The sequence below is a fragment of the Scyliorhinus torazame genome, chromosome 8 (assembly GCF_047496885.1).
Source record: "Scyliorhinus torazame isolate Kashiwa2021f chromosome 8, sScyTor2.1, whole genome shotgun sequence".
NCBI lineage: Eukaryota > Metazoa > Chordata > Chondrichthyes > Carcharhiniformes > Scyliorhinidae > Scyliorhinus > Scyliorhinus torazame.
The window spans coordinates 222456722-222528810 of record NC_092714.1 but is presented as its reverse complement, the minus strand read 5'-3'; positions in this window follow the sequence as shown (position 1 = coordinate 222528810).

The window sequence follows — 72089 nt, the reverse complement described above, 5'->3', positions numbered from 1 at the left end:
TTCTGTCTTTCATTTTCAAATGGACATGCCTGTTCTGCACTTTAATCAACTGGTCTTTCAAGGACTCCCAAATATCAAATGCGGATTTACTCTCAAACAGCCGCTCCCAATCCACATTCTACAGCTCTTGCTGAATTCTGTTGTCCTTAGCTTTCCCCCAATTTAGCAACCTCACTCGAGAACACTCTTCTCCTTATCAATGAGTATTCGAAAACTTACGGAATTATGATCACTATTCCTAAAATGTTCCCCTACTGAAACTTTAGTCATCTGGCCAGGCTCATTGCCCAATACTAGGTCCATTAAGGCCCCATCCCTAGTTGGACTGTCAACATACTGTTTCAATATATCAACTTGGACACACCTAACAAACTACTCTCCATCCGATCCTCTAGCACAAAGGGAGTCCCAGTCAATATGGGGGAAATTAAAATCACCCACCACAACAGCCCTGCTATTTTCACATCTTTCCAGAATCTGACTACATATCTGTTACTCTGTATCCCCCGGCTGTTGGGAGGCCTATAGTACACTTCAAAACTTTGATTGCACCCTTCCTATTTGTGAGCTCTCCCCATAGTGCCCCACTGCAGGATCCCTCCAAGATATCCTCCATCATCACAGCTGTGATATGTTCCCTAACCAAATCAACTCCCGATTTTCAGGTGCCCGCGGGATTGCCGGCACGCCAGTCGGGGGCCATTGAAAGCACCCCCCCCCGCGGCAGTTCTCCGGGCCTTGATGGGCCAAGTGCCTGCCGAGTTCGGCCGAGTCCCGCCAGCGTGGGTTACGTATTGTCCCACAAGGCGGAACCTCGGAGCTCTGTCTGCGGGGGCTGCCCTGGCGGGGAGGCGGGGGGATCCAACACCAGGGGCGGTCTCCACGGTGGCCTGGCCCGCGATCGGCCTGTTAAGCTGACAGTTCTGTCCCTCTTTTAACCATGTCTCCGTAATAGCAACAATATCATAATTCCCCACATTAATCCAAGCTTTAAGTTCATCTGTCCTACCGGTTATACTTCTTGTGTTGAAGCAAATGCACTCCAAACCTCCAGACGCACTGAAATTACGACTTCCCTCTGTCTGCTCTCCCTCGTTACTATATTTGTCTTAGTTTCAAGCTCTTCCCCAGTGTCTACACTTGCTGGCCTGCTGCTCTGGTACCCATCCCCCTGCCATACTATTTTAAATCCTTCCGAACCACGTTAGCAAACCAGTTAACCTTTTTCCGGCACTGGAGGCCAGTCCTCCTGGTCACACTCCCCGAGTGTATAGCCACTGGCACCTCATCCCAGGCAGCACTGGCTGCCTTTTGGCTCATCCTCCGGGACCCTTGGGGGAACAGAACATTTCCCCTGGACTCCACTGCATCTAGGATCCTCCCCAGTTCCCATCGCCGAGTATTGGGGCCGGTCTCCTCGGCACCATGGTTGCGAGCTGATTGGGTTGGCTGTGCAAGAGATATTTTAGTGCTGCTCGACCTTGTTAGCTGGGGGCTGGCGAGTGCAGTGCCAGTGAATCGGCTTTCCGGATAATCGCGCCCTAGGTGTTTTTACATCGGTTCAGAATAATCTCTTGAATTGCACTCTATTCACTCCACTCCCATGAAACTGTTAACCACTCAACTTCCTTTCCAAAACAACTCTTAAGACCTCTGTCCTTACAAATGATTGCTTTCCAATTTCCCTTTCACCCATGTTGTTGCCTCCTGTGCCCATACTTCCTGCAAGTCAATTCTTGAATCCCTCCAATCAGGATTCTGCCATTGCCCCAGCACTGGAACAGCTTCCAGCCAAGTTGCAATGACATCCTCTGTGATTTTGACTGAGGTGCATATCTGACCTTTGTCTTCCTGCAGCTTTTGACGTGGTCCCACCAATACATCCTTTCTCCAGTTTGTTTTCACTGCCCTCCAGCTCAGAGAGAATTCCCTCACTTGGTCACAGTTTTACCTATTTGATCAGAGATAGAATTTCTCCAATTGTGGCTTCTCTTCCCAACCCCTGTACAATCCAGCTTGCACATGTATCCTGAGGCTTACCGAGCTCTACCTCCCTACCAACACCCAATCCACCTCTGCATTGCCAGCCTCCTCATCTGAGATCCAGTCTTAACTGACTGCAATATCTTCCAGTTGGGTGTGTTAAAACAGCACCGTTCCATTTTGCTCCCTATTCACTGTCTCAAGATGAACTAAATTGCAATCTCAGTCTCCTATTCAACTCTGAGCTGAGCTTTCCATTGCAAAATGATACGACATCAGATAAATTATACATGTCATGAATTTTCTGACTAACTGTAGCACAGCTTCAAAGGGGAATGCAGTACACATTTATTCACTAAACAATGGCCTGGGGTCTGCTGCTTGGGTTCTATAAAATACTCCCATAGCACAAATCAACCGCATATATAAAAGAACAGTAGCAACCCTCTGAGGATCAGTTAGTCACCTCCTTTAAAAAACAGAGCTGTATTTATTTTGTTTTGGGAACTGTTCCAGTGAGAGTGTTCAAAGTGCAAGTTTTGAATTAAAGTCCATATCACAATCAACTGTTACCTACAAAACCTGCATGTGCAGGATCACTTCAAATGCACTCTACGGTGTTGTCCCATTAATATTTTAAAAATACCCATCACCTCAAAATACGATTTGTATTTGTTGGAATATGTGGGGTGTTACAAATTATTCAGGTCTAAATAGGTGAGGAATTTGAAAGGACAAATAGCGAATCAAATATGATCCTTTCTTAAATTCCAGGATCTCCTTCAATTCGCTGCAGTAAAGTCTCAACGAACGACCCAGATTTGTAAACTTATGGGGAGGAATGTTACAGCTCCTCCGGCTGGCGGGGTTTTCCAGTCCCACCGAAGTCAATAGACTTTTGAATTGCTTACCGCATTTTCCTGCCCCGCCCCAGCTGAAAAATGATGTCTATTGTTACGTTTTGCTTTCCCATTGCCTCATGTTGCATCCAGCGCAGTGACAGACGCACAGGTCCATACACACTCATGTCAGCCCAACCAATGCTGTGCAAGTATTCACTTGTTGAACAGCGTTGTGGATCAATCAAAAGCCAAAATATCACGTCAATCAAGCTCAGCTCCCCCGCTATCTGTGGAGCTCCTTGCCACGCACCCGTTTATCACTGACGGAGGGAATAAATGGGGAGGTAGTAGGAAATAAGAATTTGCTTCAAAATGGAAAGTCCTTCTAACAGGACTGAACACGGTAGATGCAAGGAGGATGTTCCCGATGGTGGGTGTGTCCAGAACCAGGGGTCACAGTCTGAGGATCCAGGGTAAACCATTTCGGACAGAGATGAGGAGACATTTCTTCACCCAACGAGTGGTGAGCCTGTGAAATTCAATACCACAGAAAGTAGTTGATGCTAAAACATTGAATATATTCAAGAGGTGGCTAGATATAGCACTTGGGCCGAATGGGATCAAAGGTTATGGGGAGAAAGCAGGATTGGGCTATTGAGTTGGATGATCAGCCATGATCGTGATAAATGGCGGGGCAGGCTCCAAGGACCAAAAGGCCTCCTTCTGCTCCTATCTTCTATGTATCTATGACACAGCATCAACTTTTTATATAAAACAGGAGGGCTTGTGCCTCCCCCCCCCCCCCCCCCCCCCAAGCCATGGCCCTGATTCTTTTGTACTATCTGGACCCACTCCCCAGACCCTGACCTACCCAACTGCCTTTTAAAATTTATTTTAAAATAAGCTTTCACACCATTTGCAGTAGAGTGTTCCAAATCCCCAAAACTCTCTCAGAGAAAAGAACCTTCCTCAATTCCATTTTACATGTTTTGCCGCTGAACGTCAAGCTACAACCCTAGCTGCCACAATACTTCCTTCTCTATCTACTCTGTCAAAATCTCCAATATTGAAAATCTTTTATAGGTCAACGTTAAATTTCTCTGTTCTACGGTCCTAACTTTTCCAAACACTCCTCATGACTAAAGTCCCTCATCCCTAATAACATGCTAGTTTACCTCCACTATAATCTAATGCTTTTGAGACATATGCCCACTAAACCCACCATAAAATGTAAGGGCTGGTCTCTTTCAGTGTAAGTAAATTTTTAACTGAGCAGAGTTGTGAATCCTGTAGACATGGGTAAATTTTAAAAGATGTATGACTTTCCCAGCGACTGACAAAAGTAATGTCATGTTTAAAGACTTTTACTGCAACAGACAAAATAAAATCAACATCAACTGAACATTACTTGGTATGGATCGAATACATTAAACTACAAAAAGGTACTTTCCTCATGAACACAGGAAAAACTCCACACCACATTAATACATTACACCATACTCTCAGCAGAAAGCCTTTAAGCTCCAAACTCCTCCCAGGTTTCCAACAAGATTCCTTCTTCCTGCAACAATGGGACGAGTCTCCCAGTGTCCTTTTAAAAAAACATTAATTCAAACTCCAAAGTGCTATCAAATAGACTTCCAATGGCATGGCACCCTGTGGCGACTACTTTGGGCTTGATTCATTGACTCTGTTGTGCCTGGCGTGAATCTGGGCACAACAGGTGAATCGCGTGCAAGCCCAAAATCGGGCTCCATGCCAGGTGCCGGGCTGATCGTGAGTCATCCAACTCCCATATTAAGGGGGGAGCTTTGGGAAGGTGGTGGACTAGCCATCTGACTTTTTTTATGTGCCTGCCTATCAAAAACATGCCCAGAGAGGGCACATACAATCCAGCCCAAGTTTCTCTATCCTGGGAGTTTGCCTTCAGCTAGATCAGCCTGTCTTGCCCTAGTTGAAGTCAGTTTGTTTTACTTATTTTCATAAAGAAATAAATATTTACATATAATCATTAGCTGTAATTTTGCATGCTTGGGGATGTGACTTACTCAAAACAAATTGAAATGTATATCTGAATACTCATACTTGATTTCTTTGCATTCCATCCTGGGCCTCTGTCCCCATGAAAACCAAATTGCATAGGCCCAACTCCGGCCAGATTTCAGCATGTTCATCATCCCCACTTCTAGCGGTTAGCACTGCTGCCAGGGAGCCGCGTTCAATTCCAAACTCGGATGCCTGTCTGTGTGAAGTCTGCATGTTCTCCCGTGTCTGTGTGGGTTTCATTTGAGTGTTCCAGTTTTCTCCTACAGTCCAAAGATGTGCAGGTTAGGTGGATTGGTCATGCTAAATTGCCCCTCAGTATCACAAAGATGTGCAGATTGGGTGGGGTTGTAGGGCCAGGGTAGGGGAGTGGCCCTAAGTAGGGTGCTCAGACAGAGGGTCGGTGAAGACTCGGTGGGCCAAGTGGCCTCCTTCTGCACTGTAGGATTTTATGATTCCATTTACATTAAATTAAAGGAGACAGTTTAAAGCATAGCCATCTTATAAAGTATTGAATTCATAACAATTGTCAAGTAACCTCTCTGGCACTAAAAGTTAATTTTATACAAGTTTGCAGTCTATTGCCTTCTGATTCTAATTATTAATCGATGACACAGTGGCACAGTGATTCGCAATGCTGCCTCACAGCGCCAGAGACCCGGGTTCAGATCAGCCTTGGGTGACTGTGCGGACTTTGTACATTCTCCCCTTATCTACTTGAGTTTCCTCCGGGTGCTCCAGTTGCCTCCCACAGTCCAGAGATGTGCGGGTTAGGTGGAATGCCATGTTAAATTGCCCCTTAGTGTCCAAAAGATTAGGTAGGGTTACTGGGTTTCCAGAATTAGAATGAAGGCATGGGCCTCGGTAGAGTGCTCTTTCAGAGGGTTGGTGAGGGCTCGATGGGCCGCATGGCCTCCTTTTGCACTGTAGGGATTATATGATTAGTCATGAATTAAAACTAAAATATATGTATATTGTTTTACTTTCCTTTCTGGCTCTTATCTCTCTAAATCCTATCTTTCATTCCCTCCTCTTCATTTGCTTTCTGTACTTGATTTGACATTGAATTAATTACTCCAACTGACATGTTCTGGTTCAGACCTCATGCCTTATTAATGATTTTTCAAACTGGTTTTTAAGGAGATATACAGTTCCTTGCCCTTTGCACAGAATTTCAGATCTCCTGTCGAGGGTGTCCTGGAAAAACATCTTTCTAATGCAGTGAGTTCCAACGCAAAATGCTTTGGAAAATTTGCAGGCAAATGCATCGAATAGCTGGCTCTGTTCATTGACTGCTCAGAGCAAAATCTGTCCCAGTTGTCCCATTCAATTCTGCTTTAAACACTCAAAACTAGAATCTGTGACTGATACCATCCTTACCCCCATTCTGACAATTTCAATCAGTTTTGTGTGTTCAAATGGAATCTATTTGAATGATGCATTGTTGTGAGTAAATTATGACAGCCATTATTATTTCTAATAAAAGGTAAAGATCCGGTATTTTATTCATGATTCAGTTACATCAATAGACGTTTAGCTGAGTTTGACCTTCTCTGATGAAGTGATAAGAGTTATTTAATCTGGCCGACATTTGCACTCAAGTGAGCACAGCAGGCACATAAGCTTTTGTAAAATACTTCTGTGCAAAGCTGTCATTTTGCTTCTTGGATCTTCACAATGTTTGAAATGAAGGTCCCAGTTATATCTTAATCATTCAGCTAAAAGAACATTAATTAATAAAAGAGATCTGTAGAAAGATTTTGCAAGGCTATCTGGTCAAGATTTAAGAGCTTCAACCCGATGAAAATATGTGTTGAAAAATATAGGTGGGAATTCTGGGATTTAAATTCTTGTATTTTTGACTGCACTTAATACAAACAGAATGTGGAACTGGGCATTTTGACATACTAAGAGATTGGCAAAAATTAGTTTATTTCTCTCTCTACAATTTTATTAAACGTACTTCAGTAACTTGCATCCCCAAACTCCCAGAAATATTTGTATCTTACTGCCATCTAAATGGAAGTTATTAAATATTTTAATAAGTGCCAATTGTGAATGCAAAAGAACAACATGGAGATGGGGCAGACAAAAAGAATTTAAAAAGATTTTAAGAGTCGCTCATGAATGCCAGCTTTAAAAGGCAACCTAAGGATCACGGTTGGGCAGCACGGTAGCACAAGTGGCTAGCACTGTGGCTTGACAACGCCAGGGTCCCAGATTCGATTCCCTGCTGGGTCACCTTCTGTGCAGAGTTTGCACGTTCTCCCCGTGTCTGTGTGGGTTTCCTCCGGGTGCTCCAGTTTCCTCCCACAGTCCAAAGACGTGCAGGTTAGGTGGATTGGCCATGCTACATTGCCCTTAGTGTCCAAAAAGTTTAGGAGGGGTTATTGGGTTACGGGATAGGGTGGAAGTGAGGGTTTAAGTGGGTCGGTGCAGACTCGATGGGCTGAATGCCTCCTTTTGCACTGTATGTTCGATGTATCATAGCAAAGTGTTTTATCAGGTTTTATGTCCAACATTCGCAGCATATAAATTATTTCGCATTTGGCCGGAATCTTACCATATTTTTCAAGTGTCTGTTCCAGTGAGAAAACTGGGGATGATCCCTCCTGTGCCTGCGGGAAAACTCTACGTATATTCAGACTCTTTAACAAAATTTATTTTCTCCACGTGAATCACGCCAGGCTCATGGCAGCTTGCCTTTGATATTCTCAGACCGGGAAAGCTTAATTTCTGTAATCAGTAGGGCGCTCTTTTCAAACGCCTCCCCGACACTTGTTCCAAGTTTAACCAGGGGAATGGCTACCAGAAAGACTGCACCACATTTTACAGAGGGAGCCTTCAGCAAAATTCACAATGGGGTCGAGGTGAGGCAGGAAATGCTCTACCCACGATCGAGTGATGCCCAGCCAGCCAAGTGACCAACCCCGCCTGGGAGGATGTGGTTGCGATTGTCAGCACCAGCTCACACCAAAAGAGGACGGTGCTGCAATGTCGTGAGGAGATGAATGACCTTCTTCGTGCAGTCGGGGTAAATCCACCTCCCATGTCTCTCTCAGCACTCCTTAACAAAGACCTCACACCACCATGGTGATTTCACTCCCACGCACCTCGTGGGGTCACAGCACTTTTTATGCGCTGCCCCCCACCCATAATATCACCAGGAGTGCCAGTGCCACTCAAATGCCCGCTCCCACTCACCTCCCACGCATGCTATATTTCACCCCCGTCTGATATGGCATGACTCCCGCCTACACTTTTCCCATCTACCTCATTGCAGAACAAACTCGAGCACAACTGACGTGAGTGGGCACAGCTGGCTGGAGTCATACCGGAGCTCAGGACCCTTAACCCCATTTGAGGAATGAGCCCTTGTGCTTGCCAGAGAGGAGCAGGACCACTCCTGTGCCAAGGGCGAGGTCGGGGCCAAAAGCACAAGTGAGAACCCTCAACACATCCTCACGTGAGTGGATTTTCTCCTATACTGTGCCACTGTGGGCGGCACGGTGGCACAGTGGTTAGCACTGCTGCCTCACAGCTCCAGGCTCCCAGGTTCAATTCCGGCCTCGGCAGACTGTCTGTGTGGAGTTTGCACTTTTTCCCTATGTCTGCATGGGTTTCCTCTAGGTGTCCCGGTTTTCTCCCACAATCCAAAGATCTGCGGGTTAGGTGGATTGGCCGCGCTAAATTGCCCCTTAATATCCAAAAGGTTAGGTTGGGTTGCTGGGTGGAGGGGATAGGGTGGAGGGGTGGGTTTATGGAGGGTGCCCTTTCCAAGTGCCGGTGCAAACTCGATGGGCCCAATGGCCTCCTTCTGCACTGTAAATTCTATGAAATATCCTTGTCCCGCAGACAAACACGGACCATCTTCGTGGTCCTTGGTGACCACCGACACAAGTGGCTCAGTGGGAGACATCTCAGAGACCAGCATTGAAGAAGCGTCACACCTATCACCTGTACCCTCCACCCGCGCAGATACTCACACCTCGGTGGAATTAAGCAAGCAATAGGCAGGCTTCTGGGTCTCTTACTGGTGAGCACCTCACACAAGATTATCCACAGCAGCTGGAGGAAAGGATGTCTCAAGAATCATAGAATTGTGACTTCCGGTGGCGGCCATGGAGTAAACGGTCGCACATTGAGCAGCTCTCGCCCTTAGTGTTTTTTTTAATGGTGTTTAAGCCAGATTTTTCAGAAAATTTCTCAACATAAGTTGATCGAAGGGAGAGGAAAAGGAGGTGACCCTCAATTTATGGAATCGTGACCAAATAAGAGTCGAAAAAGGAGAAACTAAAAGATGAGAGAAAGCAAGAATCAGAGGTCATCGAGCTCAATGATACGAGACAAAGCGTGTCCACGCCAGCTCACTGGTCGATGGAGCAATGGGTCGAGTACCTGGATGAGAAGTTCGCCCGGCATCGCAAGGAGTGTACAGAAGATGTAACCCAGCTGATAGCCTCGATTAAGGAGGTGGTTGACCGGGTGGAGGAGAAAATGACGACCCAGGGACAGGACATTCTAAAGCTGCAGGAGCTGATCATTGAACGAGAGGAGGAGTCCACTGCAATGGCTTTGGAAATTAGCATTCTACAGGACAGACAGAAACGACTGCTTGATAAAGTGGAAGACTTGGAGAACCGGTTTCGCAGGCAAAATATCCGAATCGTCGGGCTGCCAGAGGGGAAGGAGGGATCAGATGCTGGAGCGTATGTGGGGAAGATGTTGCAGGAGATGGTCGGGGCCGATGTGTTTGACAAGCCGCTGGAGGTGGACCGGGCGCATAGGGTGCTCATACGTAAGCCCCAGGGTCGTGAGCCCCCGAGGGCCATGGTGGTGAGGCTACATCGATTCCTCGACAAGGAGCGTATCATGAAGTGGGCCAGGCAGATGAAATGGTACATGTGGGAAGAATCAGAGTTCCGGGTGTATCAAGATTGGGGACAAGAACTTGCAAAGAGGCGAGCAAGTGTCAACAAAGTAAAGGCAGCCCTGTTTGAGAAAGAAATTAAATTCGGACTGTTATACCCGGCGCATCTTTGAGTGACCTACGAGAACCGGGAGCTGTACTTTAATTCTCCGGAAGAGGTGGTTACTTTTACGAAAGGCAATAATCTGGCTTAAGGATTCATAAATTAAGGACTCTTAAATTCTAACTGTGGTGTGCTGGGTTTGAGGGACGGGATGGAGTGGCGGGGAGGAGAGAAACATGGTTCTGTGTTCTGCTTTGTCTTGTATAAAATTTCAGTCTTTTAATTCTGTGAGTAAGTTGCGATGTTCGGGAAGAAAAGGGTTTGGGTGTTTCATTTTTTTTTCAATGTTTTTATCTCTTTTCTTTTCTCTCATCTGGTGTAATTTGATTTTGATTTCGATGGTTGATTCTTGCATGCATAATTTTGATTAAGCGGCTTGGAGCTTTTTCTATTGTGTTTGATTTGATTCTCTTTGAAAGTGATGGGACTGATAAGAATTGGTCAAAGGGGGAGGGGTAGAACGTGGCAATCTGGTGTAACGACTTTTAAACTCAAACTGTGGGGGTCTGAGTTTGGGAGACAGGATGGCGGGGAGGTGAGAAAAATGGTTCTGTGTTTTGCTATGGCTTGTTTAAAATTGTGGTCTTTTAATTCTGTGAGTTAAGTTGCGATGTTCAGGAAGAAAAGGGTTTTGGTGTTTTAATATTTTTTTTCTGTTTCCTCGCTTCTTGTGTAATTTGATTTTGATTTACTTCTTTATGTATGATATCACAGAGGGAAGAACTTTTAAGATGCGATGGGATGTTTTAGTTTCTGCAAGAATGATGGTTGATTCTTGCATGCATAATTTCACTTAAACTGCTTGAAACTTCTTCCTTTGTGTTGGATTCTGTTTGAAGGTGATAGAATTGATAAGAATCGGTTAAAGGGGGAGGGGTTTGCCTCTTTGCCTGCGCGTTGGGGGAAGGTATGTTTGCTTTTTGGGATTGTTGTTACTGTGTTGAGTGCTTGTTTTATTGCTCGGTGTGATAGAATCTGGCAGTCAGTCAGCAGGCTTTTTGACGCCAGAGGGTGGGAGATGCTGAGCTAGCTGCATAGCTGGTTCACGGGAGCAAAGTGGCGGGAGAGCTGAGGAAACACGAAGTGGGGGGTGGAGGGAGGGGGCTACTGCTGATGGGTAAGGGAGAGTTAGCAGACTGGAGATGGAGATCAGATGGCAGTCGCCGTCGAGGGGCGGACCAAGCGAGGTGTGGAACACGGGCTGGGAACTGGCCTAGGAAAGGTCATGGTTGACCGACAGGGTACGGGGGCAAAAGCCCCTCTGACCAGACTGGTTACATGGCATGTTCGTGGACTGAATGGACCGGTTAAGAGAGCTTGTATGTTCACAGACCTGAGACAGTTAAAAGCGGACGTGGCTATGTTACAGGAGACACACTTGAAGCTGGGAGACTAAATTAGATTAAAGAAGAGATGGGTCGGGCAAGTGTTTCATTCAGGTCTGGACTTTAAAACAAGGAGGTGGCTATCCTGATTAATGAAAGGGTGACATTCGAGGTGGGGAGGATAGAAGTAGACCCGGGAGGCAGATTTATTATGGTTAGTGGGAAGCTAGAGGAAATGGCAGTAGTGCTGGTGAATATATATGCCCCAAACTGGGATGATGTCATGTTTATTAGGAAGGTGCTGGGGAAGATCCCAGACCTTGACTCGCACCAGCTGATCATAGGGGGTGACTTTAATATGGTCCTGGACCCGAGGCTGGACCGGTCGAATGCTAGGTCGGGGAAGCTATCAGCAATGGCCAAGGAACTGCGGGGGTTCATGGAGCGCATGAGAGAGGTGGATCCATGGAGATTTGAGAGAACAAGGAGCAGGGAATATTCAGTCTATTCCCATGTACATAAGGCATACTCCAGGATAGATTTCTTCGTGCTAGATAAAACACTGCTAGCAGGGGTTGAGGACACTGAGTACTCAGCAATTGTGGTCTCAGATCATGCACCACACTGGATAGACCTACGGGCAGACACGGGAATGTTCCAGCGCCCACAGTGGAGACTAGATACAGGGCTGTTAGCGGATGAGGCGATCTGTGAGCGAGTGAGAGGGGCCATTCGGGGGTACATAAAGATCAATGACATGGGAGAGATTGTGGCTGGGGAGGCACTGAAAGCGGTTATTAGAGGGGAATGTATTTCGATTCGAGCCCACAGGGATAAAACTGAGCGGTCGGAGCTGGACAGGTTGGTGGGAGAAATCTTACAGGTGGACAGGAGATATTCAGAGTCCCCAAATGAGGAGCTCCCGAAGGAGTGTCAGAGACTTCAAAAGGAGTTTGGGCTCCTTTCCACAGGAAAGGCGGAGGGCCAGCTGAGGAGGGTAAAAGGGGCAATATATGAACATGGGGAGAAAGCTAGCAGGATGCTGGCGCATCAGCTGAGGAAACAAGAGGCGGCGAGAGAAATAGGGAAAATAAAGGATTTGAGGGAGAAGATGATGACGGACCCGGGGGTGGTGAATGAAGTGTTCTGGGAATTTTATAGCCGGCTATACGAGTCGGAACCCCCGGTTGGGGAGGAGGGCATGAATCAATTCCTGGGAAGGCTAGAGTTCCCGGAGGTAAATGAGGAGCTGGTGGAGGCCCTGGGGGGCCCGATTGGGCTTGGGGAGGTGATAGATGGACTGGGGGTGATGCAATCGGGTAAAGCCCTGGGACCTGATGGGTTCCCAATGGAATTTTATCAGAAATTCTCTGGGTTACTGGGACCGCTCCTGGTTAAGGCTTTCAATGAGTCCAAGGAGCTGGGAGTACTCCCCCCAACATTATCACAGGCATCAATTTCACTCATCCTGAAGCAGGACAAGGATCCAGAGAGCTGTGGATTGTACAGGCCAATCTCCCTCTTGAATGTAGATGCCAAATTATTGGCAAAGATCCTGGCCACTCGAATAGAGGATTGTGTCCCGGAGATAATTGGGGATGATCAGATGGGATTTGTAAAGGGCAGGCACCTGACATCCAACATTAGACGGCTTCTTAATGTAATTATGAGGCCAGCGGAGAGGCTCGACGCTGAGGTGGTAGTTGCCATGGCCGTGGAGAAGGTTTTCGACCGAGAGGAGTGGAAGTATCTGTGGGATATTTCAGGCAGGTTTGGGTTTGGGCAGGTATTTATGGAATCGGTCCGGCTACTGTACCAGGCCCCGGTGGCAAATGTAAGAACTAACTGAGTTCAGTCAGAATACTTTAGTCTTTGCCGGGGGACAAGGCAGGGTTGTCCGCTCTCCCCATTACTGTTTGCCATGGCCATAGAACCCTTAGCAATGCCTCTGAGAGCAGCAACTACCTGGAGGAGAATAGTGAGAGGGGGTGTGGAGCACAGGATCTCTCTCTATGCGGACGATTTGCTGTTTTATATCACCGGCCCGGTGGGGGGGATGACAGAAATCATGGAGGTATTAGGAGAACTTGGGCGATTTTCAGGCTATAAGTTAAACCTGGGAAAAAGCGAGATGTTCGTGATTCAGGCACGGGGGTAGGAAAGGAGGCTGAAGGAGCTACCTTTTAAAGTGGTTGGGAGGAGTTTTAGATATCTGGGGATTCAAGTGGCCAAGGATTGGGGACAGCTTCACAAGTTAAATCTGGGCAAAGCAGTGGATTAAATGAGAAGGGATTTTTGTAGATGGGATATGCTCCCACTGACGCTGGCGGGGAGGGTTTAGACGGTGAAGATGACGGTCCTTCCGAGGCTGCTTTTCTTTTTTCAGTGTCTCCCGATTTTTGTCCCAAAGGCTTCTTTCAGAAGTATTAATGTGGCGATATCGAGGTTTATATGGGTGGGTAAAACCGCGAGAGTAAAGAGGACACTCCTGGAACTGGCCCGGGGGGAAGGGGGATTGGCTTTCCCGAGCTTTATTAACTATTACTGGCCTGCCAACATATCGATGGTCAGGAAGTGGGTAGTGGGGGAGGGGGTGGCCTGGGAGCGGATGGAGGCAGGGGATCTATTCATCCAGGAGGGCTTGCCGACCTTGGAGACATTAGAGGAGGAGTTTGATCTGCCGGGTGGTAACGGGTTTCGGTATCTTTAAGTGTGGGACTTTGTACAGAGACAGGTCCCAAGCTTTCCTCGCCTCCCCCTGAGGGGACTACAGGATAAAGTGCTGTCAAAAACAGGGGTTGGAGGTGGGGAGGTTTCGGCCATATACAGGGAATTATTAGAGTGGGAAGGGGCCCATATCAGAGAGATGAAGAGGAAGTGGGAAGAGGAGCTAGGAGGGGAGCTGGAAACTGAACTGTGGGAAAAAGCCTTGAAAAGGGTAAATGCATCCTCGTCCTGTGCTAGACTCAGCTTGATTCAGTTCAAGGTAGTCCACAGGGCCCACATAACGGTAGCCCGGATGAGTAGGTTCTTCGAGGAGGTGGAGGACAGGTGTGGGTGGTGTGGGGGTAGCCCGGCCAACCATGTTCATATGTTTTGGGCATGTCCGAAACTGAGGGATTTCTGGCAGGGATTTGCAGATGTTATGTCAGAAGTCCTGGAAGGTAGGGTAACTCTGAGTCCAGAATTAGCAATATTTGGGGTGTTGGAAGATCCGGGGGTAAAGGGGGGGGAGGAATGCCGATATTCTGGCCTTCTGCTCCCTGGTGGCCCGGAGACGGATCTTGCTGAGATGGAGGGACTCGGAGCCCCCAAAATCAGGAGTGTGGGTCAGCGACATGATAGTTTCTCAGTCTGGAGAAAATCAAGTTTGCTTTAAAAGGATCAAGACAGGGATTCGCCCGGAGTTGGCAGCCGTTCATCGATTTCTTTAACAAAAACTGCATGTCAGCAGTAACGGGGGAAAAGGAAAAAGGGGGAGGGGGTGGGGGGAGGAAAATAGGAGGCATGGTAATGTTAAATCGGACAGGGAATTTAGTATAATTGGGGATAGGGCGGGAGAAGTGGGGTACGTGATTTGTTGTGTGTTGTTATTTTAGGGGGCATTTTGTGCGTTGACCCCCGCGGTTGTTTTAGAAATGTCAATATGTTAAATTGTGAAAATTACAAATGCTTCAATAAAATATATATTTTTTAAAAGAATCATAGAATCATAGAATTTACAGTGTGGAAGGAGGCCATTCGGCCCATCGAGTCTGCACCGGCCCTTGAAAAGAGCACCCTACTTAAGCCCACACCTCCACCCTATCACTGTAACCCAGTAACCCCACCTAACCTTTTTGGACACTAAGGGCCATTTAGCATAGCCAATCCACCTAACCTGTGCATCTTTAGACTGTGGGAGGAAACCGGAGCACCCAACAGAAACCCACGCAGACACGGCGAGAACACAGTCTCCACACAGACAGTGACCCAAACGGGAATCGAACTTGGGACCCTGGAGCTGTGAAGCAACAGTGCTAACCACTGTGCAACCATGCTGCCCACTTGCTACCGTGCCACCACCTCAAGGATCTGGCACTCAGAGGGATGCCAGAGCGCAGGACTCTCCTGATAATATGCCCCTGAGTACTATCATCCCAGAGCTGCTGGAACTACAAAGGTAGAGTTGGGAGCATCAGGATGACTGCATCCCTCCTCAGTCTGCAAAGCCGACCGAAGAGTCCCACCGCCTTCTGTCCGAGGAGATGGTGTTGTCACTCCATCACAATGAGGTCAAAATTACGAAGGTGGCATCCACAGTGGCGACCTTGGCCAGGGGGTGGGTGATGTCTGCACCAATGTTCTGCTCATGGCCTCCATGGCTGAGGGTATGAGCTCCATGGTGCAGGCATTAGTGTCAGCGCGACAGGATGGTGGGGCTTCTAGATATCACTCTAGCTGCCCCTTCTATCCCATGGAAGAGCCCAGATGTTCAGATACCCAAAGGGAAGAGAATCGGCAGGAGTGCAGCCCTGGACCTTCTACACAGGAGACCATGGGGGTGTACAGCCCATCTGCCAACCCCCTTCCTGTGAGCGATACACTTTCAGTCCTGCAGACTGAGGGGGGCAGCATTGAAAGACCCGGGCTACCTGAGTGTAGGCTGGGACCCTGAATGTCCCCGTCCCCAAGGGGAAGCCCCAAGGTCCTCAGGCAGCAGGATGTGGAAGTCAGCATGTTGCCTATACTTCAGATGTGGATCCTGGGGATACACCTAGACATAGTGGGAGAGTGAGAAAGACCAACAAACAATAGGCATCTAGCAGGCACAGGCAAACCTAGGCACGAGTAGAGAAAATATACCATTGTCATGACTAGCTAGCATTAAAAATCATTTTGATCTCCCATAAAGAGCCTCCACGTTGTTGTGTCATGGCACCTTGCTCCCCAAACTCGAGCTTCCGCCCTCTGCAGTACTATGTCCCTGTGGTAGTCACCACTGTTGTATTATATTGTATATGTGGGTATTGCGGTAAGGCCCCTGTACTACAGGTATGGGGGTAGATCCCTGCCTGCTGGTTCCACCCAGGTGGTGGAGTATAAATGTGTGTGCTCTCCGAACAGCAGCCAATACATAAGCTGCTGTAGGAGTCCACACATTTCTGTGTATTAAAGCCTCGATTACATTCTACTCTCGTTTCGTCGTAATTGATAGTGCATCAATTTATTACACAGAGGTTTTTTAGAGGTGGCCCTCCGCATCAAGCCGGAATGCCTGCAGCTGCATCCTCAAGCAGATAACGCCAAAAAGGACTTCCAACATTGGCTAGCTTGCTTTGAAGCATACATCAGGTCTGCGCCAGACCCAATCTCAGATGCACAGAAGCTCCAGATTATGTACACGTGGCTGTGCTCCAATGTTTTCCCCTCGTCCAGGACTCGCCTACCTACGCAGAGGCCATGGCGCGACTGAAGGAGAATTACGCTCAGCAGACCAACAAGATCTACACCAGGCACCTCCTATCCACGCGGCACCAACTTCCCGGTGAGTCTGTGGAAGATTTCTGGCGTGCTCTGCTCGCCCTGGTGAGAGACTGTGACTGCCAGGCCGTTTCGGTCACTGAACATTCGAACCTGCTAATGAGAGACGCGTTCGTTATGGACATAGGGTCTGACTACATCCGCCAGCGCCTCTTAGAAGGGGCCACGCTTGACCATGCGGCGACCAAGAAACTAGCGCTCTCACTCACGGTTGCCTCGCGCAACGTACAGGCTTATGCCCCTGACCGCACGGCCCACTCCCCCTGCAGATCGTGGACCCCGCCAGCGGCCACCCCATCGTGGATCCCATCAGCGGCCGCCCTCAGCCAACCCCACGCCTGGGCCACGCGGCAGACAACCAACCCCGGGGGACCCAAGTGCTACTTCTGCGGAGAGACAAAACACCCCTGGCAGCGCTGCCCGGCGCAGAGGGCGCTCTGCAAGGCACGAAGAGACATTTCACTGCAGTGTGCCAGGCCCACTCAATCGGCTCTATTGTCCCGGCACCCCCCAAGTGCTGCCAGTGGGCGCCGCCATCTTCCTCTCCTCAGACCACGTGCGGCCTGTGGGCGCCGCCATCTTGCTTGCCTCAGAACCAATGGGCACTGCCATCTTGCCTGCGCCAGGACACGTGCTGCCCGTGAGCGCCGCCATCTTACCCGCCTCAGAACCCCTGCCCGTCGGGCACCTCATCGAGCCGCTCATCGCTTGCAACCGCCGACGACCAGCCGCGCCTCGCCTCGGTCACAATTTACCAGTCTCGACCGCACAACCTCGCGACCGTTTCGTTAAAGGTGAAGGTCGACAGGCACGAGATATCATGCCTTCTGGACTCTTCACCTTCAGCGAAAGTGAGAGAGTTGAAGATATGGATGGCGTGGTCCCCGGCCGTGGAAAGGAAGTGAGCAATTTTCCTGGGGTCTGAAGCAGCTTCCGGGTCTGTAGCTTCGAAGTATAGCTGGAATCGTTGTTCGCACCGAGGGTTTCATCCAGAGAGCTTCATCCAGCCCAATACGGTAAGGCGCTGCTCCCTCGCGATACACCCCGCTAACCAAAGAATCTCCCTGGCCTCCGGATCCCACTCCGTGGCGATCCAGGGGTACTGCATCACCATCCTCACCGTCCAGGGCGTAGAGTTCAGCGGCTTCCGGCTCTACATCCTCCACAACCTCTGCGCTGCCTTCCTACTCAGCCTGGACTTCCAGTGCAACCTCCAGAGCCTAACCCTGAAATTTGGCAGGCCCCTACTGTCATAATATACACATCAGTATATGATGGTGCAAAGATACACACTGACTGACACACTGCAAGACCAATCAACACACACAACACAGCAGCCAATCACCAGTTAGGGCACGGTCACTATAAAGACAAAGGGCACTAGTTTTCCCGCTCATTTGGGATGCAGCCTCTGAGACAGACAGAGCCCGCAGTCAGTAGCACAAACATCCACCATGTGCTAGCAGTATAGGCTGGTCAGGTTAATCTTCAGTCAATCTATCATAGTGTCGACCCACAGTGCAAGTATGTTTACCAGCTCTTATTTAAATAAAATAGAGTTGTACTATTACAAGTGTTAGTAACCTGTCTATGTTACTGCTAAGGTAAACGCAGTCTCCACAGATCCAGAGTATCCAACACATCATGGTACCAGTGTGTGATGTTAGACTTTAATAGGCCTACCTTCAAGTGATCTGCCTTCGACCAGCAATCAGCCATCCGGTAGTATGGACAGCGTCCGCCCTCCCCCGCCGCTCCGCATCACCGGCAACCTCGGTGCGAACAACGATTCCAGCTATACTTCGAAGCTACAGACCCGGAAGCTGCTTCAGACCCCAGGAAAATTGCTCACTTCCTTTCCACGGCCGGGGACCACGCCATCCATATCTTCAACTCTCTCACTTTCGCTGAAGGTGAAGACAAGTCCAAGTTCAAGACAGTCCTGCTCAAATTCGACAGTCACTGTGACATCGAGGTAAATGAAAGTTTTGAGCGCTATGTCTTTCAACAGCGTCTGCAGGGTAAGGATGAACCTTTTCAATCTTTCCTCACCCACCTTCGCATCCTCGCGCAGTCCTGTAATTATGGCTCCACCTCCGACTCGATGATCCGTGACCAGATCGTTTTCGGTGTGCAATTGGACCCCCTACGCCAGCTGCTCCTCAAGGTTAAACAGCTTACCCTAGCGATAGGCATCGAGACCTGCGTTCTGCATGAACATGCCACTAACCGATACTCGCACATTCAGGCGGCTGAAATGGCGCGGCAAGGTCCCCACGAGGCAGAGCGGGTGCAAGCCATTAAACAACTCCAGGGCCTAAGCCTGGATGAGGACCGCCATTTCGCGCACTGTTCACGGGCTCCCGTGCATGCGCGCACTGACCGAGGGGACGGCGAGGCCGAAGACCGCACTGCACAGACGCGCACTACGTACGACCGCACCGCGCATGCGCGGTGGCGTACCGAACGTTCTGACGTCACGACGTGCGGCAACTGTGGCTCTGCCCACTTAAAGCGGCAATGTCCTGCAAAATCCAGACGCTGTCTCCAATGTGGCAAGCTTGGCCACTACGCAGCCCGATGCAGGTCTGCTCAACCTACTACCTCTCGTCACTCCAGCCAGCCACGCAGGGATGTCCGAATCATCCAGCCATCGGTCACCGATTCCGACTCCGACTTGATTCCGGACCTTGACACCGAGGACCCTAAAGCACCATTTCGGGTGGGCATCATCACCAAACACAAGATGCTCCAGAAGACAAAAGCCAAGTCTCTCCAAATATTCAGCATTGATTCAGACGACGAGTGGTGTGCCACCCTCACGATACCGCATCCGATTCCGCCTGGTCACCGGCGCTTCAGACCTCGAAAGCCTCCATGCCAAGCCTACCATCCTGCCACCTGCCTGCCAGCTACTGGACTATAATGGTAATGCTATAGCTGCCAGTGGTTCTTGCCAGCTTGAAGTGTCGCACCGGTCATTAAAGGCTAACCTGCCATTCGAAATAGTGGGATCCAGTAAAGCCTCCCTGCTTGGTGCTCAGGCGTGCAAACTTCTAAATCTTGTCCAAAGGGTTCACTCCCTGTCACCCGCTGAAGCTTCCACATCTCAGGACGCTGACTTTCGGACACAGCTGAACGCCATCATCACCCAATACCACGGTGAATTCGAGGACATGGGCACACTCCCATACACTTATAAAATCTTGTTAAAACCAAATGCCATGCCTGTGGTGTACGCACCTCGCAGGGTACCAGCACCCCTCAAGGACCGCCTCAAGCAGCAGCTGCAGGACCTCCAGGACCAGGGCGTAATTTCGAATGTTACAGAACCGACTGACTGGGTCAGCTCTATGGTGTGCATAAAAAACCATCCGGCGAATTACACATATGTATTGATCCCAAGGACCTCAACCGCAATATTATTTATGAGAGAACATTATCCCATTCCAAAGCGCGAAGAACTCACCTGCGAGATGACTCGCGCCAAATTTTTCACCAAGCTAGACGCATTCAAGGGGTTCTGGCAGATCCAACTCGACGCATCCAGTCGGAAGCTCTGCACCTTTAACACCCCATTTGGCCGGTAGTGCTACAACTGGATGCCGTTTGGCACCATCTCTGCATCGGAAGTGTTCCACAGAATAATGGAGCAGATGATGGAAGGTATCGAAGGGGTTCACGTATATGTGGACGACATCATCGTCTGGTCTCCCACCCCGCAGGAGCACATTGATCGCCTCCAACGTGTCTTCCGACGAATCCATGAGCATGGCCTCCCCCTCAACAGGGCCAAATGCTCCTTTGGTCAAATAGAAATTAAATTCCCCGGAGACCACATTTCACAGTTTGGCGTGCAGCCGGATGCTGACAAGGTATCTGCCATTAAAGCCATGAAGACACCGGAGGACAAGAAGGCAGTCCTCCGCTTCCTGGGCATGGAGAAATTCATCCCTAACCTCGCCTCCCGCACCACGGCTCTCAGGAACCTGGTTAAGAAGACGACCGAGTTCCAATGGCTCCCCGCCCACGAACAAGAATGGCGGGAACTCAGGGCGAAGCTGACCAAGGCCCCGGTGTTGTCATTTTTCGATCCGGCCAAAGAAACAAAGATCTCCACGGATGCCAGTCAGTCCGGCATTGGAGCAGTGCTCCTTGAACGTGACGACGCCTCCTCATGGGCTCCTGTCGCATATGGGTCACATACATTGACGCCCACCAAACAGCGCTATGCGCAAATTGAAAAAGAGTGCCTGGGCCTTCTTACCGGAGTCGTCAAATTCCACGACTATGTCTATGGACTCCCAAAGTTCACAGTCGAGACAGACCACAGGCCACTGGTCAATATCATTCAAAAAGACCTTAACGACATGACGCCGTGCCTGCAGCGCATTCTCCTTAAACTCGGGTGGTACGGCTTTGAACTCGTCTACACCCTGGGTAAGGAGCTCATCGTTGCCGATGCACTCTCCCGATCTGTCACCACACCCTGCGACCCAGCGGGCTTCGTGTGCCAAATTGATGCTCAGGTGGCATTCGCCGCATCCAATCTGCCTGCCACGGACGAACGACTCATCCATATTCGTCGTGAGACGGCCAACGATCCCCTGCTCCAACGTGTCATGCGCCACCTGACAGACGGGTGGCTCAAGGGCCAATGCCCTCAATTCTATAACATTAAAGATGACCCGGCGGTGGTAGATGGAATTCTACTAAAGCTGGACAGGATCGTCTTTCCGCACAGAATGCGGAACCTCGTCCTTGAGCAGCTCCATGAGGGCCACCTGGGAGTGGAGAAATGCCGCCGACGGGCCCTTGAGGCAGTGTACTGGACTGGAATCACCGAGGACATTGCCAATGCCATTCTTAACTGCCCAACATGCCAGCGTTTCCAGCCTGTTCTGCCAAGGGAGACCTTGCAACCCCATGAGTTGGTCACATTCCCCTGGACCAAAGTGGCCATCGACCTGTTCCATGCACTTGGCCGGGACTACGTCCTCATAGTGGACTATTTCTCAAACTACCCGGAGGTAGTTAGGCTACACGACCTCACCTCAACTGCGGTCATCCGTGCGTGCAAGGAAACCTTCGCTCGCCATGGCATTCCGCTCACGGTCATGTCTGAAAATGGCCCGTGTTTTGCCAGTCAGGAGTGGTCCAATTTTGCCAAACGATACAACTTCACACATGTCACGTCCAGTCCCCATTACCCCCAATCCAATGGCAAAGCTGAAAAGGGGGTGCACATTGTCAAACGACTCCTGTGCAAGGCGGCCGATGCAGGATCCGATTTTTACCTCGCCCTGCTTGCTTACAGATCAGCTCCATTGTCCACAGGCCTGTCACCGGCTCAATTGTTGATGAATCGCAAGCTGCGGACGACGGTGACGGCCATTCATGTCCCGGACTTGGACAACCTTCCGGTCCTTCGTCAAATGCAGTTGTCTCGGGCCCAACGCAAATCGGCGTACGACGCCTGCGCCACGGATCTCCCTGCTCTGGCTCCTGATGATGAGGTCAGTGTCCAACTTCCCGATGCTGTTTGGTCCACCACCGCTGTGGTGCTCAGACAAGTGGCCCCTAGGTCACTTTTGATTCGTCTACAAGACGGTTCTCTTCTTCGCCGAAATAGGCAGGCACTACGACTCCTTCCTCGCTCGCCACCAGATCATCATGTCCTGCCTCGCCGTCACGACGAACCCGTCACGGATTTTGCAGATCTCCCTTTCACTCTGCCACCCTCTGAGTCTGACACAGTCCCGCCCATTCCAGAACAGGCGGCTCCTGACCCATCCTTGAGGCGGTCAACCAGAATTCGTCGCCCACCTCAGAGACTGAACTTATGAACTGCCTGAATTCATGGACTCTTTGAACTCATGAACTGATTGTTTTGTTACCCTGTTTGATTAACTCACTGGTTTGTACATACTGTTGTTCTAGTTATATTTTGTGTTACATACTGTCCATCTGCACTAGACACCTTCCAATGTAAATATCTTAGAGTTTCTGTACATAGTCCTGTAACTATGCTCGCATGTGCCACACATAGTTAGGAACATTCGCATACTACATTATTTATTGCCACGAACACACATTTTTTTTTTAGAAAAGGGGGGATGTCATAATATACACATCAGTATCTGATGGTGCAGAGACACACACTGACTGACACACTGCAAGACCAATCAACACACACAACACAGCAGCCAATCACCAGTTAGGGCACGGTCACTATAAAGACAGAGGGCACTAGTTTCCCCGCTCATTCGGGATGCAGCCTCTGAGACAGACAGAGCCCGCAGTCAGTCGCACAAACATCCACCATCTGCTAGCAGTATAGGCTGGTCAGGTTAGGCATAGGTCTTCAGTCAATCTAACATAGTGTCGGCCCACAGTGCAAGTATGTTTAACAGCTCTTAGTTAAATAAAATAGAGTTGTACTATTACAAGTGTTGGTAGCCTGTCTATGTTACTGCTAAGGTAAACGCAGTCTCCACAGATCCAGAGTACCCAACACATCACCTACCACCTCTTACTGTAGCGGCCTCGCGACCCTTAAGGTCGACCCGCCTTCCCTGTTTGCAAACCTCACCCCGGATTGCAAACCCGTCACCACCAGGAGCAGATGGTACAGCGCCCAGGACAGGGCCTTCCTCAGGTCGGAGGTCCAGCGGCTGCTGCGAGAAGGTATCATCGAGCCCAGCAACAGCCCCTGGAGATCTTAAGTGGTAGTAGTGAAAACCGGGGAGAAAAACAGGATGGTCATTGACTACAGTCAGACCATCAATAAGTACACGCAGCTCGACGCGTACCCCCTCCCACGCATATCTGACATGGTCAATCAGATTGCACAGTACCGGGTCTTCTCGACAGTGGACCTGAAATCTGCCTACCACCAGCTCCCCATCCGTAAGGCGGACCGCCCATACACTGCGTTTGAAGCAGACGGCCGCCTTTACCATTTCCTTAGGGTTCCCTTCGGCATCACCAACGGGGTCTCGGTCTTCCAATGGGAGATAGACTGAATGGTTGACCGGTACAGGCTGCGGGCCACTTTCCCGTGCCTGGACAACGTCACCATCTGCGGCCATGACCAGCAGGACCATGACGCAAACCTCCAAAAATTCCTCCACACCGCCAAGCTCCTTAACCTCACATACAATAAGGAGAAATGCGTTTCCGCACAACCCGCCTAGCCATCCTTGGCTACGTTGTGGAAAACAAGTCTAGGGCCCGGCCCGACCGCATGCGCCCCCTCCTGGAACTCTCCCTCCCCCACTGCCCCAAGGCCCTGAAGAGATGCCTGGGGTTCTTATCTTATTATGCACAATGGGTCTCCAATTATGCGGACAAGGCCCGCCCACTCATTAAATCTACCATTTTTCCCCTGACGGCTGAGGCCTGCCTGGCCTTCAACTGCATCAAGGCAGATATTGCCAAAGCCGCGATGCACGCTGTGGACAAGTCCGCTACGTTCCAGGTGGAGAGCGATGTGTCCGACTTTGCCTGGCCGCTAACCTTAACCAGGCGGGCAGGCCCGTGTCTTTCTTCTCCCGTACCCTCCATGCCTCCGAAATTCAATACTCCTCCGTTGAAAAGGAAGCCCAGGCCATTGTAGAAGCTGTGCGACATTGGAGGCATTACCTGGCCAGCAGGCGATTCACTCTCCTCACTGACCAACGGTCGGTTGCCTTCCTTTTTAATAATACATAACGGGGCAAAATCTAGAATGACAAGATTCTGAGGTGGAGGATCGAACTCACCACCTACAACTATGAAATCTTGTACCAACCTGGGAAGCTCAATGAGCCCCCAGATGCCCTATCCCGCGGTACATATGCCAGCGCACAAGAAGACCGACTTCGGGCACTCCACAATGACCTCTGTCACCCGGGAGTGTTGTTCATTTTATCAAGGCTCGCAACGTGCCTTTCTCCATCGAGGAGGTCAGGACCATGACCAGGGACTGCCAGGTCTGCACAGAGTGCAAACCGCACTTCTATCGGCCCGATAGAGTGCATCTGGTAAAGGCCTCCCGCCCCTTTGAGCGCCTCAGCATCGACTTCAAAGGGCCCCTCCCCTCCACTGACGGTAACGTGTAGTTACTCAACGTTATTGATGATTACTCACGATTCCCCTGTGGTAGTATCAGGTATTGCAGTATCCGAGAGGCTGTAGACCATTGGGTAAGCCTAGCAGCTTACCATTGGCTGTTGGTATGTGGCTCCGCCCTGACAGGCGGGGTATAAGAACAGGTGCCGTCCCAGCAGCCTTCATTCTGTACCAAAGCTGCTGAGGAACAGATCTAGTCTATTAAAGCCTTCAGTTATGATACAACCTCGTCTTCGAGTTTAATTGATCGTGCATCAATTTAATAGACTACTCTTGTGCTGAAAGAATGGATCTCTGAATCAAGCCGGAGTGTCTACAACTCAGCCTCCACGCGGAGAACTCGGCTGCGATTTTTAAGCACTGGCTGGCGTGCTTTAAAGGCTACCTCGAGACGGCCGGAGGCCCTCAGGCGAACAGAAACTGCATCTCCTGCACTCGAGAGTAAGCCCGGGAATCTTCTCCCTCATCGAGGAGGCGGAGGACTATGATGATGCGATCGAACTGTTAAAGGGACATTATATACGCCCTGTAAACCAGGTCTACGCACGTCACCTGCTTGCAACTAGATAGCAAAGCCCCGGGGAATTGCTGGAGGACTTCTACTGTGCGCTACTGGTGCTGGGCAGAAACTGTGGCTGCCCGCAAGTTTCGGGCAGCGAGCACACGGAACTTCAATCTGGGATGCCTTCGTAGCAGGTGTGAGCTCTTCAGAGATCTGCCAAAGACTTTTAGAAAAGGACACCCTGGTACTGAGAGAAGCACGGGCCCTGGCAGGGTCCATGGATGTTGCCTCCAGAAATGCGCAGTCCTATGCGCCCGACCGCGCAGCGGCCCCCTGGGCTGCGTGGCATCCCGCAGCGGCAGCCCCACTGACCTTCCCCGTATCCCCTCAGGCCCGCGCTGTAAGACGGCCCGCTAGCTCCATTGGGCCCCGTTGCTTCTTCTGCGGGCAAGCAAAGCACTCCCGCCAGCGCTGCCCAGCCCGCACCTCCACCTGCAAAGGGTGCGGCAAGAAGGGCCATTTTGTGGGGGTCTGCCAAGCACGAGCCGTGGCCGCGGTCTCCAACAACTCCGGACCGCCACGGCAACCTTCCCTTCGGGCCCCAGGCGGCCAGCACTCACCGCCATCCCCCTATCCGAGGGCCACGCCCAACCCACGGCCGCGGCCATCTTGCCCCTCGGACGCCACGCTGGACGGATGGGCGCCGCCATTTTGTCCATCCCCGCCGCCATTTTGTACATCCCCGACCACCATGTGCGATCCATGGGAGACGCCATCTTGGATGGGGCCCCAGGCCCCCAGCACAGCCGACTACATGCTGCCCGATCACAACCCACAACTGCTCCATCTGGCCTCGGTGACACTGGACCAAAATCGACCTCGGACACTCGCAACAGCAACGACGATGATCTTCATCAATGGCCACGAGACGTATTGCCTGATCGACTCTGGGAGCACGGAGAGCTTTATACACCCCGACACGGTAAGGCGCTGAGGCGCTGTTCACTTGTTACCCACCCTGTAAACCAAAGTATCTCCCTGGCCTCCGGGTCATACTCAGTGGAGATAAAGGGGTTCTGCCTAGCAAACCTCACTGTCCAAGGCAGGAAATTCAACAATTTCCGCCTTTATGTCCTGCCGCACCTCTGCGCAGTTACACTCCTGGGGTTGGACTTCCAATGTAACTTGCAAAGCCTCACTTTTAAATTCGGCGGCCCTATAGCCCCCCTTACTGTCTGCGGCCTCGCGACCCTTAAGGTCGACCCGCCTTCCCTGTTTGCGAACCTCACCCCGGATTGCAAACCTGTCGCCACCAGGAGCAGACGGTACAGTGCCCAGGACCGGACCTTCATCAGGTCGGAGGTCCAAAGGCTACTGAGGGAAGGGGTCATTGAAGCTAGCAACAGTCCCTGGCGAGCTCAAGTAGTGGTGGTAAAGACCGGGGAGAAACATAGGATGGTCATTGACTACAGTCAGACCATCAACAGGTTTACGCAGCTGGATGCGTACCCTCTCCCCCGAATATCCGACCTGGTGAACAGGATCGCGCAATACAAGGTCTTCTCCACGGTGGATCTCAAGTCCGCCTACCACCAGCTACCCCGCCGCACTAGTGACCGCAAGTACACTGCCTTCGAAGCAGATGGGCGGCTCTACCAATTTTTAAGGGTTCCCTTTGGTGTCACTAATGGGGTCTCGGTCTTCCAACGCTAGATGGACCGAATGGTTGACCGTTTACGGCTTACGCGCAACGTTCCCGTATCTTGATAACATCACCATCTGCGGCCATGACCAGCAGGACCACGACACCAACCTCCGAAAATTTCTCCAGACCGCGAAAATCCTTAACTTAACGTACAATAAGGATAAATGCGTCTTTAGCACCGACCGCCTAGCCATTCTCGGCTACGTAGTGCGAAATGGAGTTATAGGCCCCGACCCTGAATGCATGCGCCCCCTTATGGAATTTCCCCTCCCTCACTGCCCCAAGGCCCTGAAGCGCTGCCTCAGGTTTTTCAGTTATTACGCACAGTGGGTCCCCAACTACGCAGACAAAGCCCGACCCCTAATCCAGTCCACAACCTTCCCCCTGTCAACGGAGGCCCGCCAGGCCTTCTGCCGCATCAAAGCAGACATTGCAAAGGCCACAATGCGCGCCATCGACGTGTCCCTCCCCTTCCAGGTTGGGAGCGATGCGTTCGACGTAGCTCTGGCCGCCACCCTCAACCAAGCAGGCAGACCCGTGGCGTTCTTTTCCCGTACCCTCCATGCTTCAGAAATTCGCCATTCCTCGGTCGAAAAGGAGGCACAAGCCATAGTAGAAGCTGTGCGACACTGGAGGCATTACCTGGCCGGCAGGAGATTCACTCTCCTCACTGACCAACGGTCGATGGCGTTCATGTTTGATAATGCACAGCGGGGCAATATAAAGAACGACAAGATCTTGCGGTGGAGGATAGAACTCTCCACCTACAACTACGAGATCTTGTACCGTCCTGGGAAGCTAAACGAGCCTTCTGATGCACTGTCCCGTGGCACGTGTGCCACCGCACAAGTGGACCGCCTCCGAGCCCTCCACGAGGACCTCTGCCACCCGGGGGTCACTCGCTTTTTCCACTTCATTAAGGCCCGCAACCTGCCCTACTCCATCGAGGAGGTCATGGCAGTCACCAGGGACTGCCAAATCTGCGCGGAGTGCAAACCGCACTTCTACCGGCCAGAGAGGGCGCACCTGATAAAGGCTTCCCGTCCCTTTGAGCATCTCAGTATGGACTGCAAAGGTCCCCTCCCCTCCACCGACCACAACGCGTACATCCTGAACATGATTGACGAGTACTCCTGGTTCCCGTTCGCTATCCCCTGCCCCGACATGACCACAGCACTGTCATCAAGGCCCTCCAGGGTATCTTTACACTGTTCGAGTTCCCCGTGTACATACACAGTGATAGGGAGTCCTCCTTTATGAGCGACGAACTGCATCAATTGCTGCTCAGCAAGGGCATCGCCTCAAGCAGGACGACCAGTTACAACCCCCGGTGAAACGGGCAGGTAGAGAGGGAGAACGGAACGGTCTGGAAGATCGTCCTACTGGCCCTGCGGTCCAGGACTCTCCCCATCTCCCGCTGGCAGGAAGTCCTCCCGGAGGCCCTCCACGCCATTCGGTCGCTGCTCTGTACAACTACCAATCAGACATCTCATGAACGTCTCCTTGTCTTCCCCAGGAAGTCCTCCTCCAGGACCTCGCTCCCAACCTGGCTAGAGACACCCGGACCCATCCTGCGTCGGAAGCACATGCGGGCGCACAACTCGGACCCGTTGGTCACGAGGGTCCGCCTGCTGCACGCTAACCCCCAGTACGCCTACGTGACGTTCCCTGATGGCCCGCAAGATACAGTCTCCCTCCGGGACCTGGTGCCCGCCGGAACCCCAAGCGCACCCGAACCATTACCCCCTCCCCCCCCCACAGCACCTCACTGGGGGGTCGGTCCTCGCGCCGCTCCTACCTAGGCCATCCCACCCACCGATGCCCTCTACAGGCGCCCCCCTCTCGTGTCAACCGTTTGCCCCACCAGCGCCGTCTAGGGGTGACGAAGATGCCATGGACAACGAAGCCACGCTCCCGGAGTCGCAGACGCCCGGACCCCCACCAAAACCACCACAGAGGCTCAGACGATCCAGGAGGACGACCAGGCCACCCGACTGACTGATTGCTACACTGTAACTGTAAACGAACACTGACTCTATATATCTTCCACACTTGTAAATACTCACGGTACTTCCATATCTGATCATACCATGTTCAATGCAATTGTAACCACTGGCCACCACCCCGCCGGACTCTTTTTTAACAGGGGGGTGAATGTGGTAGTATCAGGTATTGAAGTACCCGAGAGGCTGTAGACCATTGGGTAAGCCTAGCAGCTTACCATTGGCTGTTGGTATGTGGCTCTGCCCTGACAGGCAGGGTATAAGAACAGGTGCCACCCCAGCAGCCCTCATTCTGTACCGAAGCTGCTGGGGAACAGATCTAGTCTATTAAAGCCTTCAGTTATGATACAACCTCGTCTTCGAGTTTAATTAATCGTGCATCATCCCCTTTGCCATCCCGTGCCCTGACATGACCTCTGCCACCGTCATCAAGGCCCTGCACAGTCTCTTCACTTTGTTCGGTTTCGCCACCTACATCCATAGCGATCGGGGTTCCTCCTTCATGAGCGACGAGTTGTGTCAGTTCCTGCTTAGCAAGGGCATCGCCTCAAGCAGGATGACCAGCTACAACCCCCGGGGAAATGGACAGGTGGAGCGGGAGAACGCGATGGTCTGGAAGGCCGTCCTTCTGGCCCTACGGTCCAGAAGTCTCCCAGTCTCCTGCTGGCAGGAGGTCCTCTCCGATGCACTCCACTCCATCCGGTCGCTCCTGTGCACTGCCACCAATGAGACCCCTCACGAACGTATTTTTGCCTTCCCTAGGAAGTCCACCTCAGGGGTCTCGCTCCCGTCCTGGCTGACAGTCCCAGGGCCCGTCCTCCTCCGGAAGCATGCGAGGAGCCATAAATCAGATCCCCTCATCGAGAAGGTCCTGCTCCTCCATGCCAACCCACAATATGCCTCCGTGGCACATCATGACGGGGGACAGGACACAGTCTCCCTCCGGGATTTGGCTCCTGCAGGTTCCCTAGCGACCATCACCACCACCCCCGACCCTACATTGTATCCCTCCACCACTACCAGGCTACTTCAAGTTTCGGCACCCGCAGGCCAACCGGCAATCATCACCACCACCTCTGCCCCTACGCCGCCCGCCCCTCCACCGACTCAACTACTGGGTGAAGAAGAGGACAATACGCTCCCGGACACGCAGGTCTCGACACCGGTGCACACACCACAGCCGGGACTGAGGCGATGACGACGGAAGGTCAAAGCCCCACACAGACTCGACCTTTAAGTCCACTTCACCCCCGCTGGACTTTTGTTTTTAACAGAGGGTGAATGTGGTAAACCGCTGCTAGTATATTATATGTATTGTGGACAACTGTTACTGTATTACATGTATTGTGGTAAACCACTGCCTGATGGCTACGCCTCCCCTCGGGCTCGGTATAAATGTGGCCAACCTCCGGCCCTTCCCCAGTTCGGGATCAGAGGCCAGGAAGCTTTCTGTTTAGCTTATTAAAGCCACAGTTTCATTCACTACTCGTCTTGTGTTGATTGATGGCACATCACACCCCCAATCCAGCGGCATAGTAGAGCGCATGAACTGCACTTTATAAACGACCATTAGGAAAAGGGTACAGCAGAACAATACCACTTGGGGCACAGCACTACACTTCGCTCTCATGTTTAGCAGAAACACTGTTTCCAGTTCCACAGGTTTCACCACCCCCCCACACCCTTATGACAGGGAGGCCCAAGAAAGGCATTGAATATTTATTAGGGCTCGATTTGGCAAATCCCACAGTAACCGCTCTCACCCACGAAAAATCAGTTCAAAAGGTCACAGAGAACATTAAAGCGGCACAGGTAGCTGCTGCTGTCCGACTAGGCGCTAGAAAGAAGCAGAGTAAAGCCAGCTACGACAAAAAGGTTCACCCCGCACAGTACACAGTCGGCCAGCAAGTTATGATCTCATTGTACAACCCCCAGTTCCTTCTTAACCCCTAAATTTGCATGTCCCTTCTCCATTACAGACAAAGTAAGCCCCTCCGTGTACAAAATAGAGTACCCTAACGGTAAGACTGGTTGTTTCCACATCAACCAACTCAAAGTCTACGGATCACAACGTAGCCACGCCCACCACTTAACCTTGGCAATGGGAGAGGATAACACTCTGCCCATTGACGATTCAGCCCAACGCCCACTCCAACCCTCTCCCCCTCCTGGCGACAACTATTCCTTGACTCCACCCACACTCGCAGGTTTCAACCTCGCACTTGACTCTGAGGAGAGCCCCCAGGATGTGACTGACATCCCTGGCAATTGGCGTGATCTCTCCACCATCAGCTACCCTAGCCCACGGAACGACACCCTGAATCTCTTTGACCCTTTCAATGACAATCCCCACCCATCGACTGATCCTCTGCCCACCCCCAGCAACATTGCTTCCACTTCCAGTTCACCAGTCCCCAACTACCCTCTGCCATGCCAATACCCTGAAACTCCTTTTTGGCACCGTGACAATTCCTGCAGGCTGGTAAGACATGACAAATCGGACCACCCGCAAGCCTACACGACTAATGCTCAAAATCTGCAGACACGAGTCAGGCAACCAGGAGAAGAAAGCTCTGAGCCCCTCTTGGGCAATGATTTACGCAATTGATGCACTTAAATATCTGAGCTGTCCAGATGGTGAGAAACGGACACCACCTAAGCATTAAGGTGTCCTAATTTCTGATGGAACCTGCCCGTCTTCTTCTTTCTATCTTATCTTCCTTCTCAATACATGGTTTTAACTGATGTCGGCCTGACACCCGATTTCTTTATACAGTCATAGTTACTCTTCTCACAGAAACAAAGATGCGGTCTACTGATCAATGGCCGTTAAAGGTACACTTGTTGAATCTCATATGACTACAAATTCTTTCCGCTCATTTCGGTCACCCAGGTAGGGAGTAACGGCACTAATCCCCGTCCTACCTGAGGGCCCCAGAACTATCTGGTCAAGTCAAGCTCGGGTAGTGGAGTCACGGCACTAACCCCCGCCCTACCCGGGGATCCCACCCATTCTTATCCCGCAGCGGCCCACACGCACCTCATGTTCCCTTCATGCTCCCTGGAATGGTTTACTACACACTACAATGACCTGAGCAGGTCTTGAATCTTCCTTTCACTCCACAGTCTAAACAGGCCACCCTAAAATTTGGCTGGTTATGCAAAGCCTCAACCTCCCATGGTTGTTAGTAAAGATGGAGATCGGTTGAAGAAAGCAGCTGCCCACTCCTAGCATCGACCACACAAGCTGTGAGACACTTGAACGATTGCATTGCAGTACCTCTCAAAAACTTTTTAAAAATATAAAATGGGGGAGTCACACATGGTGACAATCATAAAGGGCAATTGGAACCACGAGAGAAAGACTAATACACACAGATATTAACCAACGATAATAACATGACACTTTGCTGGATTCCCTCAGATTACAGAGAACAGAAACACTGCAGGATGAATCCAAGGGACATGCTCCTCACATGGATAATCGCTGAACTCACCGGACTCCGACGCAAAACACCAAATTCTCTACACAGCCCTGCGGCTTATGGTATAAACCCCCAGATGCAGGGGAAAGTGAGGATGGAACACTCAGGGTAAAGCCCAACAGAAGCATACTATTTGGGTGCAATATATAAAGAACCATGTGTCGAAAGCCTAACGGGACCACATCAGAATGTTACATTAGCACAACTGGGAAAGGAGATTGGTGGGAACTTACAAATGAAGGGTGCCCTGAAATTGGATGTTTAAAGAGAAGTGCAGGGAACATGTTCGGAATCAGACAAAATTGGCCCGGGACACCCACTAAAGGTAACTTGGTGATACACATAAGCAGAGTAGGACATAAACCAGTCTCAAACGCCACCACACAACAGACCACCTCCAGTCAGGATACCACCCAGCAACTGTTAGAGATCAAGACCGAAACCCCCGCCTGGTGGGAACACATTGCAAAATGGAACCCACTCTCATACATAGTAGAGGCCCTCCTCCTGATTGCAATAATACACATAGTTGTCCTCACACTCCGACTCTGTAAATGGAAGGCAAAAGCTTCCCGCCCCCCCTATATACACAGTTCAAGCCTCCTTCTTTGGAATTCAATAACGCTGTCATAAGAATGTATTACTTATAATCAACTATAACAACTGCTGCTAAAATGTGCCATTTATGCCTTTGTACTGATGAAATAGGATCAGAAGGAATGTGGTGCTGCTGTTTTAAATGTTTATGTTGTAAATAAGTTTGTTATGTAGAAGCAGCAGCATGAGTGTAGTTTAGAGAGTTTTAGATAGAAACCAACTGAATTTAAGTTAAAATGTTTTATATGAATCCAATTTTAAAATGAAAGAGCCATAAGTAGGAAATTGATTTAATGAATGTATGTAATAATGAATGAGGTAAGATTGTGCAATAACTTTAGGACAGAGCAGAGTATGACCTTCACTGACCTGAAGGGTGACCAAACCAACAAGACCGACATGGGATCAATACTGTGATCCACCATGCTTCACGTTCAGGATCAAGAGGACGGGATGTAGCCATCTAAAATGGCCACCTGCAAAGGACCATGGGAATTGTGGTCAGCTTGGACACAGACAGGTACACAGCCTCTGTGTATTGTGCAAAGAAGCCAGACCTGACTGAAACCTGTATCCATTAGGAGTCAATCACCATTACCCCAGTTCAATAGAGTTTGAATCAAGGAGTTACAACAGCAGCAGGCTAATCAACGCCACTTCCCCTTATTTGGAAAGGCCTACATGCCTAGAACAATGATAGCTAGGACCCGCACAGCCACTGAAGTATCCGCCCCCTAATTGGGCAAGTTCAATGAGGGTGATCGAAACCCTATCAATCCATTGGAGCTGGAGATAGGACCGTCCAAAAGGGCATGAAAGAGAAGAAGGATAAGAAGCCTTGAGCACTAGGGATCAGCCTCTTTTGGACCGGCTTGTGTATGATCAATTGCAGCATATCAACTAGCCAAGTTCAAGGACCCGCGATCGCTACCTGAAGGACGAGATCAGCCGAGACGAACCTGAAGACTTCCAACCGACCCACATGGACACAGATAAAGGCCTTATCGCTCGCACAGAGTAGGTCACCCCGAAGTTAAGTAAAGGTCATCTTAATTATTAGGTCTAGTTTAGTGTGTAGTTGCGTGTATTATTGCATATAGATATAAGTCTTGTGTTATTAATAAACTGTCTTTGAACCAATATACTAGTTGTGTGGTCATTCGGTCAATATAAGAAATAGCTTGTGGTTCACATAGAAATAAAGAAATCAACACTCCGGAACCACCATAGCAAAACATTTCAAAATTTGAAAGATCTCTATTAGTTCACCCATTTCTTTTTCAGTCGGAAAAGTACCCAACCTGTCAATCCTTTCCTGATATTTATATCCAGCATTTCTCTTGTCGTACCTTTAAACATTCTCTGCACTCTCTCCAGTGCTTCTATATCCTTTGCATAACATGATTTTTTTAAAGTGTTTTTATTAGCTTTTCATTATCTACATCAGTGGATATGGAAAATAGTGGGGAAAATATGGTAATAAAATAACAGAGAAAGACAAAACCCCAAAGTAACAAGAAATAACAGAAAGTAGAAAACACATGACATAAGCTAGCAAGCTGTTATGGGCCAGGGTTTAGAGAACACCAAAGTATATCAATGGAGTTCACCTGACCTACAACATTTAATAGATTTTGGTTATGAGGAGCACAAGGGTCCACTTTACACGTGTTATGCAATAGAGATCTTAAGTATTTTTAAACAAAACAATGTTTATTCTATGAATCCAGTTAACATTTTATAAACACACAGTAAACATCTTATCAACTACCAACACAAATACCCCTCCAAAGATACAGTACTCTACAGGTAACCCTTAATAACTTTCCTAACAACATCCAAAAGCTAAACACCCTTTTTTCCTACAAAACAGGAGGTTTGAATTCCTCACAGATAACAGGTATTACTTTGAAGTTATCAAGTGGTCTGGAGATATTCTTTAGCATGCAGAGAGAGAGACCAAAAATACACCTTCTTTGTTTGAATGCAGCTCCCAACTGAAAACGAAACCAAAAAACTCAGAACCACAAAGCAGCTTCCAGCTCAAAATGAAAGTAAAAGACAGAATCACAGTCAGCTCCACCCACACAATGACATCACTGCGGCCATTTGATAAAACACACTTTTCTTAAAGGGACCCTCACATGACAAAGCTAACACACATACAAATACCACACCTGAAAGTGACCGGATGTCTATTTACATTGCATTGATTGGCTTTAGTGCAATTGTAGGCAGATGGTTTTATTCTCTCAGTCCCCTTCTGTTTCTTTGTGTTTCTTGCACCTACATACAGCTTGCATGTTGTCTGGGTCTTCCGTATGCGAGTACATAGGGCCTATTTCTCGTTTTCCTCTCTGTGGTGTGGGTTCTTACCCCTCTCTTCACTCCCTTTCTCTGGTTGTTCCTCCCCCATCCCTGTGACCGATAGGGCAGGGGTGTGAGCCCAGGTAGGGTGCTCTTTTGAAGGGTCGGTGCAGACATAATGGGCCGAATGGCCTCCTTTTGTGCTGTAGGAATTCTATGGTTCTAATTCAAGTCTTGACTTCTGTTGAGCCCGTAATGAAATGACACACAACCATCTGTTTATGCAACTTCAAAGACGCTATTGTATTGAGCTCTGGAGGATTTGTTTATTCAGTTGTACAGTGGAATCTCTTTATGAATGGTTGGCTGTGTTCTAAGCTCCGTACTGGGTCTAGCTCAGCCAGGATTATTTATACAGTCGCAAAAGGGACTGTGTGATTTTTGACTGTTTATGAGTCAGACTAGGTTTCTGAATCAGAGGTTTCTGAATGACTGTTTGTTTATGCCAGTTCCATTAGCATTTCAAAGACTTCCCAGTATTATTATAGGGCTTATAAGTTCTGTGCCAAAAGAATATTAGGTGAGTGGGAATGAAGGTATGCATGAGAGCCATGGAGGGGTAATGGTGGCATGGAGGAAACATTGGAGATATAAGGGGGTATGACGGAGCATGGGGGAATTAAGGGGGTATGGACAGGGCATGGGCCATATGGATGGGCATGGGGACAGATTGCGGATGAGGAGCTGGTCAGGGGAGGGCAATGGTGCCTAATATTCTTTTACAGAACGGGGCTGATGTCTGGAGAATGGAAGCAGGCCTTTTAATCTGACAGCCTTGGGTATCCATCCACCTCCATTCCCACCTCACCGGTGGGACTGTGAGGTCAGGAAATGGCCCAACCGATGATTCCCTCCTTGCGGTCGATTGTGCCGATAATATTCCATTGTCTCAATACAGGCAGTGAGCACAACCTCACTGCTGGGCTCTTAACGCCATAATGTTTATTTCAATGAGATAGCTACCCCATGATTGGTTAGATTTTCTAAACAGAACTCTAACAAAAACAATTTACATCCATATAGCACATTTAACAGAAAATGATTTATCATGTAATCTGACAAAAACAGGTACCAAACCATTGCGTGATATGAAGGTGTGATGGCTTGAGACAATACACTGGAAACTTCCAGTAACAACTAAGAGGGGTCTATTGGCATTTGCAACTATATACAGACACAGGGCAATGTCAGATAGGTCTTGACTCTCCATCTCCAGGATCCACATTGCCTGAGACACTGCATCCACTGTCCTGCGTTTTTCTCTATTGGTCGGGGTTTGTCCAGTCCTGTGCAGTTGGTTCCAAGCTGGTCACATAGACTGGAAAGCACGCCCCTTAAAGGGGCCGCATTGCCACATCCCTTCTCCCTTAAGTCCCATCAACCTCACCTATGGAAATATTTATCATATTTCCCTCTTGGCCAAGGCACATCCTGTGAGGGTTAAATGGGGAAAAAATGTTTGTGAGCAGAATTAGAACAGTCAATTTCTTAGACTATTATCCATTTTTGGAATGTTGATTGGTAGTTTGCTATTTTCCATTTTACTGTTAAATAAAGTTGTATCTTGGCATCACTTTCAAAAGTGCTTGGTTATATCAAGTAAATTATAAAAATTATTATCGCCGGTTAACATCCCACCATTGTAGGAAGTTACGGTGTCCCGTTGAAAGACCTTTGTTTCTCACCAGGACTAGCAGATCGAATCGAAACAGTAGAGTTAATAGGCCTCCATGAAAAATCAAAAGCCAAGTTGAAAGTTACTGAAAAGATTCAAGGAAAATTGCAAGACTATAAAGACCTTACAGAATCGTTGCCTTAACAATTGAGGAAATTGGAGAAGAATTTCAAAAGAGTACACAAAACATAGGCTCAGATTGAACAAGAATCTAAAGAGATTAATAAATAACATCAGTATTCACCAAAGAGAAGAAATTGGTAGATGTTGAGTCTGGAGAAGGGTGTGTAGATAGCCTGGGTCACATTGAGATCCAAAAAGACGAGGTGTTGGGTGTCTTAAAAAATATTAAGGTAGATAAGTCCCCAGGGCCTGATGGGATCTACCCCAGAATACTGAAGGAGGCTGGAGAGGAAATTGCTGAGGCCTTGACAGAAATCTTTGGATCCTCACTGTCTTCAGGGGATGTCTCGGAGGACTGGAGAATAGCCAATGTTGTTCCTCTGTTTAAGGAGGGTAGCAAGGATAATCCAGGGAACTACAGGCCGGTGAGCCTTACTTCAGTGGTAGGGAAATTACTAGAGAGAATTCTTCGAGACAGGATCTACTCCCATTTGGAAGCAAATGGACGTATTAGTGAGAGGCAGCATGGTTTTGTGAAGGGGAGGTCGTATCTCACTAACTTGATAGAGTTTTTCGAGGAGGTCACTAAGATGATTGATGCAGGTAGGGCAGTGGATGTTGTCTATATGGACTTCAGTAAGGCCTTTGACAAGGTCCCTCATGGTAGACTAGTACAAAAGGTGAAGTCACACGGGATCAGGGGTGAGCTGGCAAGGTGGATACAGAACTGACTAGGTCATAGAAGGCAGAGAGTAGCAATGGAAGGATGCTTTTCTAATTGGAGGGCTGTGACCAGTGGTGTTCCACAGGGATCAGTGCTGGGACCTTTGCTCTTTGAAGTATATATAAATGATTTGGAGGAAAATGTAACTGGTCTGATTAGTAAGTTTGCAGACGACACAAAGGTTGGTGGAATTGCGGATAGCGATGAGGACTGTCAGAGGATACAGCAGGATTTAGTTGTTTGGAGACTTGGGCGGAGAGATGGCAGATGGAGTTTAATCCGGACAAATGTGAGGTAATGCATTTTGGAAGGGCTAATGCAGGTAGGGAATATACAGTGAATGGTAGAACCCTCAAGAGTATTGAAAGTCAAAGAGATCTAGGAGTACAGGTCCACAGGTCATTGAAAGGGGCAACACAGGTGGAGAAGGTAGTCAAGAAGGCATACGGCATGCTTGCCTTCATTGGCCGGGGCATTGAGTATAAGAATTGGCAAGTCATGTTGCAGCTGTATAGAACCTTAGTTAGGCCACACTTGGAGTATAGTGTTCAATTCTGGTCGCCACACTACCAGAAGGATGTGGAGGCTTTAGAGAGGGTGCAGAAGAGATTTACCAGAATGTTGCCTGGTATGGATGGCATTAGCTATGAGGAGCGGTTGAATAAACTCGGTTTGTTCTCACTGGAACGAAGGAGGTTGAGGGGGACCTGATAGAGGTCTACAAAATTATGAGGGGCATAGACAGAGTGGATAGTCAGAGGCTTTTCCCCAGGGTAGAGGGGTCAATTACTAGGGGGCATAGGTTTAAGGTGAGAGGGGCAAGGTTTAGAGTAGATGTACGAGGCAAGTTTTTTACGCAGAGGGTAGTGGGTGCCTGGACTCGCTACCGGGGGAGGCGGTGGAAGCAGGGACGATAGTGACATTTAAGGGGCATCTTGACAAATACATGAATAGGATGGGAATAGAGGGATACGGACCCAGGAAGTGTAGAAGATTGTAGTTTAGTCGGGCAGCATGGTCGGCACGGGCTTGGAGGGCCGAAGGGCCTGTTCCTGTGCTGTACATTTCTTTGTTCTTTGTTCTTTGTTGAAATATAGGGATCAATTACTTAACATGTGCATATATAATTGAACAAGCTTTGAACAACTGTAACTGAATATGTAATTGAATAAACTCAGAATATTGTAAAGAAAGTATGTATCTCCGAATCACTCTGGGAAATAGGGCTGCCCAAATTAGGGATCCCATGCCTTTACACTTACAGCATCCAAAGGAGAAATGAGGGAAAAGGACATATAGGCTGAAAGCAGGAACTACCCTGGCTGGAATCGATATTGGCTGTCCAAACCACTCACGTCAGCACAGAAACTCATTATCGCTAAACGGAACTTCATGATCACCCAATAACAGTATTTACACAGTTAACACAAAAGGACAAAAAGGTCACGCTATGAATATGTAACTAACTTTGAGACAGTAGAGACCAACTTTGCAACAGGAAGAATGATAAACAAAGAGGACAGATTCCATAATTGGCTAATAGCTGGTCAGACATGAGTGTTTCAGAGGACAATGGATCTTGATTAAATTACCATGGTTAAACAGGATTATCCTGTTTCTTTCGATTAATGAGTTTAAGTTTTGATGAGACATTAGAACTCAGGCCAGGTACGTGTGTGGATCATCTCTCAGCCCGAACACCCGGGAGCAACTATCACAGAAGAGGACCCCTGAGCTTGAGCTCAGACAAGAAGATATTCACACTGAATGACCATAGCCTGGCTAGCCTCCTTCACTAGTGTGGGTAATACCGAGATCACAGTAGTGGGTCTGAGACATCTCTGTACTATATTCTCAGATATCACGATTAAGCTCGCTCTTCCGAATAAATTAGTTGTACTAATTGGCTGCCTGTCAAACCCCTCACATCAGCACAGCTGATGTGTCAAAGCCGATCGAGCAAGGTCTTGGTCAGCAGCAAGAAGAAACTTTTTTTTTCTGAAGTGCCTTTTATTTTCGTGCAATGGTGACCCTGGTGACCAGGTCTTTGTTAGGTTTTGCATAACTTCTGAATTTAAAGCTATCTGTGTTTATGATATCACATAAATGGACTAAATAGGAACAGTTTTAACAGTTCATAAATGAGCACTGGATATAAATTGTGATACTGGGGACCATTTAAGGTGCTGCATAATGTGAATAATAGTGACACTGAACATAATTTTCATCCAAAGTGCACTTGTAATGTCGAACCAGAAAATGATTTTTATTTTTGAAAACTTACAACTTTTTGTCAACATTATGTTGATGAAAACTGCGATACAAACCTTATTAAAGTACTCCTGAGAATTTCATGGCCTGTGTTTCTCACCATTAATATGAGTCAACAAATTATATAATGGGTGCAATTCTCCCGAACAATTTTGAAGCGTGGTCTCCCAAGGACATCGTGACCGCACCCCCTCTCACCTCAGACAAGGGGAACACATCTCGACCTTTGGTCAAAGAGGAGCAACCTCACCCCCCCCCCCACCACAAATAGTGCGGGATAGTCCCCTCCCCAATGCCACGCAGGCATAAGGGTTACTTGATCTCCGCACCCCCATTATTCCTCACCCCCATCCGAGTCTATTAGGGCTGCAATTATTGCTCTGTGCACCTTCAGCACTCCTTTATTTTGTAATTTAAAATATATTTTTCTTTTTTTTTAATATACAATTTATTTTGCTATCAATTGCCACTCATGTTATCAATGTGTAAAGTCTAAATTAGTTACTTGTCAGTTACTTTAATTGTGATTTGTGTTTTTGTTTAATAGTCCCCTCACATATTCACAAAAATCAATTTCTACAAATCTCATTGAGTAGGTATTGCATACAGCCTCGTGTGAGATTTCACTTGGATGTATAAAGTAATCTAAATTTTAATGATGTAAATAGAAAAAAAAAAGGCTTTTGGTTTGCCCCAAAGCTCTTGAAAGGCAGAGGTGCAATCTTATAAAGTAGGTAAATGCAGCAGCAAATTGTTCATAGCAAAGCTTTCTATCCAACAAATGAGTTGGCCAGTTAATCTGATTTGATGCTGTTGGTGGTTGAGAGAGTAGTGTTGGCTCGCACCAACGGAGCTCACTGTTCTTCTTTGAATAATACCACAAGAGCATTTTTATTTCTTGTGGCATTATTCAAACACATTTTATTTTCTCTTAAACAGCAAGAGTGATTCAATCGAATACAAATTGGACTAGTTTGAAAATGCGTGTGCAGTGCAGTCCTTTATATTTTCACTTGGGCATGGGGACAGTGTGAGCCCACCTTGTATGACAGCATCCCCAGCGAAGATGGAAATTTACGTCAACGTTACAACGAAAAGGCAACATGTCACTATGTTCCGAATTTGTTTCTGCAAAGGTTGTGCAGTTGTGTAAAGGGAATCAAAATTTGACGGACAAATCACCCAGATGTGCCAGAATTGCATCATGGTGCAAGTGTACAAAAAGTAAGATACTGTAGGGAATAAAATCCAGAATTTAATCCAGAATTTCACCTGATTTAAATGAAGTCTGTGAAAAAGAGGGGCAGAATCTTGTGTGTTCAGTCTCTGGTGAAACATAACGGGCGGGATTCTCTCAGCCCAGGGTCGGGACGGAGAATCCTCACGCACTGGTGAATTGAGCCACGCCACACACGCAGAGCGGAGAATTGGTGCCATTGGCGCCGGCGTGGTTGGCGAAGTGCCAGTCGGGGACCGCTCTACGTGGCCTCCCCGCCAATTCTTGGCCCGGGATGGGCCGAGCGGCCATCGCAAAAAACCCGAGTCCCGCCGGCGCCGTCCATACCTGCTCTCAGCTGGCGGGAACACGGCGTGGAAGGGTCGGGGGCGGCCTGTGCGGGGGGGTGGGGGTCCGACACCGGGGAGACCTCTGATGTGGCCTGGCCCGCGATCGGGGTCCATTGAACAGTGGGCCAGCCTCTCTGGCTGGGGGCCTCCTTTCTTCCGCGTCGGCCCCTGTAGCCCTGCGCCATGTTACGTCAGGGCTGGCATGTTGAAGGGAGCCACTGCCCATGCCGTGTTGGCGCTGGTGCCACTGTGCATGTGCGGATCCCACGGCGCCCAGTACACGACAGGATCAGCAGCTGGAGCAGCGTGAACCGCTGTAGGGGCCAGAATTGCTGATCCTGAGGCCCTGTTGATGCCATCGAGAAACACGACGGCGTTTCCGACGGCGTCGACATTTAGCCTCAGGATCACAGGGCGCGATTCTCCACTCCCACGCCGAAGTGGCCGCGCCGTCGTGAACGCCCCGATCCCGACTGATTCAGGGCCCGAAAATGGGTTAGGATCAGGGCCGCGAGAACCTCGGGGGGGCGTTCCGCGAAGTCCGCGTCGTCACCGCGCGATGCCCGAATGACGCAGCGCTGCGTCATAAATTGCGCGATCCGCGCACAGAGGACCCGGAGAACAGAGGAGATGGCTGAGCCCCGAAGAGCCGCACCGAGGTTCCGGGATACGGACCTGGACACCTGGTGGATGAGGTGGAGCGGAGAAGGGACACCCTCTGCCCAAGACGTGGGCATCGCCAGCCATCCAGCGCGGTGAGGCGTGGCTGGGGGGAGGTGGGCACCGCAGTCAGTGCTGTGGGGCAGACCCCCCGGACGGGGAGCAGTGCCGCAAGAAGTTGCACGACCTCAACCGGGCTGCCAAGGTAAGTGACATGAGGGTGCCCCCAGGCTCCCCGTCCCGGCACGGGGGGGGGGAAGTGGGGGGGGGGGGGGGGGGGTTGGGAGTGTTGGGGGGGATTGGAGCATCAGGGGCGATGTTGGGGGGGTCAGGAGGGTTTTGGGGGGGGGGTCACGGTGCCCAACTATCTACTCGACCCACATGCGCCCCGGGACCCCCCTGGAGCGAACCCATGGCGTGCTGTCTCCTGAACCAGCAACAATGTTGTCTATATCTGCATGTCCTGATGATACCCGCCTAATGGTGATGCTTTATCCACCCCCCCCCCCCCCCCGCGCATGAGAACCGGAGGGGGTTCTCCGATCCTGCACCCCCTAACTGTTCACGAGCAGAGGGCCCTGGACCTCGCTGGGGGATCCGCCACCCGGGAGGTCGCGCCATGCCAGGTTGGAGGCGCAGAAGCAAGTGAGAGAACCCTGCATGTCCTCCCCACCCCCAACCCGTCATCGCCCCCCCTCACACTCTGGCCAGTGCACCCCCAATCCCATCCCCCCTCACACTCTGGCAACTGCACCCTGGATCCCATCCCCCCTCACACTCTGGCCACTGCACCCTGGATCCCATCCCCCCTCACACTCTGGCCACTGCACCACCGATCCCATCCCCCCTCACACTCTGGCAACTTCACCCCCAGCCCCAGCCCCCCTCACACTCTGGCAACTGCACCCCCGATCCCCTCCCCCCTCACACTAGGGCCACTGCACCCCCAGCCCCATCCCCCCTCACACTCTGGCCACTGCACCCCCGATCCCATCCCCCCTCACACTCTGACCACTGCACCCCCGATCCAATCCCCCTCACACTCTGGCCACTGCACCCCCGATCCCATCCCCCCTCACACTCTGGCCACTGCACCCCCGATCCCATCCCCCCTCACACTCTGGCCACTGCACCCCCGATCCGATCCCCCCTCACACTCGGGCCACTGCACCCCCGATCCCATCCCCCCTCACACTGTGCACCCACCACCACCATACACCCGGGCCACCGTATCTAACGAACCCCAAATCTTTTATGTTCCCCAGGGCCATCCGCCGAACCTTCAGGGACGTCTCGCCCAGGAAGCATCGCAACGCCGCCCACCGCAACTACACCCAGGGACGCACGCCAGAGGTTGGCAGTTGGTCGGACAGGAGGGCAGACCCCTCAGTCTGGGACACAGGACCGGGACGCTGAGACCTCCGGGACAGACATTAGTCAGGGGCACAGGGTGGACAGTAATGCTGAAGCCCACATCACGGCCACACACCCGCTGGATCAAACTCAAGAATACATGGCCCGCATGGAGCTTGCGCCGGGCCATGAGGGGGACCAGTACACACCAGACTTCTTGACGGATGATGACCTCGAGCTTGCGGCACTGCTGTCTCCCACACCATTCACCATCGCAGAGACACTCACCTCGGTTGGGCATATAAGTGATGAGGTTCCCGGGTCACTGTCTGGTGCGCACCCCACAGCCGAGCCGGTACAGCAGGTGGAGTTTGGAGCAGCCGAAGGGCTCGACGGTCGGAGGGCAGCCCAGGCCCAGCAACCAGCTGCCACCCAGACGGTTCCCGGGTTCCTGGATGTAATTGACCCACCCGGACAACCGATGCATGTGGACACCCAGGGACTGAGTAAATGGATGAGGGCCATCTTCCAGGACCTGCACACACAGCTGGAGGAGTCTATCCATGTCCAGGAGCAGGGAGTGGTGCCGCTCATCGCAGCACCCAGGCCGACACCGCACGGGTGGCATCCGCGGTGGAGACAATGGGTGAAGGAGTTTCGGCCATGGGTCAGGTTCTGCAAGGCGTTGGGCTTCACGTGCACGCATCATCCATGGCCCAGAAGAGGGCTGCCCTCTCACAGGCAGCCATCTCACAGAGCCAACACGACATTGCCGCCGCCCTCGGGGCCCTGGCTGAGTCTCACCATGCCATGGCCCGGTCCCAGCAAGCGATGGCTCAGTCCCAGCAGTCGGTCGCGGAGAGCATTGACCGCCTGGCGCACGTGATGGATGGCGTCGCGCACTCACAGGGCGAGATCGCACAGACCTTGGCAGGAATGTGGCACTCCCTGGGCCCCGTCTCGGCGAACATTCGGACCGTGGTCGATACCGCTGCAGGCCTCCAGGACTGGCAGCGCCAAGTGTTGGGGGTGCGACGGGGCATGTCTCTGAGCGCATCTCCGTCCCACAGTGAGGCCCGGGGGCCACCGGGCTCCCCGAGGCAGGAGGAGGTTCTGGGGCCCGTCCCGGTAGCTCCAACAAGGGACGTCCAGGTACACTCAGCCTCCCCCCGTTCCGTCCCTGGCGCATCTGGTGGGGAGCGGGCAGGTCAGGGTGGCACCATGCCACCCAGCACGCCCGCAGAGCAGCCTGGCCCATCGAAGCTGGGCCGCCCCAGGAAACGTGTGCCGACGGGGTGCCATGTCGAAGGGCGTGATTCTCAGCAGTCCGCCTCCACTCCTGCTGTACCATCTGAGAACACACCGAGACGTAGTGGTAGGTCCCGTAAGGCAAAGTCGTTAGGCACGTAAGAAGTTGGCACGGGTGCAGGGCACAGTCTAGTTGTAGTGGGTAGGGCACCTATGTTTACCACACGAATAAACGCACTGTTAAATCTGACTGTAAGACTGTGTGCTATGTCCGGTGCCAGGGGGCTCGTGAGGGTGCCCGATTGGCGTAGTGGTATACGAGCCGTTCAAGGTCTGTTCCGGATGTGTTGGCCCTCCCCCCCCACCCCCGCCCCCCATAATCAGGCACCGTTGTCCTCGGTACACCGACGCCAGCCACCCCACGGGTATGTGGTGAAATACCCGTCACGAAGGCTGTGACCACCGGAGCTCATGGTTCAGCTATAGCCATGAGTCAGACCTTGGCTGGCGAATCTGAGCACACAGCTCATCGCAGAGCGGGCCGTCATTATTCAGCATGGCACTGATCACACCCGCTTACCCAATCATCAATGTTGTGCAATCCCGTAGTGCCGCAGTGGTAAGGTGATGTGGAATTGTTGCCGTGGACGTGGTGCAGGGTCGGGGGGGGGGGGGGGGGGGGGCACTGTGTGGTGCCCGTGTACAGGAGTGATGGTGCAAGTGGCAGTGTACAACGAATCCCACCCCCATAGTGAGTGAACCGTGCGGCCACCAACGTGTCACGTGCCTGCTGTCCGCGGCGGTGCCGTCGCGTAGCCTCCTGGACGTAACCAGCAGCCGGGCAGTGTCTGAGTCCTGCGCCCCTCCCCCCACCCTGATGTGCGCCATCATCCTCATCCTCCGCATCCTCCTCTTCCCCATCCCTCTCGTTTGCGTTGGCTCCGGTGCCGTCGGGCCCTCCCTCCGACTCCTCCACCAGGTCATCTCCCCTCTGCATGGCTATGTTGTGCAGCGCACAGCAGACCACAACTATGCGACCGACCCTGTCGGGTTGGTACTGCGGGTCCCCTCCTGACCGGTCCAGGCATCTGAAGTGCATCTTCAGCAGCCCGAAGCACCTCTCCACCACACGTCTGGTTGCTGCATGTGCCTCGTTGTATAGGCTCTCCGCGTTGGTGTGAGGCCTCCGTATTGGCGTCAGCAGCCATGACCTCAATGGATAGCCCTTGTCACCCAGCAACCAGCCCCTCGGGGGGGGCATCCATCGAACATTTGCGGGGATGAACGACTGTGCCAGAATGTAGGCACCTGCACGCTGCTCCCTCATCCCCCCCTCCCACCTGCACGCCGCTCCCTAATCCCCCCTCCCACCTGCACCCTCTCCCACACACCCCCACCTGCACTCTCCCGCATCCCCCCCACCTGTACCCTCTCCCACACTCCCCCCCCACCTGCACACTCTCCCGCACCCCCCCTCCCACCTGCACCCTCTCTCACCCACCCCCACCTGCACACTCTCCCGCACCCCCCCTCCCACCTGCATCCTCTCCCACACCCCAGACCCCACCTGCATACTCTCCCACAGCCCCCCCCCCCCATCTGCACACTCTCCCGCACCCCCACTTTGGCCGCAGGCTTCTCGGGTAAGCCGACCTGGTCTCCGGGTGCAGCGCAACAGTCCGCTCACCTCATCCCTGCTCAGCAGGACTGGCTGACGACTTTTAAAAGCAGCTCTTGATTTCTCTGCCTATCATTTGTACCCATGGTTACAGATTTAACATGAGCACAGATTTGAAATGGTTACCGGAAAATAAAATTGGCTACAGGAAATGATTACAGATTTAATAGGTTGAAAATAGAAGAATAAAGAAAATAATAATAAAACAGCTATTTTGCTACTTTACGCCCAGCAATTCACCTCTTCGCTGATATCTAGCATCAGAATGCTCTAATCTGTATCTTTACTTTCAACAAATAAACACTTCACCAACATCTCACTCAAATATGCAATTAACTGTGGTCATACAAACACCAGAAGTGGCCAGCTCCTGTGGTTGTATTCTTTTCCCCCAGTCACCAGTCATACTCATAGATTATCATAGATTATCATGGAATTTACAGTGCAGAAGGAGGCCATTCGGCCCATCGAGTCTGCACCGGCTCTTGGAAAGAGCACCCTACCCAAGGTCAACACCTCCACCCTATCCCCATAACCCAGTAACCCCACCCAACACTAAGGGCAATTTTGGACACTAAGGGCAATTTATCATGGCCAATCCACCTAACCTGCACATCTTTGGACTGTGGGAGGAAACCGGAGCACCCGGAGGAAACCGGAGCACACACGGGGAGGATGTGCAGACTCCGCACAGACAGTGACCCAAGCCGGAATCGAACCTGGGACCCTGGAGCTGTGAAGCAATTGTGCTATCCACAATGCTACCGTACTCCCTCGTTCTCGATATGTATATATCTTATCTCCTTCCACCAGTTAGTAGGGTCTTCTTCCTTGGACTGCAATGCAGGACTCAATGTGTTCAATCTTCTATACCCTTCTTCAGGGGATTCGATTTGTTTTTTATACAGTCCCCGAATGGCTTTTACGCTGTCGAGATTTCCCATTGTCCCTCCCATCAATGACATAATGGAGTTCCCGCCATGAAAGATCGGTAAGCCATACAGTAAAATATAATTCGCGGACTTCTCCGCTGTATTAGTCCTCACGTTAGGATTCCCCCTCCCTCCCACCAAGCGTAATGTCACATCGCCGGGGTTTATAGGAGCTTTTGACAAACAGGGGGCATCATTCTCCAAAATGGAGACTATGTGTTCGTGCCGTCGTGAACACCGTCGCGGTTCACGACGGTGCAAAATGGGCGTGGGGACAACCGATTCTGGCCCCCACAGGTTCACGCCGCTCCAGCCTCCTTTCCTGACGTCAAATGGGCGCCACGCCAACCCGCGCATGCGCAGTTGGGCCGTGCCAACCCCGGGGGACTTCTTCAGCGCGCCGGCCCCTACGCAACATGGCGTGGGGGTTCGGGGGCCGGCCACGCAACAAAGTAGGCCCGGGGTGGGGGAGAGGCCGGCCTGCCGATCGGTGGACCCGATCGCGGGCCAGGCCCCATCGGAGCCCCCCCCCGGGGATTGAGCCCCCCCCCCACAGGCCGCCCCCCGACCCTTCGTGCAGAGTTCCCGCCGGCAGCGACCAGGGGTGAACGGCGGCGGACTCTGCTGTTTCCGCGCGGCTGCTCAGCCCATCCAGGCCGGAGAATCGGCAGCCCGGCCGCGGACAACTGCCAGCCAAACGCGCCGGCGCAAATGGCGCTGATTCTCCACACCTCGGAGAATCGCGCGCCGGCATCGGGGCGGCTTGGCACGGTTGCGGCGATTCTCCGGCCCGGCGCGGGGCTCGGAGAATTGTGCCCAGGAAACTGGCGAATGGTCCCCGCTGGGGGCACACAGGTAAGCACAGCCCCCAAGGAGGAGAGGTTCAATCTCTGGATGCACCTTGGCAGTGCCCAGGAGCAACGCTAGAGAGGGTGGAAGGGGGTGTGCTTCTGTTGCGGAGGGCCATGGGTGGGGGTTCCCATGTCCATTGGGGGGGGGGGGTGGGGGGGCGAAGGGTGGTGGAGTTCCTATGCCCGTGGTGGGAGGAACTCCCTGTTGGATTATGGTATCCTTATTTTTAGGTCAAGGCGCCCTTTAAAAATGGTGCCCCAATCTCTTGAAAGACAAGTTTGCTGGTTGCTGGTGGTGCGCTCGTCCTGACAGCATGACATCGTGGGACCTGCCTCCAGGATTACGTTTGATCAAAAAATATGGTGGGGAAAGCTAGCAGTGGATCTGGTGGACTACGGACCGCTTTTCCCACCTGAGTTAAGGCTTGGTCAAAAAATGATAAAATTCCACCCTTAATCTCAATTCTAGTTTTCAGAACGAGAACACAAGTGTTTCAAGCTGGGCTCTATTTTGCAGTTGTTTTCCTTGATAGCATCTCATCATGATAGGTTCTGCAAGTTTAATTTTAAAAGACTGACAAACCGTCATTTCGTCATCAGCACTTTCCTCATTTCTCAAGCCAAGCTTATAAAAAGCCAATATTTGTTTTGACATATTTGGATCCCTGATGCAATACGAGGGCTGGATTTTCAGTCTGGAGACTAAGTCCTGCCTCCAGTGGAGAATCTCACTAACTGCATGCTGCCACTAGGAACGCTGGCCAGGAGCAATTTATGCCATGTAAATGGGCCAGCATGCAGCCCAAGTGCAGTCTGCCTGATTCCCGGCCCCAGAGGTGCCAAATCACTGGGGTCAGTCTTCACGTTCAGAGCCCGATGAACTGGAGCAGCATTTAAACACCCCACTCGACACAGACTGTCATTCCAGCCAAGAAGATGGCAGCAACTACACATTCAGGGAGTGGAAGCCCTCCCGAGTGATGAAGGGTACCCTGGTTGAATCAGTGCTCAGAGGGCGACATGCATGCCATTGAATAACTCCTGGACCTGGGGCATGCCAGCGATGGCAGCAAATCCTGCTGCCTGGGCATCCTGTTGGGTCTGGTCCAGGTGCATTGGGAATCCGTCAAGTGCAGATGCACTTGTTTGCAGAGAACCCACACAGGTTCCTGCTCAAACCCTGGAGTGAACCCGAGACATAAAAGTTCAGGGCGACAGTCACCTTGACGACCACCTGAAGCTAATGTCCTTCTCCAAACCCCCGTGCTGCCAGGTGGACCATCATTTGGCACAGGTGATGCACAGTTTCCCTGATGAGCTGGAGACGTCGGCCATGTGACCTGGCAGCTCCTTGAAGGACAGGTGCTGACTGTATAGACGTGGCCTGGTGCTCCGCCTCCTTCACACCTCCTCCTCGGCCTGTTGAACGGCCAGCACTTGAACCTCACCAGCTGGCCCCTGCTCTTCTGGTGCAGGCTCCTCTTGTGCAGTGTCCTCCCTGGGCTGGCCGTGGTGCTATTTATGTTGTGCATTCGCAATGGCTGCAGCGGCCAGGTAGACAGTGACCATAGCTGGCTGTACTCTGAAATCCATGTCTCTATGGGGTGAGGGAGGAGAGACAGAGGATGTTGGCAAGATGAGGATTCCTTTGACCATCCAATGTCACCAATAAATATCAATCAATTACATGGTCACCCTGCGTTGTACTGCTGCGCCACTCTCAACATGTCTCTCCCCCCACCGCCCTTTCAAGATGATGTAATCCGCACTGCACCCCTGATCCCATCAGTGATTTGCACCCGGCCTGTGGTGTGAGGAGCTTCTATCCACACCATCCACCCCTGCAAACTGGAGTACTGGTGGGTGCTGTAACCAATGTTAACGATAGGCTCTCTGGCCCCTGTCCTCTGTCTCCCAGTGTGGCCCACTGTGGGTCTCCTACTGGGTGAGCCTTGTGCTTTCCTGGCAGGAGGGTGACAACTGGTTGTGTGGTGGAAACGTTCATACTGTGCACCCATTCATCTCTATACTAAGAGTCTGGTGTGTGGGGCAGATCCTTCAGGTGGGACTGAGCGAGGAATGTATACGTTTGCTGGGACCTTATCTGGAGTCTGTGTTTTACACACAGGTTCTGACAGGGAACTGGTCAGGTTTTCTGGCTGGAGGCAGGATGAATGGGATCAGAAGTGCGGTGGACAGGCATGGCCTGGAGACATCATGTGAGAGGGGCTGTGTGCCAGGGAGGGTTCCAGTAGCAATGGTGCATGTGTCCTTTGTTTGGGGTGAGCTCTGCTAATCCTCTGCTTCCTCTGCTGTGGGGTTGCACTGCTAAGGAGTACATTGAGGAGTGCCAACACCTGGTGGGCCGGCAAGTGAGCGTGGCCACGTCCATCCCCATGATGACACTGCTGGGATATGAGAATTTGCAGATGGGCGGTATAGGTGGGTTTGCACATGACCAGAGGCCCACAGAGCATTTTCAGGACACTGTCAGCAGTCTCAATAGCCAGGAGTCTGTAAGTCACAGCTACGAGGTTGGTTTAAAAGGGCACCCCATTCCTGAGTCCACGCACTTGACACCAGGGTCAAAGTACAGTAGGCATATCATGAGCGGGCCTGACACCCGATGCTCTGGGGCCTCCGCGATTCACCGCCTCCGATGGCATGCTTCACTAGTGCTCTCACAAATCGGGAACCTGGTGTCCTGGCTGCTGAGCGAGAGAGAGGAGGGAGCGAATGGCGTGGATGATTGCGGGCTGCTGGCCTGGACACTGGCCCTGCTGGCTGCGGCCGGGGAGGAGGGGCTTCCAGGGCCGGGGGAGGTGTGGGAAGGTGGGAATGGTGGACCGAGCAGCCAAGGTACCCCCCTACAGGACTGAGGCAGTGCCCAGGCACCAACCGCGATCTTGCTGAACACCCACTGTCCACCCACCCCGGCTCCTGGTTCTACACAGTGCAACTGGCCATATGGGTGCACCCACCTCAACACCCCACCTCCTCCGCCACAGCGGGCCCCCTTCCCCCCCCCCCCGGCACCGAACACCCTGCCCAACCGGCAACCACCCACCGGGAGACCACCCAGGGCCACACACTAGGCATCCCCCAGTGAGGGCAGTGCCAGACAACGGTGCCCCTGGCAGCAGGGGCGGGTGCCTAGCTTCCTACAGACTTGCAATTGAAGGGACAGTCGTGCAACTTCGGCATGCTCCAGTCGTCAATGATATGAGACCAGATAGTTTTTGGAATCTCCAATAATAGTGCGCAAGCGGCTACTACAGGAAACAGACCTGAAACTTGAAAATGCTGTTCAAATATGTCATGCTAGTGAGCTTGCTGCAAAACAGCTTGACACGTAGCGTCTCCGTAGTTTTGGCACGAAGGCAGAAGAGGCGGCAGGCACTCAGCTGAATAAGAAACGTGCTCCCAGTTTGGACTGCCATTTTGAGTGGCCGACCCGATCATCCATTTTATGTCAACAATGTGGCAAACAGCATATACCACGGCAATACCCTGCTCATGGAAAAACATGTGCCATCTGTAATGGCAGGAATCATTTTGCAGTCCAATGTTATACAAGAGAAAACACATTCTTTGTGGACATGATCTCCAGCAAAGATAAGGAGGCTCAAGCTATATTAAACAGAAGTATATTTGTACCAATCTGCAGCAATAGTGAATTGAAGGTGGGTAATTATACAGATAAATGGATGGTGCCATAAAAAATAAATGGCACAGTAATAAAAGTCAAGCTTGACACTGGTGCGAGGGCCAACCTCATCAACCTGTCTGATGTAAAATAAACTGCAAATTCAGCAAAAAATAAGGAACGGTACTATTAAGAGGTCATAATGGTAACTAAATTTCGATGTTAGTCACATGTGAGCTTGAAGCATGGGTACACAACAGACTTTCCGTTGGGAACCAGGAATGTGAGTCCATCATAGGAGCAGAAGGGTGTGAGGCACTGGAACTCGTTGAGCGACTGTACATTCCATACAACGCTGCGACAAAGGATGAATGCAAATGGCAACGAGATGAAGTGGAGAAGTTATCAGATGAAATGAAAGAAACAGTCAAGGTGGAGGAAGAGATAAAAGTTGAAGAATAAGATGATGAGCGTGAAGAGGAAGAATATGAAAGTTTATTTAGTTTATTTGGCATTAGTGATGAGCTGATAACATGTAGCATCCAATCTGTGCAGGACAACGATGAATGTGAAAGTTCTAAGATGGAGTGTGCAGAGGCTGAAAGTGAGATTGCAACGCCAGACAAATTATCAACTGTGAACAGCCAACTGGTAACTGCAGAAATAATCCCCATTTTGGAGAAATTCGCTCCAGAGAAGTACAATGAATTATCCCATGCCCATGGAATAATTCCTGCAGTGGATTCCCAAGTACACAAGGCCAGTCAATCAAAAAACTTGCAGGAAGAACAAATGGATACATCTTCGTGCAGTTCTCCAACAAAAGACGAAGCATGTGTTATTATATCAGAGGAGGATGTGCCACTAAGTGACACTAAAATACAAACTGAAGAAGTCATGCCTAATACTGAGGACATTGATCTGGCTGAGATACCAGAATGCGAGGGCTTGTAGATCATTCCTGAAGTCGCACATTTGCCTGCAACTTCGATGGCGTCAGAAAGTATGCCTCACCAGTTGATGGGCATGATGGGCATGGGCGTTCGAGCGTAATCACCATGGGTCAACCAAAAATCCTCAATACAGCAAGGGATCCAGAAACAGCTAATCCCTTGGCCAAGACCAGTAGTAAGAATGATGCTCTGGTTGCACAGCCAGATGTGAGTGTGGTCCGTACCAATTTCACGGATGATGGCTCTAAAGCCAAGACGAAAAGGAGAAAGAATTTCCAAAGTTCCAAAAAGCTGAAAGAGTTGATGACAGCTTAAAGATCAGAAAGGAAACCAGTCTTTCGAAAAAAGAAACAAGATTACATATTTGGTCGATGCTCAGGAGACCAATGGGAAGATGGTGTTAACTTGCAAGACTGAATGTGTAGCGAAATGTATATAGTATGCATACCATGTTGAAATGTAAAAAGTAATTGAATGCTTGTAAATAATTTTTCTTTTTACAATGGAAAGGGGATGTGATGATACACATAATGTAAGTTTGTTATACATAATGTTATGCACGATTTCAAACCACTAGGTGGTATTGTAAAACCATCAAGTTACCATGTGATCTGGGAGTTTGAAGTTGGTCGTGCTGGGACGTAGACATATTTGCAGTAGTTCCACGAGAGTTGTTTTGTGTTCGTTGTTTGTTAGTTAAGTTATCCTAGTTATCTCACCACTCAGTTGTGTTACAATACATTATTTTAAACTACATATTCTGTAGTTCATCATTAACTTCGGCCAGCCTACACAACATGACAGTAAGTGGTTCAGACAATGGGGGCAGAGAGAAGGCCGGACCAGATTGAGGGTGCTGGGGTCAGACTGGAGGGGGGGTGGCACCATCCGAGGGTGTGGGGGGGTCGTACCGGAGTGGCGGGGGATTGGACTAGAAGGGGGAGGGTCAGACTGTACAGGTGTGCTCAGACAGGAGAGTGGGGAATCGGGCAGAGAGAGGAATTGGACAGGGGGGAATGGAATTGGACTGGGGAGGTGTTTGGGGCTGGGTGGGCGGGGGGGGGGGGGGGGGGGAATGGGGGAGAGGTCAGTCCAGGAGAGGAGAGTTGGTTGGACTGGAATGGGTTGGAGTCAGTCTGGGAGGAGGGTGGGGTCAGTCGGATTGGGTGGTACCGGGAGGAATATGTTGGGTTGGGCCGGGGAATGGCTCAGGGTGGCGCGGGGTGGGGGGGGGGGGCAGTGATGATGTGGTGTGTACCTTTGGGGGATTTTGTGGGGGGGGGGTTCTTCCATGTGAGGCCTGGTCTGAGTTTTAATGTAGCTACTTTGGAGTTGGAAGTGATTTTACTTCCTACAATATGACGCTATGACTCTATAACTCATTCAGCGTAACTATCAGGGTATGACTGAGAGAAGCATCCAAAGTTAATGATGGTTCCCAACCCTGCGCAGTCATCCAGAGGAAGCTAACACGTCTGGACAATTGCCGGGTAAACGCTTACGAGGGAATGTCCTCCAGGGATTCCAAAACACATCATTGGGCTACACTCTATATAAGATGCTGGAGAACAAGGAAGTAATGCTAAGAACATTATGAAACATGCCATTCCTCTCACATGGCAAACTTTCCGATAGGATCTATCCAACATGCTTGACAGATTTCAAATCTAAAGGAAGCCATGAAAACAGAGGACAGAACCAACCAGAAGTCCCATTAATGTAGGTAAGCTAAGTGTAAATGTATCAATACTTTTGACAGTTGAAGTTGCAGTTCTATTAGTATATGAATTATTATTTATGCATCTTCTGTAACTGGTTCTGAAATTTTTGGCGCATCTTAATGTATTTAATCTTATTCATGGATCGCAGTTAGCGCAAATGTCCAATTTCAATCTTGCGGCCCTCTGAGATGAAGGAGGGTCACTCATGTGGCCCACTCACTGGCCTATGTTGCCCATCACTGGTTTATACCCCCATCTGTACTGATAGGACAGCTCCACGTAGTCCATCTTTGATGAGACCTGACCAGTCTTAGATTTATTTGAGCACGTCCTGTCTTTCCTCATCCACTTAAAGAGGAACATTTATGTTTGGAAAATGCTTGAAAACAACATTGCAGTAACATAAATCCAATATTCCAAAATCCAGCAATTCAAGCCTTAAAAATTCACATCCTCAAAGGCCTGAATGGGCATGGCCTCATTGTTCATGTTATATAATCTGGACGCGGGCACAGCACATTTCCTTTCCCACCCACAAGAAAATATGTTTAATAATGGGTAATTTAATTTCAATACACTTCATGTGGATATCAATATTAATATAACATTTGATTTTTCACAGAACATGCAAGAGCATGGGATGGAAAATTAAATGCTGGGTGAGTTGAACAGGGACCTGCTTTTCCGGCTCCCCAGCTGCATTTTTGGCTATTGGCTCCCCTGCACCAGTCAAAAATGTTGCTTCACAACAATGGTTTACTTTCAAGTTTCTTCACCGCATCAAAGAAATGCAAAAACGAATTAACAGGCGATAACAACATACTTTATTTATAATGGTAGTATGAGTGCTGCTTCAATCAGTTCTTTAAATGTGAAATATGTGAAATTTGACAGCACCATTATTTCACAAGTGTTAATCTGCAAATCACATCCAATAGTCTCTGACATATTAAATTCCAGTCTGCCACTTTGATCTTGGTACAAAAACTAGATTGGTAAAATTATTCAAATTGTTCTAGCTAAAAAGCTTCATGATTCCATAAAATGAGTGAGGCCTGAATGGTTAATATTGTTCTGTTCCACCTTCTCAGCGGTGTTCACAATGAAGCATCTGGTTTTGCAATTGAAATTGTTTGCAATGGACTTCCAGTGGCGGCTATGAAGGAGTAAGTCGCACATTTGGTGGCTCCCGCTCTGGTCGGACTTTTGGACCTTTCCCCCTGACTTTTTTCCGGTTTTAAGCGGTAAATTTGAAGGCTGAGGCAATTGGGCACCGTTTCCACGTATCGGTGCATGGAGAAAAGAACCAGAAGTGCATGAAAAGGCAGAAATAGAAAGATAGGCAAGAGCTGTGCTGAAGCTGCAGCAGGAGACAGCATGGCCGAGGACCAGACCCCTGGTGGGTCGGCCCAGCGATCAACGGAGCAGGTCATCCAGGACGGCTTTGCCAAGCAGAAACGGGACTGCCTGGACCCGATTAAAGAGTCGACTGATCGGCCAGAGCACAGATTGGATGCCCAGGATCGGGCGATCCAGAAGGTTGAGAAGGCGCTGGCTGTGCAGGAGGAGCATCAAACTGCGGTGGAGCTGGAGGTGGGAATGCTGCGGGACCAGCAGAAAAGTCTTCTGGAGACGGTGGTGGTCCTAGAGAATAGGTCCCGCCAGCAGAACTTGAGAATTGTCGGGCTCCCGGAGGGGTCTGAGGGAGATGATGCTGGGGCATACATAGCAGGTATGTTTGAAAAGCTGCTGGGGGAGGGGACATTCTCCCGACCCTTGGAGGTGGACAGGGCGGGCGGAGCGCTTGCGAGGAAGCCGCGAACCGGGGACCCTCCGAGGGCAATGGTGGTGAGATTCCACAGGTTCCTGGACAAGGATCTTATTCTTCAGTGGGCCAAGCGAATGTGGAGCTGTAAATGGGACAACAGTATCCTGCGGGTGTACCAGCTGTAAATGGGACAACAGTATCCTGCGGGTGTACCAGGACCTGAGTGTGGAGGTGGCTAGGAAGAGGGCAGGCTTCAACCAAGTTAAGTCAATCTTCTTCAAGGAACAGGTGAAGTTTGGGCTGCTATATCCGGCTCGTCTCTGGGTCACACATGAGGACCAGTATCATTATTTAGAGTCGCCCGAAGACACGCTGGACTTCGCGAAAAGAGGACTGGTGGTTGGCTGAGAACTCACAAACTTTGATGCAACTTGTTTGCCCCGAGGAGGATGGACGGGGGGTTCCGAATATGGCAGAGAGCGGGGATTGAGAGGATGGGGGACTTGTTTATAGAGGGGAGCTTTCTGAGTGTGAGGGCGCTGGAGGAGAAGTTTGCATTGGCAGGGGGGGAAATGAATTTCGATATCTGCAGGTGTGGGACTTTCTGCATAGACAGGTATCAACCTTACCATCCTGCCGCTAAGGGGGATTCAAGACAGGGTAGTTTCCAGAGGATGGATAGGTGACGGGAGCATTTCTGACATTTAAAAGGAACTTATGGGGTCAGAGGAGATGCAGACCGAGGAGCTGAGGCGAAAGTGAGAGGAGGAGCTGGGGGGAGAGATAGAGGAGGGCCTTTGGGCGGACGGGTTGAGTAGAGTAAACGCAACAGCAACTTGTGCCAGACTCAGCCTGATTCAATTCAAGGTCGTTCACCGGGCCCACATGACAGTGGCCTGGATGAGCAGATTCTTTGGGGTGGAAGACAGGTGCGCAAAATGTGCGGGAGGATCAGCGAACCATGTCCACATGTTCAGGGCATGTCCAAAGCGGAGGGGATTTTGCCAGGGGTTTGCTGATGTCATGTCCAAGGTATTAAAAACAAGGGTGGCACCGAGTCCAGAGGTGGTGATTTTCAGGGTGTCACAGGATCTGGGAATCCAGGAGGAGAAAGAGGCAGGCGTTCTGGCCTTTGCTTCCCTGGTAGCCCAGAGGCAGATATTACTAGCATGGAGGGACTCAAAGCCCCCGAAGTCGGAGACCTGGCTAACGGACCTGGCTAGCTTTCTCTGTTTGGAGAAAATTAAGTTCGCCTTGAGAGGGCCACTGTTAGGGTTCACCTCGAGGTGGCAACCATTCGTCGACTTCTTCGCGGAGAATTAATCATCAGCAGGGGTGGGGGCTAGGTTAGCGTAGATTAGGGGGTTAATTAATGGTCGGACCTGTTGGGGAGGGAGGTGGTATTTGCACTATGTTTATATTTTCATGTATATTGTTTATATTGCTGCTGTTGCAATGCCAAAAAAATACCTCAATAAAATGTTTATTAAAAAAAAAAGAAATTGTTTGGAAGTGTACACAGCTAAGTATTCTTCATCATCATTAGATTTTGTTTATTGTTGTTTACCATGACTATTGTCTCTGCTGTTTCGCCATCTGCTTGTAGGGAAGGAGCATTGCAAGAGATTTTCCTGATCTTGGGCGCATTACTTTTATTTGTTGGAAAGTGTGTATTTAGCTGAAGAGAATGATTCACTCTGTTTTACTGCTTCCTCCTATTTATTTGTTTCTATCTTGTCCTGCCAATTTTCTCCCTTCTGAGATCACATAAAATAGGAAGCGTGGTTAACGGTGGAGATATACAAAGTGTCTTCCGGAGAACAGAGATCGGTTAACAGATTGGTCAGGTAGACAGACATCAGGGGCGAAATTCTCCTGAAACGGCGCGATGTCCGCCGACTGGCGCCCAAATCGGCGCCAATCAGACGGGCATTGCGCCGCCCCAAAGGTGCGGAATGCTCCGCATCTTTGGGGGCCGAGCCCCAACATTGAGGGGCTAGGCCGACGCCGGAGGAATTTCCGCCCTGCCAGCTGGCGGAAACGGCCTTTGTTGCCCCGCCAGCTGGCGCGGAAATGACATCTCCGGGTGGCGCATGCGCGGGAGCGTCAGCGGCCGCTGACATTTTCCCACGCATGCGCAGTGGAGGGAGTCTCTTCCGCCTCCGCCATGGTGGAGACCGTAGCGGAGGCGGAAGGGAAAGAGTGCCCCCACGGCACAGGCATGCCCGCGGATCGGTGGGTCCCGATCGCGGGCCAGGCCACCGTGGGGGCACCCCCCGGGGCCAGATCGCCCCACGCCCCCCACAGGACCCCGGAGCCCGCCCGCGCCGCCTTGTCCCGCCGTTCAAAAGGTGGTTTAATCCACGCCGGTGGAACAGGCAATTTATCGGCGGGACTTCGGCCCATTCGGGCCGGAGAATCGAGCGGGGGGGCCCGCCAACCGGCGCGGCCTGATTCCCGCCCCCGCCGAATGTCCGGTGCCGGTGACTTCGGCAACCGGCGGGGGCGGGATTCATGGCAGCCCCCGGCGATTCTCCAACCCGGCGGGGGGTCGGAGAATGACGCCCCAGGTCAAATTCAAGGGAGATCAATATTTTTTAAGAATGAGAATAAAGAGAGGAAATATCGAGTAAATAGTAAGCATTAAAAGGAGCAGAAAATCAAAGACTCGAAGTCGCCGGTACTACAAAAGTACCTTTCATTTTTATACACTGTGGCATTTAAATGCACAAGTCAATGCTAAACATATACAAATTGGCCAGAATTGTCTGACCGTTTCTGTCATCAGGGTCTTCTGGCCCTCACCACGGTTTATCTGGCAGTGGAGGGTACGAACGATGGAAACCCTGTTGACAGCAAAGGGACCAGAAGATCATGGCACCGGTCAATGGCGGGCCACTTCCACTATCGCAAAACACTCCATTGGGGGGGGGGGGGGGGGGGGGGGGGATCCTGCCCAAAGTACTCATTAGGTTTCAGTTAGAATGTTGGAAGCCTTCATTTAAGGGTATGCCATTGCCATGGAGAGGTGCAAAAGAAACTTATTAATATGGACTCCTTCTGTGCTGTAATGATTCTAATAATGTCTCTGATGCAAAGCATTTACATTGCACCTTTTTCATAGTAAACCAACACTTCAACATTAATAAACAAAATGTAACACCGATCCACACAAAGTAATGTTAAGTAATAAGTAATCGGACAAAGAGATAGGTTTTAATGAGCATGGGGCGACACGGTGGCACAGTGGTTAGCAATGCTGCCTCACAGCTCCAGGGTCCCAGGTTCAATTCCGGCCTCGGGTGACTCTGTGGATGTTTGCACTTTGTCCCCGTGTCTGTGTGGGTTTCCTCCGGATGCTCCTGTTTCCTTCCACAGTTCAAAGATGTGCAGGTTAGGTGGATTGGCCATGCTAAATTGCCCCTCAATGTCCAAAAGGTTAGGTCGATTTACTGGATTATGGGTATAGGCTGGAAGCCTGGGCTTAAGTAGGGTGCTCTTTCCAGGGGCTGGTAAGACTCGATGGGCCGAATGTCCTCCTTCTGCACTGTAAATTCTATGATTCTATGAAATGCAAAAGACAAGAAATATATTTTTCATGTGTATGAAAGGGGAAGAATGAGATAGAGGGATAGGAGGGAAAGCTCAGGGTCTGTGCAGCTAAAGGCACAATCACCAATGGGAAGTGTGGGGATGTATGGAATCCTAAAATGGAAGAAGTGCAGTGATCTCAGAGGATGTAATGCAGGAGAAAGTTACAGATATAGGGAGGGGTGAGGCCATCCAGGGATTTGAACATGAGGATCAGGGGCGAAATTCTCCCCAAACGGCCCGATGTCCGCCGACTGTGCCACCCAGAAATTCTCCCCAAAACGGCGCCAATCAGACAGGCACCGCGCCGCCCCAAAGGTGCGGAATGCTCCGCATCTTTGGGGGCCGAGCCCCAACATTGAGGGGCTAGGCCGACGCTGGAGCGATTTCCGCCCCGCCAGCTGGCAGAAACGGCCTTTGTTGCCCCGCCAGCTGGCGTGGAAATGACATGTCGGGGCGGCGCATGCGCGGGAGCATCAGCGGCCGCTGACAGTTTCCCGCGCATGCGCAGTGGGGAGAGTCTCTTCCGCCTCCGCCATGGTGAAGACCGTTGCGGAGGCGGAAGGGAAAGAGTGCCCCCACGGCACAGGCCCGCCCGCGGATCGGTGGGCCCCGATCGCGGGCCAGGCCACCGTGGGGGCACGCCCCGGTGTCAGATCGCCCCCCCCAGGACCTCGGAGCCCGCCCACGCCGCCTTGTCCCGCCGGTAAATAGATACTCTAATTTACGCCGGCGGGACAGGCAATTTATCGGCGGGACTTCAGCCCATCCGGGCCGGAGAATCGTGCGGGAGGGCCCGCCAACCGGCGCGGCCCGATTCCCGCCCCCGCCAAATATCCGGTACCGGAGACTTCAGCAACCGGCGGGGGCGGGAATCACGGTAGCCAACGGCCATTCTCCGACCCGCTGGGGGGGTCGGAGAATGACGCCCCTGGTGTTGCCTTTATTATGAGATTAATGGGCACGGGATAAATAGGATCTGGATTGGTATTTGTGATTCAGCCCCCCATATCAGTGCCAAATTCTATTTAAATAACATATTTAAGTTTATATGATTATTTATAGTCAAACAATGACATTCAGGCCAATTTGGGTATCCAGGACATAATGGGCAGCACGGTAGCACAAGTGGATAGCACTGTAGCTTCACAGCGCCAGGGTCCCAGGTTCGATTCCCTGCTGGGTCACTGTCTGTGCGGAGTCTGCACGTTCTCCCCGTGTGTGCGTGGATTTCCTCCGGGTGCTCCTGTTTCCAACCACAGTCCAAAGACGTGCAGGTTAGGTGGTTTGGCCATGATAAGTTGCCCTTAGTGACCAAAAAGGTTAGGAGAGGTTATTGGAGTTACGGGGATAGGGTGGAAGTGAGGGCTAAAGTGGGTCAGTGCAGACTCGATGGGCCGAATGGCCTCCTCTGCACTGTATGTTCTATGTTCTATGTAAATCACAGGGGCCCAGTGTTATTTCCTTGGATCACACTAACATGTGGTAGGTGTTGGGAAATATGAGTCTCACTTATATGTAATCCACTCAGCCTGCTCACCAGCATGTATCTGAAAAATTTAAGACAAGCCCTAAACTTGTAGCAGAAACACATTGCTTATTCATAACCTCATCCTTGTTCATATTTTAAAAAAAATATTTTTGAATTTTATATTAACTATAAATATACATTATTCATGCCATTTACTATTCTATAATATACTGGGTGGCACAGTGGCCCAGTGGTTAGCACTGCTGCCTATGACGCTGAGGATCCGTGTTGGATCCCAGCCCCAGCTCACTGTCCGTGTGGAGTTTGCACATCCTCCCTGTGTCTGCATGAGTTTCAACCCCTCAACCCAAAGATGTGCAGGTCAGGTGGATTGGCCATGCTAAATTGGTGCACTTTGACTTCCACTGGTGCACCATGACTACATTGTGTAGTATAGGATGATCAGCAGCAACTCACCTTTCAAATCTGAGACCTCAATCAACGAGAAAACTAGTGACAGAAGACTCATTCTCTTGATTGAAAGTTTGATCAGAGTACTTGTGGAATATTAAGTGTTCTGATATCAATATTATGAAAAGGATATTGAGGCAATGGAAAAGGTACAGAACAATTACTAGAATTATACCAAAACTGAAAAGTTATACTTATCTGGAAAGTCTGGGGCAGAGACAAGAGAGGGGTGGTCTAAGAGAGGTCAACTAAATGATGTAAGTCTTTGATAAGATAGGCATAAGTGTTTCTACTTGTTGAGGAGATCAAAGCTAGGGACCATAAACATAAGATAATCACTACTAAATCCAATTTAGGGAATTCAAGAGAATTATTGTATTTGGAAAGTGGCTGGATCCTGGAACTGGTGAACACATGGGCCAGGGTTTTACAGCCCAGCCATGACTTGTCTCTCCCCCACCCCCAGTCGATGTGGTGGGCCATTTACATTTCTGTTTACTTCAGCGAGTCAGATGGGAGGAGCCATAATATCCTGGCCATGGAGTTGGTGAGAAGAACCCGACAGATGCATTCAAGGACAAAAAACTATCTATCTTTATCTTAAAAACATTTAATGAAGGAGCCTCTACTGCTTCACTGGGCAAGGAATTCCATAGATTCACAACCCTTTGGGTGAAGAAGTTCCTCCTAAACTCAGTCCTAAATCTACTTCCCCTTATTTTGAGGCGATGCCCCCTAGTTCTGCTTTCACCCGCCAGTGGAAACAACCTGCCCGCATCTATCCTATCTATTCCCTTCATAATCTTATATGTTTCTATAAGATCCCTCCTCATCCTTCTAAATTCCAATGAGTACAGTCCCAGTCTAGTCAACCTCTCCTCGTAATCCAACCCCTTCAGCTCTGGGATTAACCTAGTGAATCTCCTCTGAAGAATAAAGGGATTAAGGGTTATGGTGTTCGGGCCGGAAAGTGGAGCTGAGTCCACAAAAGATCAGCCATGATCTCATTGAATGGTGGAGCAGGCTCGAGGGGCCAGGTGGCCTACTCCTGCTCCTAGTTCTTATGTTCTTATAACCACATAAAGTAGTAAGAAATAGAGGATATGTTGATGAGATTAGATGAAGAGGAGAGAGAAGGTTTGTGTGGATGATAAACCTGCTGGGGTAAATGGTTTTTTTTGTACAGTTAAGATCATTTGTAATTCTGCACAATAAAATTCTTAGGTGAGGCAGTGGCATAGTGACATGGGATTGTCAATGCTAAGGCCCAGGGTAATGCCCTGGGAATCCAGGATCGAAATCCTCCATGGTAAATAGTGAAATATGGATTCAATAAAAATCTGGGATTAAAAAACTAATAGTGATCATGAAACCATTGTTGGAAAAACCCATCTGGTTCACTAATGCCCTTCAGGGAAGGAAATTTGCCATCCTTACCTGGTCTGGCCTCCATGTGACTCCAGACAGCAATGTGGTTGATTCTTCAAATCTCTCTGAAATGACCCAGGAAGCCATTCAGTTCAAGGCCAATTTATAATAATATAATAATAATCTTTATTATTGTCACAAATAGGCTCACATTAACACTGTGAGGTTACTGTGAAAATCCCCTAGTCACCATACTCCAGCGTCTGTTCGGGTACACAGAGGGAGAATTCAGAATGTCCAATTCACCTAAAAAGCACAATTTGAGATGGGCAACAAATGCTTGCTCAGCCAGCGAATCGAAAAGAAATCTTTGTAAGTTCCCCTCCAAGTTTTCCTTCATTATCACTGGGTCAGAATCCTGGAACCACTAACAGCAATCTGGAAGTTTTCTATGTGGACTGCAGCAATTGAAGATAGCTCACAACAACTTTCTCAAAGGCGACTAGGGGTGGCCATACCCTGTGAAATCTTTTTAAAACGATCATTACTTATGGAACCGATTTGGCTCAGTTTCTTTTAACTATGATGCACTATCGATTACGACGAGATGAGAGTAGAATGGAATCGAGGCTTTATTACACAGAGATGTGTGGGCTTTCCGAACAGCAGCCATTTCGTAAGCTGCTGTAGGAGGCCACACATCTCTGTGCCCGATCCTCCACCTCAAGATTTTATCATGTTTGATCTTACCCCGCTGTGTGTTGTTAAACATGAAGGCAACCGACCGTTGGTCAGTGAGGAGAGTGAATCTCCTGCTGGCCAGGTAATGCCTCCAATGTCGCACAGCTTCAATGATCGCTTGGGCCTCCTTTTCGAGGAGGAGTGCCGAATTTCGGAGGCATGGAGGGTGTGGGAAAAGAATGCCATGGGCCTGCCTGCCTGGTTGAGGGTGGCGGCCAGAGCGACGTCTGATGCATCGCTCTCGACTTGGAAGGGGAGCGTCTCATCGACCGCGTGCATCGCGGCCTTGGCGATGTTGGCCTTGATACGGTTGAAGGCCTGGTGAGCCTCGGCCGTCAGTAGGAAAGCGGTGGATTGAATGAGTGGGAGGGCCTTGTCCGCATAGTTTGGGACCCACTGGGCATAGTACGAAAAGAACCCTAGGCATCATTTGAGGGCCTTGGGGCAGTGGGGGAGGGAGAGTTCCATGAGGGGGTGCATGCGATCGGGGTCGGGCCCTAGAACTCCGTTCTGGACCACATAGCCGAGGATGGCTAATCGGTTTGTGCTGAACGCACACTTCTCCTTGTTGTAGGTTATGGTGACGGTGTGGAGAAATTTGGAAAGGTTAACGTCGTGGTCCTGCTGGTCGTGGCCGCAGATGGTGACGTTGTCCAGGTACGTGAAAGTGGCCCGCAGCCCGTACGGGTCAACCATTGGGTCCATCTCCCGTTGGAAGACCGAGACCCCGTTGGTGACGCTGAAGGGAACCCTAAGGAAATGGTAAAGACGGCCGTCTACTTCAAACGCCGTGTATGGACGGTCCGCCTTACGAATGGGGAGCTGGTGGTAGGCAGATTTCAGGTCCACTGTCGAGAAGATCCGGTACTGTGCAATCTGATTGACCATATCAGATATGTTTTGGAGGGGGTACGCGTCGAGCTGCGTGTACCGATTGATGTTCTGACTGTAGTTAATAACCATCCTGTTTTTCTCCCTGGTTTTCACCACTACCACTTGGGCTCTCCAGGGGCTGTTGCTGGCCTCGATGATACCTTCCCGCAGCAGCCGCTGGAGCTCAGACCTGATGAAGTTCCTGTCCTGGGCGCTATACCGTCTGCTCCTGGTGGTGACGGGTTTGCAATCCGGGGTGAGGTTTGCAAACAGGGAAGGTGGGTAGACCTTAAGGGTCGCGAGGCCGCAAACAGTAAGGGGTGGTAGGGGCCCGCCAAATTTCAGGGTTAGGCTCTGGAGGTTGCACTGGAAGTCCAGGCCGAGTAGCAGAGGTTGGGGAGGACGTGGAGCTAGAAGCCGCTGAACTCTACGCCCTGGATGGTAAGGGTGGCGATGCAGTACCCCCGGATCGCCACGGAGTGGGATCCGGAGGCCAGGGAGATTCTTTGGTTAGCGGGGTGTACCGCAAGGGAGCAGCGCCTTACCGTATCGGGGTGGATGAAGCTCTCAGTGCTCCCGGAGTCCAGAAGGCAGGATATCTCATGCCCGTCAACCTTCACCTTTGTCGAAGCGGTCGCGAGGTTGTGCGGTCGAGACTGGTCGATTGTGACCGAGGCGAGATGCGGCTGGTCATCGACGGCTGCAGGCAATGAGCGGCCCGATGAGGTGCCCGACGGGCAGGGGTCCTGAGGCGGGTAAGATGGCGGTGCCCACGGGCCGAAAGTGGTCTGAGGAGAGGAAGATGGCGGCGCCCACTGGCCGCACGTGGGGGGTGCCGGGACAATAGCGGCGATTGAGTGGGCCTGGCACACTGCAGCGAAATGTCTCTTCGTGCCTTGCAGAGCTCACTCTGTGCCAGGCAGCGCTGCCGGGGGTGTTTTGTCTGTCCGCAGAAGTAGCACTTGGGTCCCCCGGGGTTGGTTGGCTGCCGCGCGTCACAGGCGTGGGGTTGGCTGAGGCGGTTGCTGATGAGGTCCATGATGGGGTGGCCGCTGGCGGGGTCCACGATGCACAGGGTAGGTGGGCCGTGCAGTCGGGGGCATAAGCAAGTACGTTGCATGAGGCGACTGTGAGCGAGAGTGCTAGTTTCTTGGTCGTCGCGAGGTCAAGTGTGGCCCCTTCTAAGAGGCGCTGGTGGATGTAGTCAGACCCTATGCTCGTAACGAACGCATCTCTCATTAGCAGGTTCGAATGTTCAGTGGCTGAAACGGCTTGGTAGTCACAGTCTCTCACCAGGGCGAGCAGGGCACGCCAGAAATCTTCCACAGACTCACCGGGAAGTTGGTGCCGCGTGGATAGGAGGTGCCTGGCGTAGATCTTGTTGGTCTGCTGAGCATAATTCTCCTTCAGTAGCGCCATGGCCTCTGCGTAGGTAGGCGTGTTCTGGACGAGGGGAAAAGCGTTGGAGCTCAGCTGCGTGTACAGAATCTGGAGCTTCTGTGCTTCTGAGATTGGGTCTGGCGCAGACCCGATGTATGCTTCCAAGCAAGCTAGCCAATGTTGGAAGTCCTTTTTGGCGTTGGCTGCTTGAGGATGCAGCTGCAGGCGATCCGGCTTGATGCGGAGGTCCATCTCTGAAAAATCTCTGTGTAATAAATTGATGCACTATCAATTACAACAAGACGAGAGTAAAATGTAATCGAGGCTTTATTACACAGAGATGTGTGGCCTCCTACAGCAGCTTATGAAATGGCTGCTGTTCGGAGAGCCCACACATTTATACTCCGCCTCCTGGGCGGAGCCAGCCGGCAGGGATCTACCTCCCTACCTGTAGTACAGGGGCCTTACCGTAATACCCATATATACAATATAATACAACAGTGGTGACTACCACAAACTACGGCGTGGCAATGCATCCCAATTATGTCGAGATGGCAGTGTTGCCAAGACAGCCTAAATAAATCTAAATGCTCTGGCAAATACATAAATAAATGTTTTCTTCGAGTGTGCGAGTTAAGACCTTATATTGTAATGATTAGCATGTAGAATGTTATGGTTTGAAATGATCACTTGTCAGTTTCCTTCTAAACTTAAATCTAGTTAGGTTTTTTTAATGTGATTTCTGTTTATTTGGTTTGGATAAATCTGTGTACTTCTCGTCAGATTTCACTTTGATAAAATTTTCAAGATTTTGTAATGCTAACTCTCGTCTAGACAGCAAATTTAATTTATCTTGTGACTAGATTGTAGCAAAATTTGACAATCAATCAACTCAGCCCAGTCACTTATTAGACACAATCTGATACACAGAGAAGCTAGTCATGTAGTATTTTAGTTTCCTGCAATGCTTTGTGTGGGATTTTCCAGCTCCGATACCGGCAGGCATCAGCACAGGCGAGACAGGGAAATTTGGAGAGCAGAAAAGGGACCGGCTTTCCAAATTTTCTCGACTGTCTCCAATTGTCCCGCTCGCTCCATAATGATTTGGGGGGGCGGGGACATAAAATTCTCCCCAGGAACTATTGGACGTTTTGGTGACGTTATCCGCACTGATCCTCGCTGAGGTTTGGGTAGGAGAGTTGTTCTCTGTACACGATGGGTGGATATGGTCTTCTTTTCAGGGTTCATCTTCCCCTCTGCTTATCCTGCACTATGTTACTGTAATATCCCACATGGGACCTGCGGGGTGGGAATGATTATCTTCCCCATGGTCCTTGCAGAGTCCAAGGTCCCCCAGCTAGGGATGGGGTATCTCTATTAACCGCTTTATAAACGATCGGTCAGTAAGGCACGAACCAGAACAGAAAGCTGATAGGGATTTACCAGGCAGTGCACATACCGTATTGTAAATAGAACTGCGTTTCTTTATTTTCATAGAATCATAGAATTTACAGAGCAGAAGGATGACATTCGGCCCATCGAGCCTGCACCTTGGAAAGAGCACCCTACCCAAGCCCACACCTCCACCCTATCCCCTAGCAACCCCACCCAACCTTTTTTTTGAACACTAAGTGCAATTCAGCATGGCCAATCCACCTCACCTGCACATCTTTGAACTGTGGGAGGAAACCGGAGCACCCGGAGGAAACCCACGCAGACGCGGGGAGAACGTGCAGACTCCACACAGACAGTGACCCAAGTCGGGAATCGAACCTGGGATCCTGGAGCTGTGAAGCAACTGTGCTAAAAACTGTGCTACCATGCCACCCTCAGTGTGACCTCCTCGTACCCTTATTAAAGTTACCACTGCTCATTCTCCCTGTCATACTTTGGCTAAGGGAGATGTAAACACTTGCAATCCATGTCTGTGAACAAGTGGTCAGTGCATTATCTTTGAAGTCAGGACAAAGTTCTTCAGTGTATGTTAGTCTATGCAAACGTCAGCAACTTCTAACAACTCAAAAAAACACCAAACACTTCTACAATCACAGTCAGAGCCAGTAAAATTCGATCAACAACTAACCTGAAAGTAGTTGATGATCCCTTTAAATAGTTTACTTTGTGGAGGTAGTGGAGGTGGTGAGTGGGGGTTCTTCCTGTTGCTGAATTTGTACTTAGTTGTGCAAGGTTAAGATAAGTCATCAGCTGGAGCATGAACTTCCAAAATGGCAATGACAGTATCAAATCACCATTATACATTGACTGGTGTTATCGTCTGCCCATTCTGCATACTTCCAGCAAAAAATGCAATTTGAATACATGCCCTTTCAGTTGGCAATCGTTCATTGGATTTCAAGTTTTTTTAGCATGGGGCCCTCAGTGAATGATCACGAGGATTACCAATGTAGGAGTTGCCTGTCTCCGACCTCCACCTGCTTTTCCTATCTTAGCCTATCTTAGGAGGGTTCAACAGAGGCCTGTTCGTAATGAATCAGAGATCTCTAACATAAGACCGAGACCTACTGTATCCAGCAGATTTTCCAACATATCCACTCTAATTCCATTGTTTTACAATGTGCCAGAAGAATAGGGTTTTGGCCCAATAATGTCTCAGGGTCCTTTATAAGGGCAAGGTGCATATCGAGCAGGAAATGCACTATCAGAGTAATCAAAGGTGATTGTATGTTGCTCGGGCAGGTGTGCACCTGAACCAGAAGTGGGTGAAATTGTGCAAGAAGGTGTCATGGAGGTCATAGAGGTTTACAGCATGGAAACAGGCCCTTTGGCCCAACTTGTCCAAGCCGCCCAGTTTTTACCACTAAGCTTGTCCCAATTTCCCGCATTTGGCCCATATCTATCAATACCCATCTCACCTATATAACAGTCTAAATACTTTTTAAAAGACAAAATTGTACCTGCCTCTACTACTGCCTCGGCAGCTTGTTCCAGACGCTCACCACCCTCTGTGTGAAACAATTGCCCCTCTGGACCCTTTTGTATCTCTCCCCCTCACCTTAAACTTATGCCCTCTAGTTATAGACTCCCCAACCTTTGGGAAAAGATGTTGACTATCTATCTTATCTATGCCTCTTATTATTTTATAGACCTCTATAACATCACCATTAAGCTTCCTATGCTCCAGGGAAATAAGTCCCAGCCTATCCAGCCTCTCCTTATAACTCAAACCATCAAGTCCCGGTAGCATCCCAGTAAATCTTTTCTGCACTCTTTCTAGTTTAATCATATCATTTCTATAATAGGGTGACCAGAACTGTACACAGTATTCCAAGTGTGGCCTTACTAATGTCTTGTACAACTTCAACAAGACTTCCCAACCTCTGTATTCAATGTTCTGACCAATGAAACCAAGCATGCCAAATGCCTTCTTCACCACTGTCCACCTGTGACTCCACTTTGAAGGAGCTATTAACCTGTACTAGATCTCTTTGTTCTATAACTCTCCACAACACCCTACCACTAACTGAGTAGGCCCTGCCCCGATTCGATCTACCAAAATGCATCACCTCACATTTATCTAAATTACCTCCATCTGCCATTCATCGGCCCACTGGCTCAATTGATCAAGAACCCGTTGCAATCCTAGATAACCTTCTTCACTGTCCACCATGCCACCAATCTTATGTCATCTGCTAATTTAATAACCATGCCTCCTAAATTCTCATCCAAATCATTCATCTAAATAACAAATAACAATGGACCCAGCACTGAACCCTGAGGCACGCCACTGGTCACAGGCCTCCAGTTTGAAAAACAACCCTCTACAACCACCCTTTGTCTTCTGTCGTCAAGCCAATTTTGTATCCAATTGGCTACCTCACCCTGGATCCTGTGGGATTTAACCTTCTGCAACAACCTACCATGCGTAACCTTGTCAACGGCCTTGCTAAAGTCCATGGAGACAATGTCGACTGCACTGCCCTCATCAACCTTCTTGATTACGTCTTCAAAAAACGCATTCAAATTCGTGAGACTTGATTTTCCACTCACAAAGCCATGCTCACTGTTCTTAATCAGTCCTTGCCGCTCTAAATGCCTGTAGATCCTGTCTCTCAGAATACCTTCTAACAACTTGCCCACCACAGACGTTAGAGTCACTGGTCTGTAGTTCCCAGGCTTTTCCCTGCAGCCCTTCTTATAAAAAGGCACAACATTTGCTACCCTCCAATCTTCAGGCACATCACCTGTGGCTGTTGATGATTCAATTATCTCTGCTAGGGGGCCGGCAATTTCCTCCCTCGCCTCCCACAACATTTCCTCCCTAGCCTCCTGGGATACATTTCATCAGGTCCCGGGGATTTATCTACCTTGATGCGCTTTAAGACTTCCAGCACCTCCTTCTCTGAAACATGTCTCAAGACATCATCACCATTTATTTCCCCAAGTTCCCTAACACTCACGCTTTTCTCAACAGTAAATACCAATGAGAAATATTCCTTTAGGATCTCCCCCATCTCTTGTGGATTAGCACATAGATGACCTGTAGATCCTTAAGAGGCCATACTCTCTCCCTTGTTATTCTTTTGTCCTTTATGTATTTGTAGAAGCTCTTTGGATTCTCCTTTGCCTTACTTGCCAAAGTAATCTCATGTCCTCTTTTTGCCCTGCTGATTTGTCTTTTAACTCTACTCCAACAACCACTACACTCTTTAAGTACTTGATCCCAGCTGCTTATGTATATCATATGCCTCCTTCTTCTTTTTGACCAGGGCCTCAATATCCCAAGTCATCCAAGGTTCCCTACTTCTACCAGCCTTGGCCACCACTCTCAAAGGAATGTGCTTACCCTGAACTCTGGTTAACACACTTTTGAACGCCTCCCACTTAACAGCTGTCCCCTTGCCTGTAAACAGACTCAGTGGGTGAACCTTCGGATATATCCCCTCTCAGTGTTGCAGTGATACTCTCCCTAATCAAAAATGCAACTCCCCCTCCTCTCTTACCTTCTGTTCTATTTTTCCTATAACATCTGTACTCTGTAACATTGAGCTGCCAGCCCTCTCCCTCCCTGAGCTATGTTTCAGTAATAGCTATAATAACCCAGTACCATATACCCATCCATGCCCTGAGTTCATTTGCCTTGCCCATCAGGCCTTTTGCATTGAAATAAATGCAGTTTAATCTAGACTTCCCTTGTTCTCTGCCCTGCTTTCTCAGACCATCTGTCCGGTCATGTTTTGTACACTCTCCCTCTGTTTTATTTCTCTTAGCCTTACTGGACCCATTCACTGAGTTCTCCACAATCTCTGTACTCTGTACTGTGGTCCTTTGTGATTTTTGTGTTTGGTTTCTTTGCCTTTCACTTTCCCCCTTACTGCCTTTTGTTTCTGTCCCCACTTTACCTCTCTCTGACTTCCTGCATCGGTTCCCATCCCCCTGCCACATTAGCTTAAACCCTCCCCAACAGCACGAGCAAACACTTCCCCAGGACATTGGTGTCAAGCACCCGTCCTGACGTTGTCGCGAACTGGTGCAATATTTCAGTCG